This window comes from Mustela nivalis (assembly GCF_964662115.1).
Source record: "Mustela nivalis genome assembly, chromosome: 13".
In the NCBI taxonomy this organism is placed as follows: domain Eukaryota; kingdom Metazoa; phylum Chordata; class Mammalia; order Carnivora; family Mustelidae; genus Mustela; species Mustela nivalis.
Window position 1 is genome coordinate 35,300,361 of NC_139032.1, and position 72,089 is coordinate 35,372,449.

The window sequence follows — 72,089 nt, forward strand, 5'->3', positions numbered from 1 at the left end:
ACAAATGCAGACACATAGATCAATAGAGCAGAATGCAAAAGTCCAGACATCAACCCACACTCATACAGTTATTTAATCCACAAGGAAAAAAAGCAGGAATATACAATGGTGAAAATACAGTGTCTTCAATAGAATGCCAGACAGGAATACCAGACAGCTACATGCAAAAAAACAAATGCGGACCAATTTCTTTCACTAGACACTAAAATAAACTCAAAATGGATTGAAGAGCTACATGTGAGAGCTGAAACCATAAAAATTCCAGAAGAATAGGCAGTAATTTCTTTGACATTGGCCATAGAAACATTTTTCTAGATATGTCTCTCCAGGCAAGGAAAACAAAAACAAAGTTAAACTATTGGAACTACACCAAAATAAAAAGCTTTTGGATATTGAAGGAAACCATCAATACAACAAAAAAGACACCTAATGAGTGAGAGAATATATTTACAAATGATATACCCAATAAAGGGTAATATCTATAATGCATAAAGAACTTATATAACTCAATATCTAAAAGAACCCCAAACAAAGAATCCAATTAAAAATGGGCAGAGCACCTGAATAGATATTTTTCTTTTTTTTAATAAATATTTTCTTTATTTATTTGAGAGAGAAAGAGGGGGAGAGAGGGAAAGAGAGCATGAGATGGTGGGGGGTGGGAGGGTGAGAGGGAGAAGCAGACTCCCTGCAGAGCAGGGAGCCTAAGGCAGGACTATGTGATCCTGGGACTCCAGGATCACGACCTGAGCCAAAGGCAGTCGCTTAACCACTGAGTCACCCAGGCGCCCTGAATAGATATTTTTCCAAGGAAAACAAACAAGTGTCTGGTAGATACATTGAAAGGTCCTCAACATCACTAATAGCGATGTCAAAAACCACAATGATATATCATCGCACACCTATCAAAAAGGCTAGAATCAAAAATACAAGAAATAACAATTGTTGGTGAAGATGTGGAGAAAACGGAACCCTTGTACTCTGTTGGTGGGAATGCAAGTTGGAGAAAACCACTATGAAAAACAGTTTGGAAGTTCCTCAAAAAATTAAAAATAGAATTACCATATGACCCACTAATTCCACTATTGAATATTCACCCAAAGAAAACTAAAACACTAATTTGAAAAGTTATATGCACCTATTTGTTTATAATTTATAATAACCAAGATATGGAAGCAGCCCAAGTGTACATCAGTTGATGAATAAATAGAGAAGATTTGTTATATGTAGACAATGGAATGTTACACAGCCATAAAAATGAATGAGATCTTACCCTTTGCAATGACATGCTTGGGCCTAGAGAGTATAATGCTAAATGAAATTAGTTATACACAGAAAGACAAATACCATATGATTTCACTCATATGAGGAAGTTAAACAAACAAACAAAAAATGAATAAGAAAAAAGAGACAAACCAAAAAAACAGACTCTAAAATACAGAGAATGCACCAGTTGCCAGGGGAAAGATGGGAGTGGTGAAATAGGTAGAGGAGACTAAGAATTGACTTATTGGGATGGGCAGTGAGTAATGCACAGAAATCTTGAATTATTATATTGTACATCTGGAACTAATAAAACACTGCATGTTAATTATCCTACATTTTTAAGGGTTTTATTTATCTATTTGACAGAGAGAGACACAGCTAGAGAGACAACAGTAGGAGAGGGAGAAGCAGGCTTCCTGTTGAGCAGGGAGCCCGATGTGGGACTGGATCCCAGGACTCTGGGATTATGACCTGAGCCTAAGCAGACACCTAGTGACTGAGCCACCCAAGCACCCCATATACTTCAATAATAAAAAGCAAAAATTAAATAACCAAAAAAATTATAATAATGAAAATTGTTAGATACAACTAGAGCCATCCATAGAAAAAACTTATATCCTTAAATGAATTTGTTAGAAAAGAATGAATGTTTGGAAATTAATAATGCTAAAGAGGTAGGAAAAAATCAGTTTTACAAAAGTTTTACAAAAGAATATGATATAATTTTGTACATACAAATAAATACCAACTAATGAATAAATTTAGCAAGATTATTGGATTTAAGGTAAGCATACAAAAATCAGTTCCATCTCTAATAAATAAAAATTAAATTGTAAACAAACTATAGGAAGCAATTTTAAATGCTAATAATAAATCCCATAAAAACGTAAAGGAGATTTATATATAAAGTATAAGATATTTTTAAGTGAAACTATATACTTAAATAAGTGGAATAGTTACACCGTGCTTATGAATTGGGAGATTCAATGTTGTAAAGATGTCAATTTTCCCTAAGTTGCTTTGTAAATTTGTTTGTTTGTTTGTTTGTTTATTTTTAAAGATTATTTATTTGTTTCAGAGAGAAAGCAAGCGGGGAAGGGGCACAGGAAGAGAAATTTAAAGACTCCACTCTGAGTGCAGAGCCCAACCTGGGGCTGGATCCCATCACACTGAGATCATGACCTAAGCTGAAATGAAGAGTTAGATGTTGGGGCACCTGGGTGGCTCAGTGGGTTAAGCCTCTGCCTTTGGCTCAGGTCATGATCCTGGAGTCCTGGGGTCGAGTCCCACATCGGGCTTTCTGCTCAGCAGGGGGCCTGCTTCTCTCTCTCTCTCTCTCTCTCTCTCTGCCTACTTGTGATCTCTGTCAAATAAATAAATAAAATCTTAAAAAAAAAAAAAGAGTTGGATGTTCAACATGCTGAGCCACTCCGATTATATTTAATTTACAAAATACAATCTTGACAAGATATCAGTATTTGCTTGTTTGTATTGTTGGAACTTTACAAGTTGACTATGGAAATGCGATGGTTTAAAATAGTTAAAATATTTTTAAAGAAGAATAATGAAGTCGGCAGGGGGGCTTTATCACAGAGCAAAGGTTTTTTTTGTTTTTGTTTATGTTTTTTTAATACTGTGTTAACTTAAACTGACACTGGTCCATGGATAGAAAATTGACCAATGGAACAGAATAGAGGTCAATTAGGGACCCATGCATATATGGATATTTGATCTATGACAAAGGTATGCAGCAGATCAATGGAAAAAGAAAAGTCTTACATAAAACAATCATTTCCAGAAGAATTTTAAATCATGTTAAAGACAAAAATGAATCTAGAAAATAACATATGAAGTAATTTCATTACTTTGGAGTTGAAGAGAAATTTCATAGAGACAAAATTTCATATAAAATTACATAAGTACATAAAAGATACATAGAAACACTCAAATATATCATATTTTAAAATAAATTAGATAATATGAATTGCTGTTCACTGAAAGAAGGAAGTTGAAACTATAGGCTCAGAGAAGATATTTTTAGCACATAAAAAAGGACATACAGATCTCCTTAGGAATCATTAAGAAAAAGCTAATCTAATAGAAAAAATCCAAGATACTTGAACAAGAAATAAAAGAGGATAGCCAAGTGACCAATAAACACATGAAGAGGCACTAAATTTCATTACTAATCAGAGAAATCACAAAGAGAAACCTGACTCACTCATTATACTGGCACAAGTTAGTACCATTGACATATCATATGTTGCATGTTTTGCTATGGAACAATTTAAAAGTTCATCAGCAATACAATGGAAAAAAAACACAGTTTAGTCCTAGAAGGGAATCCTATTTAGCAATACAAAGGAACAAAGTCAGCTGCTTACACCATGTGGAATTTCACAAACATAATGTTGAAAAAGAAGCCAACTACAAAATAATGCAGACATTTATTAAAGTTTATATATAAAGTTCAAAATGTAGCATAACTAAAGTTTCCTGTTAGAAGTTAGGAAACTATACTTTCAGGGAGGAAGACAAGAGTTATAATTGAAAGAAGACAAAAGAAAGGTTTTCAGGGCAGGGCTATGTTCTATATCTTAATCAGGATGGTGATTACATGAGGTATTCACTTTGTAAAAATTCCTTTAGCTGTGAACTGTGTTTTGCACTTTTCTAGATGCTTGTCATACTTCAACAACAATAAAAAGTTTAAAAAACAACAACAACACTTGAATGGAATTTTTTTTTTTTTTTTTTTTTTAAAGATTTTATTTATTTATTTGACAGAGAGAGAGATCACAAGTAGGCAGAGAGGCAGGCAGAGAGAGAGGAGGAAGCAGGCTCCCTGCTGAGCAGAGAGCCTGATGTGGGGCTCGATCCCAAGACTCTGGGATCATGACCTGAGCCGAAAGCAGAGGCTTTAATCCACTGAGCCACCCAGGCGCCCCTTGAATGGAATTTTTGACAGTATATTTCTTCTAAATACAAAACAATAAATTCTAATGCAATTTCCTATTTCAATTCATAACATTTTTGGACATGTAGCCTTTAGATTCTAGAATCCTATTTAACAGTAATAATGACAAGGAGTGTTTAGAAAACTATAGCATGTGTTACAATTCTCTGATTGCAGAGCAGTTACTCTAGGTGCCTTCCTCCTTTACCCTTTTGCCCATGGATAACTTGGGTCCGCTAATAGTTGTAAGATGCCCCGAAAGCTCTTCATCAATGACTCAAAATATCAGTTTGACTACCCCTAAAATGTAGGTAAGAACCATAGCAAGAACACGATGAAGGCCAGCTCCATTAAAATATTAATAAAAGTAGAGCACCAGTTTATTAAATGAAAATCCTCTGATATGTTCACTGTAGCAAACAGCTGTTATTCTGTATCCTACTGAGGGCCTTGGGATCCAGTGACACCAGCAGGTCTGCCTCTGCGCATGTTCCTCTCAGCTGGTCAAATAAACAGCCCCTCTACCCTCCTGTAGAGAGGCAGGGCTGCTCCCAGTTGTCAAACTCAAATAATCCCCTTCAAACAGAATCCCTGGCAAGTTCAAAGAAAACATGCCAGATTCCAGTGTTTTTGGCGGATAATAGACATCAAGAATCGGCTGCAGGAGCAGAAACAAAGATGCCTTCTCATATAAACCTTTAACAAACCAAAATTATCACAAATATCTCTCCCCATCCAATGACCTTTCCCAAAAAATCATCTCTAATCCTTAATGCTCTTTCTTCTTTTCTACCCCATTTCATATTCCAATAATTGAAGTTCAATATTACTTAGTAGCATAAAAATTTGCTTATACTATTTTCTAACCATACAAATATATATACATATAATTATAAGAATAAACATATATATATATATATATTTTGAACACTGTATAATCAATTCATAAAAAGTAGGTGGGACTGCATGTCAAAACAAAACTTGACTCTCATTCTCTAAATAAGGGAAGCTATAAAAATGGTAAACAGCAGATAATGCGTAAATACTACATAGACACTGTCAAATTAGTAAGCAACCTATTATCCATAAACAACCAATACAGCTACTAATTCATCTGCATCCTTTGTGACTGATAGGAGCTTTTTTTTTTTTTTTCAAGATTTGTAAATGTTTTTTAATCCTCTGTTAGTCATTACAATCTTCCCTTTTATCCCCATGGACTACTCCTACAGGAAAACTGTCATCTATCTGTCTGTCCATTTAATGATGTTTAAGAAAATAAAGTCCAACATTTAGCTGACTTAGCAGGTAGGACTGGATATATGTTTCAGTGAATGAATATTTCCAATAGTGAGCTCAGCACAAGTGAATTAAGATGTCATGTAGATATCACCATAACTGCTTATGTTCATCATTTGATTTCTGCCTTTATCCACAATGAATATATTGACTTGATTTTAATAGGTACCATGGGACTTGTTTCCCAATCCCAGGCAGGTTTTGTGGGTTTTTTTTTTGTTGTTGTTGTTTGTTTGTTTTTTAATTATGTTATGTTAGTTACCATATAGTACATCATTCGTTTCTGATGTAGTGTTCCAAGAATCATTGTTTAGCTCTAACACCCAGTGCTCCATGCAATAAGTTCCCCCCTTAATACCCATCACTGGCCCAACCCATCCTCCCCATCCCCTCCCCTTCTAAAGCCCTCAGTTTGTTTCTCAGAGTCCACAGTCTGTCATGCTTCATCTCCTCCTCCAATGCCTTCACTTGCAGCTCTTAAAGTTCAGGAATAAGAGACCTTTGCATGTGTAACAAGAATGCTTTAAGTATAAATGTGATAACTTTTCAGGAAGTATTTGAGTTCACTGGAGAAAAGGTACTGTGTAAAAGAAATGTGGTATTACAATGGTTATGAGTATCATATGGTGATCCTGAGCCCACCATTTATCTGAACAAGCTGTCTCAGGCTTTCCTTTCAATGGAATGCCACCCTGGACACCTAGATCCTTTGAGAGGGCTATGCTAGAATACACATTCAACCAAGAGTCAGGAGATCCCGATGTTTGTTACGGCTCTATTTCCAAATAGCATACTGTAATTTTTCATAAAACTCTTTACCTCTCTGTTACTCCATCAGGTATTCCATCTTTAGAATGAGATAGAACTAGACATTACATGGACTTGAAGGTGACTTCCAGCCTTAGCATTCTGGAATTTTATGCTTCAGTGTGACTATTCATACTTAAGAAAGCAAATAACTGTGTGTGTGTGTGTGTGTGTGTGTGTGTGTGTGTTTAACATATATTTAACACATAATATATTATTTGCCCCAGGGATACAGGTCTGTGAATCATCAGGCTTACACACTTCACAGAACTCACCATAGCACATACCCTCCCCAATGTCCATAAGTCAGCCACCCTCTCCCTACTCCCTTCCCCCAGCAACCCTCTGTTTGTTTTGTGAAAGAGTCTCTTATGGTTTGTCTCCCTCCTGATCTCATCTTGTTTCATTTTTTCCTTCCCTACCCACCCACAACTCCCCACCCTACATCTCAAATTCCTCATATCAGAGAGATCATATGATATTTGTCTTCTTCTGATTGACTTATTTTGCTCAGCATAACACCCTCTAGTTCCATCTGTGTCATTGTAAATGGCAAGATTTCATTTCTTTTGATGTATATATACAATGAGATATGCACGTAATTGTTTTTGAAAGTAGACAGCAGAATGGTGGATTAGGCGTTAAGTTTCTATCTTCACTGAAATGCCTACTTCCATCAGGTAATTTGAATTTAGCTTTCAGGAGTGATTCAGGATATGAGAAAAAACTTTCCTTATCCTATCCACGTTGGTTCCCAATAATTTTGCATATAATATGTACTTTGTTTAACTCAGTAAAATCTGTAAGTATATACTTTCTTTTTTAAAGATTTGTCTTCTCAGAAAGAATGTAGGCTATCTTGTTTACCATTGAATCTTTAGTGCCAGAGCAAAACCTAGCCAATATTAGAACTCAAAGACATATGTTGCATGAGAAACTGAATGCACAGTATAACCATTTAACCAAATGTAGCATAAGGCTAGATCCGTTTAAGGAAAAGATGTCTAATGAACGCTAATATAGGAAGATTTTGTTTTCTGTAGATATGCCAAAAGGAGAGATGATGTGCAGGAATTAAATCAATAGAAAATATCTGGAAGATTCCCCAGTCTAAATCTCTTTTGTCAGGTCTCTAGAGATATGGCTTAAGTATGATGAGGTTTTGCAATAATACAAGGAAAATAGTCTTCTATTTTATATAACATGGTTTTGATAGGTTTTATTATTCCTGGAGTAATTAGTTTATTGACTGTGGCATAGTTTTAAAAAATACACAAGTGAGATGTAAATTTTCACAAAATATTCATCTGAGTGCTTGAATCCGTTTCATTTTGTGCTAATAATATATTATAATGTACACATTGTTATATACTATGTTTTAGAAAAGTAATTTCTAAAACTGGGCTTAAAAGAAAATGTAAAGCCTAAGAAATGGCTTTTGCAAGTTTCCTTCGCATCTGTAGTTTCAACAACATACGAATCCTATTTGTTATTGCTATTTATTTGTGCATCTATTTTTAAGGATCCCAAGTTTAGCAGAATTAAAAATATGGATATCATCTGCATTGCTCCAGACCACTTTATCATAGAATAGTAATTTGTATATAGGTCATCAAGATTTTTTAAAAAGAGAATCTGTAGTTATATTTTATGTAGTCAGAGAATTCACTGTTCCGTGATGCCTTTTCTTGGGTCATCTTGAAAACTGATTGTCACACAATGATCCAATCAGCTATTTGATTGATCTGATGCAGTTCATCCATGGCACCTGGACCAAACATTTCAAGGTCAGGTTATTTCTGTCTGACATTGATGGACATGGCATGTAACATCAAGGGACAAAAAGAGCCCATTATATTTAAAAAAAAAGTCCTACGCCAAATACATTTCTATTGCTTTGCTTAAAGATAACTGAGATTATCTAAATTGAATAATGTTAGCTCAATGATTTCACTTGACTGCAGTGTTTGATATATATTTGCACAATTAGTATGGACCCTCAGTCAAATTATTGAAAATCATGATGATAATAATACTTCATTAAGGAACTGTAGTTTTGCATTCAGAAAAGTGGCCTGAATATAGGATTTGCAAGAACTTGTCTAACACCAAATGAGCAAATAGCTTATGGATCCAGACAACAAGCATAGTGATATAATACAGTGTCATGCAATTCCACATGTTTTACAATCAATTACATAAATGTTCAGGCACTTTTGAATTTCCTGTCCTATGAACAAGCAGTTCCAAACTCAGATTTATTTCTTTATATCAGAACTTTTGGCTGATACATTCATCCCCCTAATATTCACTGACTATGAAATTATTATGAAATAAGAACTCTTCTAGGAGCGGGGGATATAGCAGTATATAAATTAGACAAAACTCTATTTTCTATTAGAGCTGAAATTCCATTGGGTAGAGATAGATGATAAAGATATTAAATGAATTATTCAAACACTGTGTCAGAAAGTGATAGTGCTATGGAAACAAAGCAGGAGAGGGTGGTTGGGAAATAACCCAGTCTTGGAGGACACAATTTTATATAGATCAGTGTAGACCTTTTAGAAAAATGACAGTGGAAGAAATGAAAAAGTGAGAGGGAGATCTATATCCGGGGAAAACCTGTTTCAAGCAGACTGTGTAGCCAGTACACAGAAGAGGCTGACCTGACATGTTAGAGGAACAATAAGGAGATCAGCATAGCTGGAGTGCCATGGAAGAAGAAGTAGGAGTTAGATAGAAAGTCAATTCTGTAGGAAATTGTAAATCATGATAAAGACATTGTTTTTACTCCAGTGAGAAATTAATAATGGGGGATCTGGAACAGAAGGGTGCTAATATCTGAATTACAGAGTAACAGACTTACTTTTCTCACCAAAGTGAAAACAAATTATGAGGTTTTGGGTTAGAATGTAAGAAATGAGATGATGGTGGCATGGATCAATTTTAAATCACAAACTGCTCCAACCACAGATGTACATTCTGTCCTTGAAATCATCGCTTAAGATCTCTGGAAGGCTTTTGGAATTTTTGCAGTTTTTCCACTAGTAGAATCTATTTATGACAATAATTCATGTAATTTATAAACATGATCCATTATCTCATTTATTTGTTATTTGTTTAGTGGGGTTTAAAATAGCACTTAACCCATAAGGTAATGATGAGAAGAATTATATCAGAATATGCATATAAACCACAGCACAGTCATCATAGAGTACAACGTAAGTTTCCAATACATGTTAGCTGTTATTGTTAATATGATTAATGATACAAAATCTATTTCAGTAAAAAAATAATATTTGCCTTCATTTATTTAGGTCTTCCTTAAGTATTTTCAGTAATGTTTATTACTTTCAATATAATGGTCCTGCACTTCAATCACACATTAGATTCACATCTAATTCCTGTAAATTGTGTCATTAAAATGATTGCATTAAAATGATTGTTCATTGTTAATAAAATAGAAATATGATTGATTTTTGAATGTGAATGGTGACCTCAATAAACTTTGATAAGTTTATTCATGCATTTTAATTATTTATCTGAGGATTCCTTGGACTTTCTATATATAAAGTCATATCTTCTGCAAAAATGCCAGTTTTATTTCAACATTCACATTAGTTACAGATTTTCTTTTCTTTTTTTTCTTTTCCTTTCTTCTCTTTTTCTTCCTTTTTTTTCTTTTCTTTTTCTTGCCTTATTGCAATGGCCAGAGGCTCCAGTGCAGTGTTGAATGGAAGTGAGGTAATGGTAATCCTTATTTCATTTCTCATCTCAATCTAAAAGCTTAAACTATTTTACTATTAAGTTACCATGTTTGATGTATAATTTTTTGTGGATAACTTTAATCAAATATGCAACCTTGAGGTAATCCATATATATGATTGGAGAGATTCAGTTTGCAAATGCTTTGCTTAACATTATTACACATCTGCATTCATGAGAGATATTGAGGTTATTATTATTTCCATATATTTGTATCTAGATTTTGTGTCAATATTATTCTGTCTTCATAAAATCAATTGAGAAGTCTGTCTTCTTTATTTATTTCCTGAAAAAGTTTGTGTAAGTCTGGTTTTATATCTTGTATTTGGAAGAAATCACTGGTAAAGCCATTTTGTTCAGAAATTTTCTTTGTGGGAAGTTTCTAAAAATAGATTTAATCTTTAATAAATACAAGAAGAGTCCTATTTTCTATCTTTTGTATTAGCTTTGGTAGATTGTAATTTTCAATGAATTCATTCATTTCTTGTTAGATTTTCAAATTAATTAAAATATAATTGTTTATAGTTATTGTAGTTGACTGCATATGGTACCCCAAAAGATAAACATGCATGAATCCCTGTAATCTCTAAATGTGACTTTATATGAAAAAATATGAGTCTATACAGATGTGATTAAGTAAGAGTCTTGAGATGGGGAGATTATCCTGGATGAGCAGGTCGGGTCCTAAACACAATCACATGCGTCCTTACCAGAGAGAGACATAGAAAAAGTTCAGAGACAGAAGAGGAGAACAAGGGGGCAGATATTCGACTGAGGCAGACACAAGTCTCGGAGTGTTGGCAGTCACCAGAAAATGGAAGAGGAAAGGAGAGGATTCTCCAGAATCTCCAGAGCTGCTGGTGAAAGTGTGGTCTTGTTGACTTTTATAGTGATACTAATTTCAGTGATACTAATGTTGGACTTTTGGCTAGAACTTCCAGAATTGTGAAAGAATAAATTTCTGTTGCTTTAAACTACCAACCAGGTTTGTGGTAATTTGTTACAGTAGCTTCAATAAATTAACTCAACATCTCATTTTTGTCAAAATTTTTTTTACCATCTATAGTAATACCTGCTTTTTATATTTCTAATATTGATAATTTGTGTTTCCTCTCTTTGTGTGTCTCTCTCTCTTCCTATCCCCACCACAAACATTAAAAATCTGTCACTGTTTTTTAACTCCTTATAACAAGAAACTGCTATACTGGACAACTAGTCCTTCTCCTTTCCATCCACAGGGTTTATCACTTTTATTAGACTCTTCAAACAACTAGTGTTTGACTTGTTCTTTTACTCTATTTTGAATTTGTTTTCCATTTTATTAATTCATGCTTTTATCTTCATTATTTCCTTTCTTCTACTTTCTTTGTGTTTAATGTACCATTCTTTCCTCACTAGTTGGGATGAACATTAGGTTGTTCATTGTTCAGTGTCTCTATTGCATTTATTTATTTTTCTCTCTATTGCATTCAAAGCTGAAAAATTCCATTTAAACTTTAGATGTAGCCTACAAGTTTTATGTCATATTTTCATTATTAGTCAATAAAATATATTTTCTGATATCAATTTCTTTGACCTGCAGGTTTTTATATATACTATGTTTAATTTCTTGGCACTCAAGGCTGTTCTCTTCATCTTTATTTTTTTTTCTCTTTTTTTACATATTGGTTTCTAGATTAATTCTACAGTGATTCTTTTTTTAAGGTTTATTTATTTTGGATAGAGAATACAAGCAGGAGGTAAAGGGAGAAGGAGAGAAAGAATTTCAAACAGACTCCCCACTGAGTGCAGAGCCAGATGCAGGGTTAGATACCAGGACCCCCAGATCATGACCTGAGCTAAAATCAAGAGTTGGACCTTTGACCAACGGAACCACCCAGAGGTCCCTACAATAATTCTAAAACATACTTTGTTATGATTTGAATCCTGTGAAATGCATTGAGATATACATCATGGTCATCCAAGATATGATTCATTTTTATAAACACCCCATGCATAATTGAGAAGAATGTCTCATGTTTGGTATGACATTTTATGTATTTCAACTAGGACACATTTCATAACTGCTATTCAAGTTTTCTGTATCTTTTTTTTTTCTACTTGTTTTATCAGTCCCTATGAGACATATTAAAGTCTCCCATGATGATTGTGGGTTTTTCTATTATTTCTTATATTTCTGTCAATGATTTATGTATTTCTTTCTGTATTATTAGAACCAGAGAATGTAAAAAAAATCAGTTTTCTTGAAAAACTGACATTTTCATATTAAGAAATGTTTCTCTTTAATTCTAACAATTATTCTTGTCTTAAAGTCTGTTTTGTCTTTTATTACTATAGCTATTCCTGGTGGCTTTTGGATAATTCTTGTATAATATATCTTTTTATCCCTCTGTTTTCATTCAACCTGCATCTATATTTCCTTTTACTTAGCTAGAATCTCTTGTATACAGCCCAGAATTGTACATTAAGCCTTTGATTAAGTCTAATAATCTCTGTCTTATTTTGTGTATGTAATTTAAAAAATACATAAGATCTATTCTCTTCCATTTTTAAATGTACAGTACAGTATTAACTATATGCACAATATTGTATAGCAGCTCTTTAGCACTTTTTCCACTTTGTATAAATGGAATTTTATACCCATTGAAGAGCAACTCCTCATTTATCCCTTCCTCCAAAGCATGACAACCATCATTTACTTTCTTTTTCTATGAATTTGATTACTACAGTTACCTCATATACATGAACTCACACAGTATTTGTCCTTCTGTGACTAGCTTATTTCACTAACTTAATATCTTTACGGTTCATCAGTATTGTATATGACAAGATTACCTTCTTTTTAAAAGGCTGAATGATAGCCATTTGCATGTATATATCACGTTTTCTTTATCCATTAATTTTCTATGGGCTTAGGTTGAGTCCATCTTTGATATATTGAATAATGCTGTAATGAATGTGGAAGTGCAAATATCTCTTTGGGATCCTGATTTTAATTTCTTTAGAAACATACCCAGAAGTAGGACTTCTGAACCATATGGTAGTTTTATTTTTAATTTTTTAACGAATGTCCATTGTTTTCCATAGCATCTGTATCATTTCACTTTCTCACCAGCAGGGTTAAGGTTCCAAATTCTCCACATTCTCAAAAACACTTGTTATTTGTTTTCATAAGGGCCATCTTAATGGATTTAAATTAATATCTTATTGTGGTTTTCATTTGTATTTCTTTGATGATTAATGATCCTGTGAATCTTTTCATATAGTTTGTATGTTTCAGTCATTTGTATGTTTTCTTTGGAGAAATATTTATTTAACTGCTTTGCCCATTTTTAAATCAGGTTGCATTTTCTTTTTTGTTATTAATTGTAGAAATTACATATTTGAAATATTAACCCATTATCAGACATGTGGTTTGCAAATATTTTTTCCCATTCTGTAAGTTATCTTCTCACTCTATTGATTGTTCTTGTTCTTGTTATTGGTTTTTGGTTTTGTTTTGTTTTGTATTTTTGCTGTGCAGAGGCTTTTTAGTTTAATGTAATGCAAGTCCCATTGTTTATTTTTGTTTTGGTTGCATGTGCAACAAAATACTAGTGAGCCGATTCCAACCATACATTAAAAGGATCATACACTATGACTATGTGGGATTTAGTTCTGAGATACAAGGATAATTCAACATACAAAAGTCAATCATTGTGATATACAGTAACAGAATGAAGAATAAAAATCATATGAGTATCTCAATAGAAATAATTCTACAAAATAATAACCTTTCATGATAAAAATATTGAACAAACAATGAAGAGAAAAAAAAAAACACCTTAATGTAATAAAGTTCACATATGAAAAGCCCATATCTCATATTGTAGTCAACTGTGGAAGACAGAACATCGGGTATTTGGTCCAGTCTCTTCTTCCCATCCCAGGGAGAAGATGAGAGTTGGAGATTTCCTCATAAAGGATAGTGCTGTAGTTAGAGGATCAATAATGGTGGTAGAGTACCACAAATTTCTCAACCAGTTTCAATATAGTTGACTTTGTGCTCGCTGGTGTGCATGAACCTCTCAGCTGGTTCCTGTATTTCTCAAAAAGACAGGTGGCCTCATGTATTACTGACTCTATGAGTCCCTGAGGGGAAAGTTTCTGGAGCTTCCTATTCCATCATTTTGTTGATGTAACATCTTTTGTCTTTTAATTAAAATATTTGGTCCACTTGCATTTTACTCATTTATTTAAATTTAACTTTACTATTTTATAGTTTTTCCTATTGGTCTCAACTATTCTACATTCCATTCTCTCTTCTTTCTTGTCCCATTTTTGTTTATTCAAGTTTTCTTCAACATTCCTGATAATTCACAAAGTTTTGATGTTACAACAATCTTGTAAAGAAAACAGAATCATTTGTTCTGTTTACTTCCTTTCTACAAGTTTAAGTTTCACTGAAAAATAAGTGTTTCTATGGCAATTATTATTAAAACCTACCTTAAAACTGCAAGATCTCTGACTACATTTTTGCATGTATTTGTATAACTTAATAAGTGAGTTTCTAAAATATTACTATTTATATTTGACACTTGTGCTTTTCTGTTTCTGCCCCTCTAACTCATTGTCTTGCTTTTGTTCATTTTATTATTCATGTAGTATGCATTAAATAGTAAACAATGGTATAAATAGTCTGTCAGTTTTATTCAAGTGTACCTCTTTCCTCAATACTTCTTGCTTCTTTCCTCCTTAGTAGGTACTTATTTTCCATATTTTTGTACTCTGAAGTTTTTCAAGAATATTTTCAATTAATCCCTTGGTTATTGAAAAAAATATTTTTAAACTAATTGATTTTATTTTATAAAAATGTAGAGTAGCATACAATTGCAAAAAAATAATACAGACAGATTCTTTGTAACCTTTCCCCAATTTCCCTCAATGGTAACATCTTGCAGACTTGTAGTACCATAGCACAACCAGAATATGATCTACTGTTCTTATTTAGATTTTTTCAGTTTTACTTTCAATTCTTTGTGTATGTGTGTGTGTACATAAGTTTATGCAATTCTATCATGTGTTGGTTTCTGTATCCATTACTAAAGTCAAGATACAGAACAGGTCTACCACCTCAAGGATCCTTTATTGCCCTGTTAAAACCATACTCACCTCCTTTCTTTCCAACCACCTGTCTCTGGCAACCACTACTCTGCTCTTCATTTATAATTTTATCATTCCAAGTATCTTATATAAATGATTCAAACAGTATATGGTCCTCTGGGATTGTTGTTCTTCACTTAGCATAATTCATGTGAGAGTCATCCAAGGTTTTGAGGCTATCAACAATGTGTTCTTTTTTATTGCTGAATAAAGCCCATGGTATGGCCATACCACTGTTTATTTACCATTCACTTGTTGAAGGATAGATATCTAGATTGCCTCTAGTTTGGAAATACTATGAATAAATATGCAATGAACATTCATTTACAGGTTTCTACTTGAGTCATAAGTTTTCATTTCCCTGGGATAAATGCCCAGGAATGCAATTGTTGGACTATGCTGTAATTCTGGGTTTTTTTTCTTCTTCTTATTATTATTACATTATGTTAGTCACCATTCAGTACATCATTAGTTTTTGATGCAGGGTTCCAAATAATTGAATTTTTTTTAAAAGAAATTGTTGTTTTCTTGAGAGTCTGTGCCATTTTTCATTCCTACCAGCAATATATGAGTGATGAGTTTGACTTTGTTTTAATACTTCTAACATTCACTATCATCCAGTATTTTAATAACTAATTTGGTGTTACTTTTTACATTTTATTACCAGGATACCTAATGAAGCTCTTTTTCATTTTTATCTTCAAATTTGTATTTTCATCAAATTTTTTTATAAGAAACTGTTTAGGTATTTTTAAATAGTTTTAAGTGATAAGAAAATAGATTTACCATGTCTAGTTTTGTAATTAGATTTCAAATACACAAAGGAAAATAATAACCATTTACTTAAGAAAAAATAATTAAGAATACGTCTTTATTCTATAATAAATAAGACTCTAGTGCATTTGAAAACCTAAAGGAAAAAAAAATATGTTACTGTACTTACGTAAATCTTTCCCAAGGTGGAGTTCTAAATTTCTAAGATGATGACTAATTTGAGTAAAATAAAAATATATTTAAACACTATTGCTAAATAAAAATGACCTCAAACTTACCATTTTTTTTAAAAAAATGGAAGCAGCATTACTTTTATTTATAAATAAATGCTTACTAAAAGAGCAAAAGATACAGAAAGGTATAAAAAAAAAGAAAATTATCCATAATACCATTTATAGAAAATTCATTTTCATATATTCACCTCTTAAAAATTTTTGTGACTAGAATGAGTTATTTTAGAATAAGAGAAAAGTGGTTAATTTTAGAATATGGTATTTAAGGGGAAGAAATATGTTTCTTTTCAAAATTTTTATTGATAGAATATAAAGGTCTCAAATCCAAAGCATGAAAAGTTATCATGGTGCTACCCTAGCAATTAAATTATAACCCCAGTTTCCTGGTTATAACCTCTTTTTTCAGAACTTCAAACCAGCAAAGTTATTAACTCTTTTATTAAATGCCAATTATTCAGTTTCTTGAAGTGATCAATGTCGTGCCTGACTCAGCTCCTCCTAAACTTGACTATCCTGAATTGAGTTTACAAGAATAGGGCTGGAATGTGAAGCTGAAAGAAATGTGTATACCTCTTAATTTAATACAGAAAGTGCAGGTATTCTCCACAACTAATCATGGAAACATTGAAAAAGGAGCAATATAAGAATGCGTTCACTCCAGCAAGTGCCAGATTCAATCTCCCAGCTATTGTGTAACGTCAGTTTGAGGATCATCTATTGCTTATTATTTCACATAGGAGCAAAAGAATATATATAAAAAAAAGCTTTTTGCCCAATTGTCTGTCAGAGATTACAGTTTAAAGTAAATCAACACTTTATTGTAAAATATTTCCCCACTTGTTCCTTCATTGGACAAAGTCCTTGAGGAATCAGTCATGTATTTCAAGTGTAAGCAAAACTTAGGGGACCAGCTGAGCTACATAACTCTTAGCATTTTATTTATTCACAAGGAAATCTTGACTTAAATTAGTTACATTCTGCCTCAGCTTCACTTGATTATCTAGATTTACACGGAGGTTGGAGAAGCAATTTATGCAATTCAAAGATGCCAACTTGTCAAAAAGTAAATCAAGGTGATTTTCATAAAGCCATTTTACATAAGGGGTCTTGTACTTTTACAAGAAATATTATGCTGTTTCTTCTTATTCCTTTGTAGAGGTATAGAAATATTGTGATAAATTATTACACATTCCTATTGTTATTTCTCTTTGACTATAGGTATCTATATTGATTCAAATGATTCAAAAATTTCCAGTTAATACTTGTCAACTTTATGAAAGTTCCAGAGGCACTAATATACAAGTAGTTGAAAGTAGAGGGTAAATTTCCTTTTATTTTGCATACTTAAGAAAGAAAATGAAACCTATCTTGCTCTGTTTAATTTTTTCCTCGATTAGTTTTATTCTTAAAAGAAAATGTAATTTTTACCTAATCCTTGGGAATTTCAGCCATAGACACACATTGTCTACTCTCACTACCTCATTCAGGTGATGATCTTACAATCACTGCATTTTTTTTTTTTAAAGATTTTATTTATTTATTTGACAGAGAGAAATTACAAGTACACTGAGAGGCAGGCAGAGAGAGAGAGAGAGAAGGAAGCAGGCTCCCTGCTGAGCAGAGAGCCCGATGCGGGACTCGATCCCAGGACCCTGAGATCATGACCTGAGCCGAAGGCAGCGGCTTAACCCACTGAGCCACCCAGGCGCCCCTACAATCACTGCATTTTGATGTTGTATGGGAACTCCGAAAATTCTTTAGTTCAAGGTTTGTATTTATCGTTATTTCATAAGTGAGATACTTAATGTGCTAAGCAACCAGTCCAGTTTAAGCAGCTAATAAGTGGCAGAGATAAGGCTAAAAATCAGACACCCTTAGTACTTGTAGTACTTAGTGCTTAGCTCTTACTACCCTGCACCAGTAGTGCTGCCTGAAAAGGGTTTGGGAAAACACATTTCATCCTTCCTATAGTAGACAGAACCTAGGGTGACCCTGATGGCCATTTCCCTTCTCTCTGCATCCTTTATGTTCATGCTTTGTATGATCAGTCCTCTACCCTTTGAGTGAAGACGTGTGACTTGTTTTTGAACAATACAATACAGCAAAGGTGAAGGGTATTGTAGATATGTAATGTCAGTTCTAAATCTATTGGTTTTGAGTTAATCAAAAGTCCTCCTGAGAGGCCTGACTTAATCTGACAAAAACCCTCAAAAGAGGAACTAGAACTCCAAACAGGGGAGATTTTCTTGGCTGGCTTGATGAAGTAAGCAGCCAACATAAGGACGTGCAATTGGCAAGACACTGTAGGTGCCCCAGGAAACCATGGATGGTCTCTAGCACCTGTGCTTGGTCTCCAGCCTACAACCAGCAACAAATAGCAGAGGCCTTTAGTCACATACACATGCAAAGAAAGCTGACAACAGCCACAATGAAATTGGAAGTAAATTCTCCCCGAGGCCACCTACAATTGAACACAGAGCCCAAACAATGCTTTAATTACAACCTTGTAATATCTTGAAGAGAAAACCCAACTAAGACAAACCTCAACTTGTGACTCATGGAAACTGTGAGATAATACTGTGTGTTGTTTGAAGCTCCTAAATGTGTGGCAATGTGTTATTCTGCCACTTACAGACAGACAGACAGACAAACAAAACACTATTGTGCTTGGAGTCTTATTTCTATTGAAAGAAGAATGTTTTTAACTTGTTTGTGTATAACACATAGAAATGGTCCACTTCTTTGTAGTCTTGTTCCCTGTATCACATTTATTTCTCAACACTGCTGCACCTTCATCTCAGAGATGTCCAGGCTAAATTCATGATTATGTCCTCAGGCATTGGTTTCCGGACATCTGATTTCACAAACCGAAATAATTTAAAAACATATATAGTGAGCGCTGTGAATTGTGTAAGACTGATGAATCACAGACATGTGCCCCTGAAACAAATAATACATTATATGTTAATAAAAATGTTTTGGGGACAGACATAGTGGTATCAACCTTTGATTTTATAACATAATGACATTTCAAAACCATCAACTAGTGTCTAATGATTTTAACATTAAAAAAACAAAATTTAACACCAAAAGGTATTGTGTGGGCATGATCTCAGAATAAAGAAGACTCTTTCCCAAGAAAGAGGAGTTTGAAACTTCCATGTGCACACGCACACACATGCACACACACACACACACACACACACACACAGAGCTCTTTAATTTTCCCATTTGCTTTCAACTAGAACAGACAAAACATTGTGCCAGACTCATACCAAGCTATACACTGTCCTTTGAAAGCAACTCTTGTAGGGAGAAGTTTTAAAAACCATTGTATAGAACATTAGCATTCTTTGCTGTCTCTTTCAAGCTCCTTATTACCTTTCTGGATTAATATGGTTTTTTTCAAGGAGTGAACTGGAAATATATGTTGTCTTTTTATTCCCTATTAATCAAAATCTTAAAAAAAAAAAGCCCCAAACCCTTCATTTACAAGGTAACACCAATTCACTAGACACAGTTCTACATACTCAGTATGTATTATATCACTGAACCTTCATTATGGTACTATGATTTGTGTTAATATGATTATCTCCATTTTACAAATGAACAATCTTAGGCAATGAGGGCTTGCATAACTTTCCAAAGTGATCTTAAGTTACTGAGCCCACACTTTTAAACACTATGTTATTAACTCAAAATGGATCATAGATCTGAATGTAGAATGCAAAACTATAAAACTCTTAGAAGATAACATAGGGGAATATCTAGATGACCCTTTTCAATATAACACCAAAGGTATGAACCAAGAAAAAACATAATCAATGAACTGGACTTCATCAAACTTATAAGCTTATCCCCTGCTAAAGATAAGATCAAGAGAATTAGAAGGTAAACCACAAACTGGGAGAAAACATTTGCAAAAGACACACATGTAACAAAGGAATCTATCCCAAAATATAAAAATAAATCTTAAAATTAATAATAAAAAAAGCTTATTTAAAAATGGGTCAAGGGGGCACCTGGGTGGCTCAGTGGGTTAAGCCTCTGCCTTCAGCTCGGGTCATCATCTCAGGGTTCTGGGATTGAGTCCCACATCGGGCTCTCTGCTCGGGAGGGAGCCTGCTTCCTCCTGTCTCTCTCTTTCTATCTGTTTGCCTCTCTGCCTAGTTGTGATCCCTCTCTGTCAAATAAGTAAAATCTTAAAAAAAAAAAAAAGGGTCAGAACCCTTAACAAATACCTTATCAAAGAAGATACACAGATGACAAATAAGCACATGAAGAAATGTTCTACATGACATGTCAACAAGGAAATGTGAATTGAAACAACAATGATATAGCATTATACACCTATTAGAATGGTCCAAATCTGGAGCACTGACAATACCAAATGCTGGTGAGCATGTGGAACAATAGGAACTTTCCTTCATTGTTGGTGGGAATGCAAAATGATACAGCTACTTTTGAAAGGTTTGTTAGTTTCCTACAAAACTACACACACTCTTAGCATATGATCCAGCAATTGTGTTCCTTGGTATTTCTCCAAAGGAGTTTAAAATATATGTCCACACAAATATTGTGTGGATGTTTGTAGCACCTTTTTTTGTAATTGCAACAACTTAGAAGCAATCAAGATATCTTTCAGTAGATGAGTGAATACATAAACTCTGGTACATCTAGATAATAAGATATTATTTAACACTGAAAATAAATGATCATGAAGCTGTGACAAGACTCAGACAAACTTCAGATACATGTTACTAGGCAAAAAAAGTCAATCTGAGATAGTTGTTTAATTCATGATTCCAACTGTATGACTCCTGGAAAAGACAAAAGCATAGAGATAACACAAAAATCAGTGATTGCCAGAGTGGACACGCAGGAAATGAACAGGAGATCATGGAGGATTTTAGGGCAGTGAAATACTCTATATGATACTGTCATGATGGATATGTCATTTACATTTGTCCAAACCTGTAGAGTGTATAACACCGAAAGTAAACTCAAAGGTAAACTATGGACTTAGAGACTTTGGGTCATTATGATGTGTCAGTGTGAATCTATCTATACAAATACACACACACACACACACACACACACAAATATGATTATGATATGTCAGTGTGGCTCTATTTATATGAATACACACACACACACACACACACACACACATATATATTTCATTCAGATTCAAGAAAGATTTATTTACTTCCCATTTAGTGCCAAAGACTGTGCAAGACAACAGTCACAAACACAGATCCTTCAGTCAGATGTTTTGAATAATATCTTTGAGACTATATGTATATGACAATATGATTTTTTAAAATGAAATACACTGTGATTTTTAATTTTATGTGCCATCTTGGCTTGACTACAATGTCTAGTTGTTTGGTCAAACACCAGTCTTGATGTTATTGGAAAAATATTTCTTTTTAAAGATTTTATTTATTTAATATAGAGAGATACAGCAAGAGAAGGAACATAAGCAGGGGGAGTGGGAGAGGGAGAAGCAGGCTTCCTGCTCAGCAGGAAGCCAGAGGCCAGGTTTGATCCCAGGACCCTGGGATCATGACCTGAGCTGAAGGCAGACGCTTAATGACTGAGCCACCCAGGTGTCCCTGGAAAAGTACTTTTTAAAGGAGATTAACATTTACCACTAGTTTAATTAAGTAAAGCAGTTTGTCCTCCATAATGTGGATGGGCCTCATCCAATTAGTTGAAGCCCTTAAAAGCAAAAACAGGAATCTCCCAAAGAGGGAATTCTGCTTCCAGATTGTAACATAGAAATTCTGCCTGACTTTACAATTTTCAGGCTCAGGATTCACAACAGCAACTTTTACCTGAATCTCCAGGCTGCTGACTTGTCCTATGAGTTTTGGATGTGCCAGCTCGCACAAATGTGTGTCAATTCCTTAAAATAAAGCTTTCCCTCTCATGTTCTACTTCTTCAAAATCCATTAAGAAAAGCTCATTGGTCATTTTGGGCATGATAGCCCATATTTAACATATACTTTACTGAATATAATAGTAGGTACCCTGGCTGTGTAATCTTAGTATCATCAATTCCCCACTTGTAAAATGAGGACTGATTATGGTACTGCCTTCCAGAGAAGTTGTGAGAATTAAGTAAGATAACCTATGATGTCTAACACAGTGCCTGATACACCCAAGACCTCCCTACATATGAGCTATTTTATGCTTTTAAGATCATCCTGGAAATATACACTATTTACAGATAAGGAAACTGAAGCTGAGAGAGGTTAGGTAACTCTTAGCATATTAACATAATTCCTTTGATTGTGAAATGATGACTACATTTCCTAACACAGCTTCTTTTTCCTAGGTTTTGTTGTTCTTTCAGTATTATGAACATGCTGATGGCTGAAATACTAAATTTACATAAAGAATAACTGAAAAGAGAGGAAGATTAGGACAAAATATAAGAAGAGTAAAGAATAATTTGTAAACATGGTCATTAACACTGAAAACACTTCAGGATTGATTCACATAAAAGGAAATTTTGGTGGAATGCTCACTTTCAACATGTAATAATTCCTTGGATTGATAAAGGAGTTCTTGTAGAAGTCCACAAAGTGATCATAAATTGAGGTTTATTTGGTTCCTTCCATTTGTCCCTGTGTTTTATGGACATCTGGTAGAATTAGTGTTGACTGAAATGTAGATGGATATGAGTTGATGACATGGAGACATGAATGATTATAATTATTAAATCTGGCTAACATCTTATTTAATATTTATATTAAATTAAATATCATAGCTAAAATAATCACTTTCAGGTCAAATTTAGAGTGAATTTTGAGGAATTAATAGTGAAATTTAGTTTAGGGCAATTTTGGGTTAAAATATTATATTGTCCAATTATATACCCTCTCAGAGATATTGATAACATAGAATAAAGTTTGTCTTGTTAAGGAAAAAATACTATGGGTGCATAGTTCTCCATGATTTCCAAAAATAGAGTAGGACTGAATCCAAATGACTGACATGTTATTATCTCGAATAAACTTGATGGTCTTAATTTGCTGATACAGTAATTCTTTGCCATTTCTGATTTTAGTGATTACATGATTGAGCAAACTGAGTATAAAAAGTGGTTGGATGCTCTTGATGAAAGCATATACACGTGCATGTACACAAGTCTATTATCCTTTATGTGTAATATAGGGGTTTAAAAACTGGTTTAAAGAGCCAGTTTTCTGGGACTAGTAGAGGACAGTGTCACACAAAGATTTGTGAATATATGTGCATATCGATGCTCAACTTTTCAGAAGCAGTGGTTGAAGAGCTATGTGAAACATCACTTTATTGGATTAACCACATGTGCATGGTCACAGTTACAGATATAGATATGACTACACATATACAATAAAGCTGAAGAAAATGTAAAAATCCTTGGAAAAGAGAGAGGAAATGACCCATGCTTAACCTGAGTTAATTTTGTGTTCTCATTGTATACCCACCACCCTCGTCCCCTCAGCTTTGTCTCCTTTACTCCTCTCTCTCAAGCTTGAGTGAACTCTGGGGCAAACTGTGGAGGATGTGTCCATCTGGCTTTAATCTAGAGAGAATTTACTAAGAACAGAGAAAAATTTATGTTTTTTTTTTCTATGAAAAATATACTGGATTTCTTCTCAGATATATTCACGGATTTGAAGTTTTCAGTGACCTATGAGATTTTCAAGATCTCCATGTAAAATCTGAGTCTTTAAAATGAAATTCATTGGCTCTAGAACACAAAAAAAGAAACCACAATACCAAAATGAATAAATGTTTAATTAAATGTCCGCATAACATCATGTCACTTCATTAATTATTAAATTTAGTATTAATAAAAGATTTATTATATTTGAAAACAGTTTAGTGGATAAATTTCTCCACTTTTCAAGAATTTCTAAGTCCACAAAATGTCAAGAAATATTCCCAATCATAAATTATATCAATAACACATAGCCAAATAATTTCAAAGGCAAATTCATGACATTTCTTTCCCCAACTTTTCTAGTAAATAATTAGTGTTAAATGTGGGTGTGCTTTCATATGTTTTTGATTATGCATGCTGTGCCTTCCAAAAGGGCTGACCAAGTTCTTGAGGCAACTCCACTTTTAATTCATCCATTGTTGTTCCATGATACAAAAGAAACACATATTTTGTTCATGCTTCCCTGCTTTAGAACCTTTAAAACTAGTGAGGATCTTAGACTGTGTTCTCTAGGAGCAGTCTCTGGGCAGAGTCCTGTGCAAAAGGATTATTGTGCAGTATTCTCAGGAGATACACCTAGGAGGAAGGGTGGAAGGCAAACTGGGCAGAGGGAGAAGCTGTCTGCTCTGTGGTTTTAAGACAGGGATCAGCTGATCCTATAGTGAACTCTGGAGCGAAGATGGCTCTTCAGAGCTGCCCCAAATTGGGTCGGGAGCAAGGCTTTCAAATCCCTCCAATCAGCTAGTTATTGGTCAAATCTTCCTTGGGAGGAGACATAACCTTTGGCAAGCAGCTCTAGCCAGCTGAGGGAAATACATTAGTGACAAAATCTGGAGATGGAACATCACAATATGTATACCCTCTAGGGAATATCAGATTACCTCACACCAAAATTCAGTCCGTACGTTGCAGTTATAGACAAAGGTACACTGGGGAAAGGTGGGATTTCATCCACTTCAATAGTTTATCAGATTAAAACAATGGTAATAATGTATTCCTGGAGTAATTGTGTCCTTAGTCTTGACTGAAGTTTAATATTAAAGTATAATCAGTATGCTAGATCAATCTAGCAATTCAATATTAAATGATCAAAGACTTCCTGAACACTCTAAATTCTGAACTAGGTGTATTTTGTGTAAAATAAGCATGCACAATTCTGGATTTATTTAACTTGGTCAAGTCATAATCCACAGTTATTAATTTTTGATACCTATTACTAGGTTAGACCCCTGAATGGATTGTATTATTTATTTTTAAATATATGAATCCTGCTTTAAAGAATAGAAAATTGAATGTCTAGAGAGTTGATAAACTTGTCTGAATTCACACAAAGTGTAAGACATTCATTCCAAATCTCTCTGACTTTGAAGTCCAGATTTTCCTCTCCAATTTACCACGTTGCTACTCTAGTCCAGAATAAGTTGTTAAAAATCTTTTAAAATATATGCAAAGATAATGTAAAATTATGCCTAGTAAAGTGAAGAAAAGTTATACGTGAATACTAATTTCACTGTAAATATAGCTTGCTACTATGTACCACATGCTGTTTGAATTACTTCCCTTGAATAGACTCTTCATAGCTCTAAAAGGGCTATACTATCATTTTATTATCCCCTTTTTAGAGATTAGTAAAATAAGGTATGTACAGGGCTAGGGACTTCCCAGGGTTATATAGCTTTAAGTAGCAGACTTGGCATTAGACTTTTGTGGTGTGACTCCAGATACAGGATCCTAGCAGCGGTATCTCAAAACTCTGTGCCTCTTTGGGTTAAGTGTTGATGTCTTCTGATTTAAGTGCTGCTATACCACATTTCTTTCTTTACAAAAGAAAAGTGTTTCTATTGACACATATTTCTGGGAGCCAAAGTCAATGTGTATAATATCTAGAAATTTTCAAGGACTAAAAATGATCAGACTCAGAGTGTTATTTTTAAGCAGAGGTAGTGCTTTGGCTTTTGTCCCTCACAATGCTAGTAATAAAAGTATACTCCACATGACACATGTATAGCAAAATATGGGAAAGATGTTGCAGCAGGCTACTCTACAAAAGAGGAAGGGTAATCAGCAACATCGCTCAAGGACTGTTGTTTTGATCTCTCATCAAAAGAGCCATCCAGAAAGATCTCTACATCAAAATATCAACATTATACTTTCTCTAAAGCATATTTTTTTCTTAGACACTATCTTACATGTGTGTGTGTTTTAAGAATAAAGGATAGAAGACACATTTAATGAGCCATCTCAAGCACATATGGGTCAAGATGATTTTTTTCTCCAAAAATGTTGTTTTTTAAAGTTCCTCTGCTTTCTAATGCATAATTAAACATTAAAAAGAAGGTATTGATTGAAGTGTATGACTCAGTAGTAATGTTAAAGTTATTTAATTAGAAAACAAAATTAGTGTGGCCATTTACAAGTCTGAGAAGTGCTTGTGAGTTTTTGATCAACACTTCGATAAAGGGACTTTCTCCTATTACAATGGCACTGTGCTGATGGTCAAAACTGAGAAGAAAGATGAAACATAAATATATTATCTTTTAAATTATTTTATAGCAACATAGGTAGGATTACAAGAATAAATGCTCTACTCTTGCTGTTAAGAATAAATGTTTTATACTAATTATTTCTTATGTCTCAGAGAATATTTTAGTATAAGTTAAGGTTAAAAAAAGATAATGACCTAATTCTTGTTTTAAGATATGCATTATGCAAGTGTAGACTTTGATGGGTACTAATGGACACCTCTTCCTAGCTTTGACCCTTAGGTTGGAAATAACAGCCTGTTGTTATTTTCAGAGAGAATAAGATCCATTTCTAAACATTTTAGAAATCTCAGGGCTTTTTTTCTCCTTATAAATAGACAAATAAATGACCACATTAGCAACTGCGCTTCAATGTGAGCCAAGGACATTTTTAAAATGTCACAACTCAGGGTTAACACTCTCATTTTTGACATTTGGCCTTCAGATTTTTCTTCTTAATTGTGTGTTTGTTACTTCACTGCTATATACAGGGATTTAAGGTCAAACACATCTCTTTCTTGCATTGCCACAAGATAGAGTGTCCAAAAGTTTTAAATATTTCATATATAGTGGGCTACCAGACTTACCCAAATTCTATATTAGTTTCAATCTTTTAAATATAGGAAGGTCATCTGTTTAGACCAAAATTGCCCACAGAAAGGATTGTCAGTTACTTGATTCCAACTACAGGTTGTTTACTTTTTAGCAGATACTTGGGGTTTGCTTTTCTAGACCAGCAGAAACAATTTGGGCTAGTTTTGTGAAAGCAAATATGAATGCAGCTTACACATAGTAGTGTATTGTTATATTAGAAAAGGATTACATTGTTAAGGTGATGTTGTTAAAGATTAACTGATATAACTGGGACTTCAATATTCTTTTTAAATCAGGATCACTTCCAGAGTGGCACCAAGTGAACTGAAATGTGTCTCCACTTAAGAAGTCTTAAATACAAAGATATTCTAAATCTATTGGCAAAGAATATTGAACTTATTGCTGGCTCCTACCATCCACTGAGAACAAAAGAGAATGAAAACTTCATGTGATGGTGGTTTTAACATTGAAATGCTCAGCTCAATCAAGAACCCATGCCATTCATTACCCATTCAGCAATTTTAAATCAATATTTTATGTTCCACATATTAGGCAGGTTACTAGAGAAACAAAGAAAAATGTTGTTTTTCTCAAGAAGTTCTAGGAGCCCAAAGACTGATTTCTGTGCCACATGGCTCTCTGTATTTGATTTGCTTTTGTTTCTTCCATTAAATTATTATGACCTTCATAAATCATTATAAGCACCAGAAAGCGTACTAAGTTCTTAACTGCCTTTGCAAGGGTATGTTATGTTTAAGCCCACAGTCCCTCTCTCCTCACTTCCTACCCCAATTATGGAATGTGGTCTTCAATGGTTTAAAATACACACACACACACACACACACACACAGCCAAATTCTGTATTCCAATAGAAACCCATTCCCTTGGCCACAGATGAAATGACAATGAAATGACTAAGGATGGGCAAACTATTCCATAATTAACAATGTATGAGTTAAACAATGGCACCCTGTATGGCTTTGGGAAAAGGCTTTATCCAACTATGGACAAAGATGATTGGTTTCTCTTGGTAATTTGACCCAGTGAAACAAACAAACATAAAGTTTACTGTAGCAAGCTGAAGCAAGAAAAGATACAGAGGAAAAATAGTCTGTAGGAACTAAGTGGCAAAGCTATGAATAAACACCTTGACACAGAGAAGAGAAGAGAAATAATGAAATAACAGTCATTGTGGTTGAAGAGATACACAGAGAGAATGGCAGGCTTACTTTTTCTAATTATATCAGAGCTGCAAATACCTGGAAAAGCAAAAACCCTGACTTTCATGATCTCTGAATTGGCCATGCATTTACCCCTTGGATTTCTCTTTGTTACTTCTCCATTATAGTCTTCTAATATCTGTTATTTAACATGAACTTAGTGAGTTTCTGTTTCTGAAATAGTCTAAAATATTTCATTATCACAAATGTGAAAAATATCTACAAAATGCCCTAGTAAGTTACCAAAACAGAATTTAGGTGTTTGGTCCTGAAGGGTTTGCAGTATATTGTCAGAAATAGAATGTGCAAAAGGAGAAGATAAATCACAAATAATGAGCTTATATATATATACACACATACGATCCATGATCAATAATTTCTCAATGATTTTTAGATATATCCAAGAATGAGGATTGTTGTGACGTATTCCTGAATGCAGCTGCTGTAACTCTGTGTGTTCAGGGAGAGTGTCTTCTCAAGAAGAAATGTGCATGGCATTTCAAAGAGGAAGAATTCAGAATGAGGACTGAAATATGAGAAATTATAGATAAATTTTTTTTAATATTTTATTTATTCATTTGACAGAGAGAGATCACAAGCAGGCAGAGAGGCAGGCAGAGGAAGAGGAGGAAGCAGGCTCCCCGCTGAGCAGAGAGCCCGATGTGGGACTCGATCCTAGGACTCTGAGATCATGACCTGAGCAGAAGGCAGTGGCTTAACCCACTGAGCCACCCAGGCGCCCCTAGATAAATGTTTTTAAGAAAGATATGAGAAACTTAAAAAAGGTTGAATGCCAACTAAGTGGTTGGCATTACTCTAGAATTCATCACATATATGATCTCACTTAATCCTTGTGAAAAACTCTGGGCATTAAATATTCTAAACTACAAAATTTAATTTAAAAAAAAAAAAAAAAGAAAGAAAGAACGTGGGACTCAGGGAGTTTGCAGTAACTTCTCCAAAGTCAAGTTACCTGGTGAAATTCATTCCTTTCTGGCTATAATCTTCTCATTTCTTTCATTTAACCAGAATGCCTGCTCTTTATTTACAATAATTGTCTACTGTCAGAAAGAGCATAAAAAACTCATGCTCAACAGAACCCTTGACTCTTGATTCTTGTTTCCTTTACTTTTATCCAGAACTTTCTAGAAAGAAAATCCCTGCCAAATTTTAAGTGCTTTCAAAGAAGGAATTATCTTCACCTAATAACATGGGTTCTGGGAATGCAGTAGGTGGTCAAGATGTGTATGTTGAACAAAGGCTTTAACAGACTTTTATACTTTACAAACATTATCACAGATTATCCTAAGTCAACATTAGCTATCCACATGCAGATTTGCTTGGGTTACTGCAGTTGCAAAAAAAGTAGATTTTCTTACTATTTCTGGAGATGCTAAGCCAATTAAAATTTAAGCCTGTGGGCTCTAGAGACAGTATTCTGTATTTAAAACTTGACTGCCACTTCATAGTTGTGTTGCTTTAAACATGTTATTCAACCTTTCTATTCTCAGTTTCCTCAACTATAATGAGTTAATAGCAGATAATGGTATATGTTTTATGTGAATATTACATGAGTTGATACTGTGAAATATTTAAAACAGTGCCAGGAAAATGATCAGCAATCAATACATTTGAGCTATTTCAAAAGAATTCCAATGGTTAACATTCAATATTACTCCTATTTTTACCCTTTAGTGAAGGGCAGGCCTTTCCCAGATCAGATATGACTTACCAGAGGATTTAACAGACCCCTCTAATGTGACTGTATTCATATGTCTGTTGGTGGGGGTTGGGGTGGGGGAGGAGTGTTATCTTTGTCTTGAAGGACCTGACACAAGGTAATAGATATCCGACTTTTGAAAAGGAGCCTTCCATAAATGATCAAATAATAAATATTTTATACTTTGTGAGCCTTCATCTCTGTCACAACTTTTTAACTCTGTTATTATACCATAAAAAAATAGTCACAGAAAATAGGTAAACAAAATAATGTGACTATGTTCCAGTAAACTTTATTGACATAAACATAAAATAAACTTATTGAAATAAACATAAAAAGGCAGTGGGCCAAATCTGGCCCCAAGAGTAGTTAGAGTTTCCCGACTTCTGCTAGAGATATTGACAGGCTGCACAGTGTTCACATAAGTACACAGTTGGGACAACTGCTTCCCAAATATACCTTAAATATACCTATATCACCAGGGGCAGATCACTTAAACTACATGATCAAAGATACTCATTTGTGAGTTGGAATAAATGTTTCATGGACATCTTTTCAGTAAGTCTCTACTAAGTTTTAGTATCCAAAGGCCTGGAAATCCCATGTAAGAAAACCAAAATTACTCTTTTATTAAGATTGCTAAATTTCCCCTTCCTTTCCTTCTAAAGGAAATCCTGCTTTGCTTACTGATGTTCTCCAGCCCAACCTTGCTTGACTGAGGATTATGAGATTGTTATAATGTGAAGTAGGTAGAAAAAGGTGGAGATAGGAGGATAAGATGGGCATGTTTGTTAGGGCTGGATAGAATAATTTTGTGAAAGTTTCCAAAGTAAGAAATGAGGAAATATCTATAACAGAATAGAATAGAATAGCAGAGCAGAAGGGGAACGGTGATGATGTAACATATTTATTTTTTTCACTGTGTCTGAAAATTGCAAAGAGAAAAGGTTATTTTGATTTATTTTGTTTTTTGTTTGTTTTTGTGATTTAAATAGTTTATGTTCCAAAAATGTAATGCAGCGTTTATAGGAGTGTATAGAGGTGACACATCTTTTCCTTAACCATGTTTTTTACCTTCTGTACAAAGGTAAAAATGTTCGTTAACCTCATAGTTAATAATGTGAGACAGAGGTTGGCAAACTTTCTCTCCAAAGGGCCAGATGGTAAATATTTTAGGCTTTACAGGTCACAAAAGATCTCTGTCACATTTCTGTTCTCTTACAATCCTTTAAAAATGCAAAATCCATTGTTGACTTGCACCACACAAAAAGAGACTGGGCTAAATACGCTTGCCTGCAGTCGTTTCCCAACCTCAGAGATAAAATACCTATTTTCTGACCTGTCTGGAAGACTTCTCCCTTCCGGCCCTTTGACAGTCTGCTGCCTGAAATAGAGAAAGACCTTATTTACAATTGAATGTGGCCTGGGACAAAAGTAGAACTGGAGAGTTCCTGTTCATTTTTCTTGCTCATTTTCTATTCACTCATTAAATAAGTTTGTTGAGCACCCACAATATGCATTCCTAAATATCTTTGTTTTCCAGTGTTTTTTTCTTAAACACATGGTTCCTGCAGTTTCTCTCAAGCTGTACTTATCAGTTCTTTATACTCATGCTTTTGGGCAGATCAGGAATAAAATCTCTACTAGCACTCAAAAGAACTCATGATTATAAAAAATGAATCTAGCTAACAATGATGTCCTTTCACCTGATGTACATCCTTCTTCAAAATCATAACCTAGATGAGGAAAAATATGTCACTACCTCTACTTAAAAAGTTACTTCTTGGGCGCCCAGGTGGCTCAGTGGGTTAAGCAGCTGCCTTCAAGTCATGATCTCAGGGTCCTGGGATCGAGTCCTGCATCGGGCTCTCTGCTCAGTGGGGAGCCTGCTTCCTCCTCTCTCTCTCTGCCTGCCTCTCTGCCTAGTTGTGATCTCTCTCTGTCAAATAAATAAATAAAAATCTTTAAAAAAAAAGTTACTTCTTCCTCCCATAGGCTGAAGCTTAACAACAAAAAAATTTCTCAAATCTAGAACATCTACCACATAGTTTCTTCCATTTTCATAGTTCCTTGTCATGTTAACAGAATATCTGGATCCAGATAGGGTGTTTCATAAACTTTCAATTTCACCCATAAAACAATACATTAAGGGGTGAATACTACTTTCAAAGTACCTTATATTCCCACATTTCATGAGAGGTCATGATTTTGCTTCTTCAGAATGAAAACTGTAACTGAATATTTCTGAATATTTCTGCTATTTATCGTAAGTGAGAAAAATCTTTCAAAGTCGCCAAAAGGAGCCACGATTTCAGTATTAAAATACACAAGTTGCCCCCATTCCAGATTTTTGGTATAGACATCAGCTACAATAATCTACTCACACCACAGAGACATGGCACTTTTTGTAATTAGAAGTGTTTGTGATTTTCCTTTGGACCATGTAAATAGAGGGAAATGCCTTGGAAAACAACTTTATTCATTCTCTCATTTCTCTTAAATACACATGTGCACAATCAGTTCTCCATGAAGAGAAAAAAGAGTGGACCAAAGTTACTGCTTCCACTCCCCTCATTGTGCCCTTTTCTCTTTCCTTTCCTTGCGTTCCTGCTTAACCTAGTTTGTCCCTCTCCATCTGCAGCGTGTCCTATTCTTTCTTCCTTCAGGACTCATCCCAAAGTGAGACTCACTCCAGTTTTCCAGCATTGAGGACATCTTCCACATTGGCGTTTCAGAATAAAGACATATCAGAACCAAGATTTATCGTGGCGGTGTCTGAATCATCCTTCTCATCCTTCTCGTCTTCTGCATCTGTCACAGCAGTATACTGACTGGGCTACAAGTGCAGCTTTATCTGCTCCTCCCTTTCTGACACCATCCGGGGCTTCACCACAGTCTGCCTGCTTCTAAATTTAGGTGGCAAGGGCCTGTATCTTATCTTCTCTGCTCACCTTGGTGAGAACATTCCAACTTTCCAACGACCATTGTTCCACAATTTCCTTGAAGAGGGTAAGAAGAGAATCTTCTTCCAAGAAGACAGAGAGGATACCCTGCAGAGCATCAGACTTCTCTTTTCTCTTCCTCCTGCACCAAAGCCACTGCCCCTGCCATCATCAGAAAATCTTTCTGGGAATGGAACACGTGAATAATGGCTGCTGCTTCTTCTACTACTTCTACTAGTACTAGTACTACTACTTCTTCTTCCTCCTCCTCCTCCTCTTGTTGTTGTTGTTGTTGTTGTTCTTCTTCTTCTATCTTCTTCTTCTGGAAAATGACTTGTTAAATATCACACATTTCTAATCATGCTAGTACATCCCCAGGTTGATTAGTGAAGAGGCCAATATTACATAGGTCTGGAGTGGATGTAACTGTGATGTTTTTTAAGCCTGAATTTTGGTTGACAGACAACAGTTTCAGAGAAAACAATAATATTGGACAGCCTGGCACATTTATACAAACTTGAAGAACATTTCAGTATTCCAAAGTTGGGTAATACTAATGATGGCTCTTGAACAAAGGTTATCCTCTTTCTCAAAACAACATTTTTTTCAAGTTGCATCCTTACAGTTGAGTTACTGCATATTTGAAATAACTCTTTATGAGTTTTTGATGCTATCTTATTCCACTGACTATACTGAGAAGTTAGAGATTTTTTTCTTACTAATATTGGCATATTTTTCAGGTGTTTTGCTGCATTTCTGGTAGACCTCTAATATGATTCTGGTTCTGATTAAAGTTTTATTAATAAAATAGACATTTTTTTAGTATTGCAAATTATTTCCTAGACTTCAATAGGCTTGGAAGCATTCTTGGTAACTTTAATAAGAGTATTTGTCCCAGTATAATTAAAGATGGTTCTCATCTCCAGAATCAACTTTTAAAAACTTCGTTTGCACAGCAATAGTCCTATTCAGCACCTAAGACATTCCACAATTCCAATTGTGGAATGAATAAGTAAATGAGTAGTTGTGGAGAATGCCTTACATAGAAAGTGAACAGTAACAGCACTAAATTTGCACAAATTCTCACTAAACAAATCTTAATAGGACAAGCCGATGGTGAAGTGTATGATACCCTGGGACACTGAGTTTCCTAAGGTTTGGGGCAAATCAGATATTGCTTGCTTTCAGGATTAGTCTATATATTATTTATCATCATGCTTACCAATCAACTGGTTGTTGTGTGGAGTGTGGGACTAAGACACACCAAGAACTCTAAATTAAAATATCTCCCCCCACTTATCTCTCTAATATCACATTCTATCTGCCAGGATTACAGACTGGTTACTGAGTATCTCTGCAACCTTGTTTTCTCTCTGCTCACCTTTGGGATTCTCCTCCGGTGAGAAAGTAATGTCTCTTTAGAACAATCACTCCTAAATTAAACTTTTATTTTCCAGGGGAAAAGGTTAATAGTGTTTTGAATGAAAACAAAACACTAGGCTCACTATTGTTATAAACATGCTAATGTTAAACCACTATCATGTTCTTCTACTTCTCAGAAATAAATGCTTTTTCAAATGCTGGCAGTATTCTCTGTTGTAGAGCAAAGGTCTTCTCTACAGATAATACTACTGGGAACTAAAGCAGACACAGATATTGAAATGGTGATACTTTATTCATGACCATATGCTGCTACTGCTTTCTGCAGCAAGGCATGTATAAATTTATTACTTTTTTCTTCCTCCGTTTCAATGGATTCATAGTTATCAAAAGTACAACATGTAATAAGTAGATGAATGATAAGTAATCTAATATTCACTGATTGATATTTAACATTTTCTATATTACTCTCATCCTGCATGGGTATATGAAATGTACTCATGAGAAAATGTGATTTAGAAACTAAGTATAATAAGTACTTTTTCACTTATAACTTACATGATAAAAGTTATGATTTCAAAATATTAGAGATACTATATTTAGAACAAATCCATAGAACATGGAAAAAGACAATGGATCTGAAAGAAATATAAACTTAATCAACATTACTGAGTTCATATTATGTGTAATGTACTTTAAATATAAAGATGGTTAATACTTAAGAATTTAGAGATAAATTAAAAATTATGATCTCCAACCATAGCAATTATTTCAAAAAATATAAATGCTCTAAACACACCAATTAAAATATAAAAACTTTCAGCTTGGTTTAAAATGCTACTGAAAAAAACCTTACTTTAAATAAAAAGACATAGCTTGGTTAAAGGTAAAAGTGCAAGAAAATGTATAAACTGTAAGTACCAACCAAAAGAAAGCTGAAGTGGATATTTTAGAATCAGACAAAGTAGGCTTTAGAAGAGGGATGAAGAAAGACATTCCACAGTGAAATGTGGCTCAAATCACCAGGAAGGCATAACAATCTTAGACGTGTAAGCACCTAACACTAGAACTTGAAAATACATGCACCAAAACCTAATAGAACTGAAAGGAGATCAAATAAGTAAATCTGCAATCCTAATTGCAAACTTCGATGTTCACAATTGATAGGAAAATCAGGTAGAAAATCAGTAAGTAAGTAAGGAGTTCTGAGTAACAATATTAACTAATTGGCATAAATAACACACTCCACCCAACAAGAGCAGAATACCTATTATTTTCAATTGCTTTAAGGAATAGTCACCATAATAGACTATATGCTCAGTCATAAAATAAGCCTGCAAATGTAAAATAAAAAAAATTACATAAATAATGTTTTCTTTCCATAACTTATTAAAGTAGAAATAAAAAATTTATTTATTTATTTATTTTTAAGATTTTATTTATTTATTTGACAAACAGAGATCACAACTAGGCAGAGAGAGAGAGAGGAGGAAGCAGGCTCCCTGCTGAGCAGAGAGGCTGATGTGGGGCTCCATCCTAGGACCCTGAGACCATGACCTGAGCTGAAAGCAGAGGCTTAACCCACTGAGCCACCCAGGCGCCCCTAGTAGAAATCAAAAATTTAAAAAAAAATCTAAAAATTCTCCAGTATTTATAATTAAATAATACATTTATAAATAATGCATTGGTAAAATAAGAAGTGAAAAGGAAAATTAGCAACACTTTGAATTGGATAAAATTGAAAACCCAACATATCAAAATTTGTGGGATGTAGTTAAAAAAGTATATAGGGGGAAATTTATAGTGTCTAATGATTGTTTTAAAAAAAGAAGAAAGTCTCAAATAAATTATCTAAACTTAGCTTACATCTTTAGAAACTAGAAAGAGAAGAACAAGCAAAAGGAAGGAAATAAAGATAAGAGCAAAAATAAATAATTTGGAGAGTACAATAAAATAGAGAATTTAATGAAACCAAAAGACACTTACAAAACAGATCAAAAAAGTTGATAAACCTATATCGAGACTGGTCAAAGGAGTGGGTGGAAAGAAGGCACAACAATCGAGAATTAAAAGGGGGACATGATCTCAGATCCTATGTAAATTAGAAAGATAATAAGGGGAATATTAAATTCAAATTAATGACCGTAAATTCAACAACTTAGATAAAATGGACTAATTCTTTTTAAGACACAAAGTATCAAGGTTCACTCAGGAGAAACAAAGGGCCTGAATAATCCTTTGTCAATTAAAGAAGTTAAGTGAGAATTTAAAGCCTTCAAACAAAGAAAATTGCAAGTCTAGATGTCTTCCTTAGTACCTTCAATCACTTAACAACAAGAAAATAATTCCACACAAATGCTTTCAAAATACAGAAGAAAAAGAAATACTTGCCAGATCACTTTATGAAGTTAGCCTTATGCTAATACCAAAATCATAATATCTCTCATGATCATAGATGCAAAAATCCTCAACAAAATAATAGCAAATCAAATCAAACAATGTATTGATGTGATAACATATCATAATCAAATGGGGATTTTCTGAAGAAAGCAAGAATGGTTCAAGATTTGAAAATCAGCTAGAAATTGATATCAACATTCACTCATAGTAAAAAAAAAAAAAAAAAAAAAGCAAGGTTGGGGGTGCTTGGGTGGCTCAGAAGGTTAAGCCTCTGCCTTTGGCGTAGGTTATGGTCTCAGGGTCCTGGGATCTAGCCCTGCATCAGGCTCTCTGCTCAGCAGTGAGCCTGCTTCCTCCTCTCTCTCTGCCAACCTCTTTGCCTACTTGTGATCTCTCTCTCTCTGTGTCAAATAAAGAAATAAAATCTTCAAAAAAAAAAAAAAAGCCTGCAATTAACTAGTAATAGAAAGCAATATCTTTACTAATAGATGGAATTTACAAAAAGCCTATAGCTAACTTTACACTTAATGTTCAAAGACTGAAGGCCCTCTTCCTCTAATTAGAAACAAGGCAAGGATGTCTGTTCTTATTACTTTTATTTAAGTCTTATTTTGTGTAATAAAATAAAATTTGAAAAAGAGACCCCCAGATAGAAAGGAAGAAATAAACTGCCCTTTACTCATAGACAACATAACTGTCTACATATAAAATCTGAAGAAATCTATATTTTTCTAATAAAGCTAGTTAAATAAGAGTTGAAAGAGTTTATGGCTGTAAAATACAGGGTTGGCATGCAAAACTGAGAGGTATTTCTATTTTTAAGATGTTGATTCTCACCAAATTTATCTATAAAATCAAGGCATTTTGTAGTATAATAAAAATATATAACTGGTCATAGGCAAGGCCCAAGGAGGTCTCCTGAGTTTCTTTGTGCTAAGAACACTGCTAGCACAGACAACCAGATTCTGAAATCCTCTTCCATGTGACCTCCTGCAGAAGAAACTCATTAGGATTCCCAAGAGACAACTATGGACCTTTCTGAACTATGGAATGTGACATCATTATTAAAATAATAGGGTTTTTTTTTGTCATTGTTTTGTTTTGTTTTTCCCATTCATTTGTCAGAGAAAGAGTGCATAAGCAGAGGGAGCAGAAGGCAGAGATAGAGGGAGAAGCAGGCTCCAGCTGAGCAGGGACCCCAACAAGGGACTTGATCCCAGGACTCTGGGATCATGACCCTAGCCAAAGGCAGACACAACAGACTGAGCCACCCAGGTGACCTAAAATAATAGTTTTGAAAATTATTCCCAAACACTAGTTTCTGCACTGATGAGAAATTCTTGTGTACCATGAGTATTCTGCAAGTTTGTCACATTGGGTGTCAACTTTTTTTTTTTTAATGTGGGTATTAGTTTATTTATATTAATATGATTATTAATATAAAGAATTGTGCCACCACCATCACAATTTTACTTTAAATCATTTCCATCACCCCATAAAGATACCTTATGCCCATTTGTATTCGCTCCCTAGTACCATCATACCTGCCTTCTGCCCTAGGCAAGCCCCATGTTACTTCCATTATCTATTCTGGATACTGGATAAAATGTAACTATACACTGTAGAGTCCTTGGTATTTGCCTTTTTTCACTTACCCTGATATTTTTGAGGAAGTTAAAAACTACATAACATATAAATTATACTTGTCAGATAAGGATATAATCTCTACATTTTAATTTTTTTTAATATTGTATTTATTTATTTGAGAGAAAGAGAAAGAGGTTGAGAGAGAGAGAACACAAGGAGAGAGGTGGGGCAGAGGGAGAGAGAGCAAACCCCTGCCCTTCAAAAGGGGCCTGACATGGGGCTGAATCCCAGGACCCTAGGACCATGACCTGAACCAAAGGCAGATGTTTAACAAACTGAGCCTGGTGGCTCAGTTTGTTTTATACACAAGATTACTCCGAAGGTTTCAGTTCAATTTTCTCCAAGACAGTAAATAAATTTTATCTAAATTGGAAAAAAAAATCATGAATCAATGTGATATGCTATCTAATAGAGGAGGAATATAAAATACCATGAAAGCTTTGTGACTGGGGCCATAATTGGGGGTAGAAAGGCATGTCATGAATGAGCTCCTAAATATCAAATATATAGTTATCTCCTACAGTTTCTCTGTTCCATCACAAATGGCTTAAAATACTATTAATCAATTTCAACTACTTCACCAACACTTGAAAATTGGGTGTTTTTACATCAAAATACAGATTCATCTCTTCTCTTAAAATATCAGAATGTTAGGCAACACTTGGTTTCTCTATATATAGAGCAAAAATTAGCTGGATATGAGCAGTAGTTGATCCTTATACATAAAATATATGTTCTTTGATATTTGCGGAAAACAGGTGTTATATTTTCTTGATTCCTCCCTGGTGGTTAAGCGCTTGGGGGAAAATGATTTGTTCTAAAACAAAATGCATTATCAGCACTGTAATTAAGAAATGAACTATTGGGATTTCATCAAGATCAAAAGCTTTTGCACAGCAAAGGAAACAGTTAACAAAATCAAAAGACAGCTGTCAGAATGGGAGAAGATATTTGCAAACGACATATCAGATAAAGGACTAGTGTCCAGAATCTATAAAGAACTTAGCAAACTCAACACCCAAAGAACAAATAATCCAATCAAGAAATGGGCAGAGGACATGAACAGACATTTCTGCAAAGAAGACATCCAGATGGCCAACAGACACATGAAAAAGTGTTCCATATCACTCGGCATCAGGGAAATACAAATCAAAACCACAATGAGATATCACCTCACACCAGTCAGAATGGCTAAAATCAACAAGTCAGGAAATGACAGATGCTGGCGAGGATGCGGAGAAAGGGGAACCCTCCTACACTGTTGGTGGGAATGCAAGCTGGTGCAGCCACTCTGGAAAACAGAATGGAGGTTCCTCAAAATGTTGAAAATAGAACTGCCCTATGACCCAGCAATTGCACTATTGGGTATTTACCCTAAAGATACAAATGTAGTGATCCAAAGGGGCACATGCACCCGAATGTTTATAGCAGCAATGTCCACAATAGCCAAACTATGGAAAGAACCTAGATGTCCATCAACAGATGAATGGGTAAAGAAGATGTGGTATATATACACAATGGAATACTATGCAGCCATCAAAAGAAATGAAATCTTGCCATTTGTGACAACATGGATGGAACTAGAGCATATCATGCTTAGCGAAATAAGTCAAGCAGAGAAAGACAACTATCATATGATCTCCCTGATATGAGGAAGTGGTGATGCAACATGGAGGCTTAAGTGGGTAGGGGAAGAATAAATGAAACAAGATGGGATTGGGAGGGAGACAAACCATAAGTGACTCTTAATCTCACAAAACAAACTGAGGGTTGCTGGGGGGAGGGGGTTTGGGGGAAGGGGGTGGGATTATGGACATTGGGGAGGGTATGTGCTTTGGTGAGTGCTGTGAAGTGTGTAAACCGGGTGATTCACAGACCTGTACCCCTGGGGATAAAAATATATGTTTATAAAAAATAAAAAATTAAAAAAATATATAAAATAAAATAAAATAAACATGTTCTAAGTAAAAAATAAATAAATAAATAAATAAAAATAAAACAAAATGCATTATCAGCACTGTAATTAAGAGATTCAGATTGGATCCTGCATCGAAAGTTAAGGGGGACTGAACTTGATATTTCTGAATTAACCTGGAAAGGATTTAAAGTACCCACAAGTTAGTAACCACCATGGTTCCTAAAGGAAGCAAGTGGAAATCCTCTCTGATGGGAATTGTTGGAAAGTAATTCTTTGTGGGTCTCCTATTTCTGTGTAACTTATGAGTAGCAGCCCTGTGTTATAAACTGTCTTTTCAAGGGAGTTTATACACTGAAAAGCTTTAGATCTGTCTTTGAAAGATAGATATGGCACCTCCTTAATGAGTGAAGATGATGTTTGTATAGCATTCGACCCAATAAAGGCAAGCTTTTCCTCTGGATCACAGGGCAGGCATGCTTACTGACCATCATAAAGTGCCAGGTCCCCTAAGGTCAAGGTTTCTCTCACATAACACACTACATGTGCAGATATCACCTGACACTCTTCACATGTCCTTGTAGGAATGTGGACTTGGGAAATCTGCATAAGAAAATGGCTACTGCTACTACTGTGAGTAATAAGGTCTTGTCTCTGACCCAAGAATGTTTTATCTTCTGCCAGCATCTATGAAATCGTGGCAGGCTCAATTAATAGCTTGAATGTAGAGTAAAATGTCAGACCCTTCACAGTTCTAGCTTTTTAAAGAAACATTTGGCTGTAACTATTAACATTCAAAATGTGTATGCAATTGGGTCAAGACATTTTATTTCTAGTCTATCTAATTTAGAACCATATTCTCTCAAAGGCATAAAGGCGCGCTAGGATATTTATTGTAACACTGTTTAAACCTAAATACATACACAGGATAACTATTTTGGCTGAATTATGGGACATCTATCAGTTATATGTCATTTCAAATACTGTCCTACAATTTAATCATATAACTATAATGGCTAAATTATAAGACATCCATTGTCTATATGAAATAAGATCAAGCTATATATACTTAGGTGGAAAGATTTTCTGGACAAATGAGAAAGGAAAGCAAACACAAGAAATGCAAACTTCTGGTATAAAACCATGTTTATAAAAATATTCACAATATTCCCTCTGTGTGTATATATTTATAATTGTATGCAATATACATACAATTTAATTGTGTGTATGTATACATACATGTATAATATCAGAGAAGTTGCCTACTAAACTCTTAATATTATAACTAGAGAGAGAACTGCAATTGGGAAGTGACTCTCCACTGGTCAAGGGGCTTAATTTATCAGAAATGATTAAATTTTTAACAGATATCATTATATTCACATAAATTAAAGTAAACGTGTTTATGTAGATGTTATGCAATTATTAAAAAAATAACAAATATTCATTACCCATTTATCCCCCAAGAACACTCATTGGGGTGATATTTTGTCTGCACATTGCATTTCTTTCTCTTCTTCTAAATAATGATGTACTCTCTTTCATACTGTTCCTGATTAGTATTATTTTGTTCCATAAATATATTTATTATTATCTATGTCATAATTTATTTTAGTTATTATTATTTACATTTATTATTATAATTCTGTATATTTGCTATTTGCAATAACATCAGAAAAATTACTAATGATAAAAACCATTATCATAACAACTATGTCTAGGATAGCCCAATGATTTAAAACCTCTTTGCAAGTATGTGGATCTTACATATTATGAGAGAAAATACAAGTTGACACATTTTTGGTAATAAATTTAGACAAATTCAGACATTTTGTAGAGTTGATCATTTGAACATCTTAACCTATTCCACTCCTACTGAGACTTTTAAACATGTTCACCAGCAGAAATATACAAATATATTTATGGTGGTATTGTCCATGTTATTAAAAAGTTGGAAACAGCGGAGATTTGCATAGACAAAATAATGGGTACAAATCTTTATAGTATAGAGGATTTATGTAATAGTGAAAAAGAACAATCTGTGGTTTCATAAAAAGGTGTGGATAATTCTTACAACCATAATACTGAGAGGAAAAAGCAAGTAAGAGATAATACTGGGTAGGATGATATTTTAATGAAAAATGTTGTGTATGTGTTTATGTGCATAAATATGTGATGAGACTTCATAAAAGCCAAAACAATGATAAACACAAAGCAGGTCACACACATATCTATTGGGGACAGGTGATGGGAGAGGTAAGAGCAACATCCAAATAAATGCAATCATATTGGTGATATTTTAGCTCTTCACTTTGGTGCTAGTTCATAGTTCAAATAATTTTCTTATTTGCTTCACAATTTACAAATATATCCAGCAGGAATATTTATAGTCTGTCATATGTCTCAAAATGTTACACACCCACGTAAAAATACCTTGCATATCACCAATCATCTTTATGTTGAACAATTATCTGTGGATAGTACTTGTTTTTGTTTTTGTAAGAAGACACCTTAACTTCTGCCCTGTTGGGCCTTGTGTTTTGGGAGGCAAATAACATAATCTTCTGTGTTAAAGCCCATGTGACCACATGCAAAGCAACATGACAATGTCTTCTTGAGTAACTCTTAACTGGGCAATAGGTATTTGCTTAAAAGATGCATTTCCACAATTGAGAATTATGGTTTAAGAATAAAAATATTTCATACCAGGAAACAGCATAGGTGCTACTGAAAGCTTCATGCTGTGTAACAGAAGTGAGGATTATTTTTTTATGGCCCATGGTTTCTATGAATAGAATTAACCAGACAGCAATTATCACCTCATTGAAAGGATAAGTCACTGTGACTTCTACAGCTGAGATCAAACTCATTTCTTTTGCAATGCGAATTAATTAGAGTTAGAGAGAGCTATATTGAAGGGTTAGGACGCACTGCAAATTAAAAAAAAAAAGTCTATATTTTAAGGAACTAAAGCGAAAATGTGTTCTAATTAGCGTACAATGTTAATAAGCAATGATCTTATTTATACACAAGTACGTAAAAGAAATACTTTAAAAAAAAAACATTAAACAAGCCATAAAAAGTATTCTTTTTGTGATGACTGTCACTGAAGAAACACAAAAATTCAGCAGGTGTATTATTTATTTTTAACTGGCAAGCAGACTCTACAGAAAGGGTTATCTTTACTTGAAAAGTGTATTCCTCAGTGGTGAATAAAGAGAGATGGTTGGCTTCTTATCATAGCTCAAAAACATATCAGATAAATATGCCCACCAGCCTATTTGGACACAGCAGTAGATATTACCATCTGCTCCCAAATATGCCTGCAACCCTGTAGCTCTTCCATTTTGGCACCCGAATTTATGGGAAAGAGAATGACGTCCTAAGATATACTTATTTCTGAAAAGAGCCTTGAAAATGTATCCCTAGTGACACAGAGTTGTGTAAATAGCTGGGTTTACTTCAGTCACCACTATTTTTGTGCTGCCAATACCACTCCCACAACTACTTTTTCATGTTGGGATGGAATGACAGGAGCCAGAAAATTTAATATCTTATTAGAATAAGCAAGTAAACAGAACATTGCTCAGGAAGATGATCCCCACATTTTTTTGTTTGTACCAAATAAATGAAAAGAGCAAAACAAAGGAAAAATCTGACTGCAAAAATGGACACTGTTAGTGTCTGTACAGATAAGGTAGAGTCCAGTGAAAGCAGCAGCTACATTCTGAAGGGAATGTTTCTGTCCTGGATTCAGAGACCTGCATCCAGGTTCATTCCCTCTTTCATATTATGTTTTGTCAGTCTTAGATATAAGAATCCATAGCAAACTCACAGTGACATAATGTATAGTTCCTAATCTCATAGCATATTTCCAACTTGGGTTTCCAAATTCTTATTTGCACTGTGTGTATAAATAGCACAGTAATTTCATTATGAATTTATAATGCATTAATTTGATTTTGCATACACATAAGTTCCTTGATGTGAATACAGGTTTATTTTGTTAATTTTTATTATACTTCATTATCTAAAATAATAAAGAAGGCAATGTTTATCTTTTTAATTTTTTTAATAGGATAGCATGTGGGAATTTAATAGCATACATGTGGAAATCTACACAGACATGGAAAATCCAAAGACACTCAGGCAAAATGAAGTATATAAGTTTTTTTTTTTTTTTTCTTAAATACACAGAAATAGGTGCTGGTCCAATATTCAATGTGAAGAAATGTAATTGACAAGGAGGGACCCAGCCAGGACTGTTTGGTCAAAGAAGGTAATGTTGAAAAATCATAACACATACAAGAAGTTAATATGAAATTTGAAACAATTGGCCAATATAAAGGAGAAAGAAAGAAAGAGGGAGGGAAAGAGAGAGAGAGCAAGACAATAAGACCTTCAAAAAAAAAAAAAAAACCCCTACCAATTATGTTCAGCAAAAACAAACAAACAAATAAAAAAAAAACTAGTATTGTTATTATAAAGAAGTATCTTTCAGAGCTTAAATTGATGCTTGTGAATTCAACTGCTGGGTGAAATTTGGGATAGGTAGGTTCTTATTTCTTTATTTCAAGAAGACAGACAGAACATTAATTACAGACAGATGATGTTCTTGAATGAGCAGAAGGATTTTCGGGAAGCTCTATAAAAATACACCTGTGCAGATATGATTAGTATCCCCCACTCCCATAACATCAAGAATAGAGATGGAAGAGGATTCTTAAGATATTTTTAAAAAGGTTTTGTTTATTTATTTGACAGAGAAAGAGAGACAGTGAGAGAGGGAATACAAGGAGAGGAGTAGGAGAGGGAGAGGGAGAAGTAGGCTTCCTGCAGAGCAGGAAGCCAGATGTGCGGCTCCATCTCAGGGTCCTGGGATCAAGACCTGAGCTGAAAGCAGATGCTTAACAAGTGAGCCACACAGGTGTCCCAAAATATTCTTGATGCATTAAAGAGGCAGCAGAGCAGGGTGTGATGATATAACCAAAGTGTCTGTACAAGATTGTCATGACTGACTCTTATAAATTAAGGAAACTAATATGAGAATTATTATAATTTGTAGCACCTGATTAAAAAGAATTCTGAAGTATTAAAACCATGCTCTTATCCACAAACAACTTGAGAAGCTAAAGACATGATATGCATCTGTCACTTAGGCATGTTACTCTACTTAGTTATTCCTAAATCACCGTATTATTAATGCACATGTGCAGTCAGTGAGAATATTTTTACTCTACATCTCTAATGTGGGAGGAAATTATTCCTTGACTGTACATATAGAAACTCCAGTATCAATTATTCCAGAATTCTGGGCTTACAAATTTTTAAAATATTTTATTCCCAAGACTCCTATCCTAAGTGATTGATAGGAGCTAAATACTGATACTTCCTGACATGACATGTATGGTCTTTGAAAGATAAACAAACAGGCAAACAAAAACAACAACAACAAAGCCCACAACACTTTGGAGGTTGATTTGATTTAATACTTACGAAAAATGGTAAAAAAATGAAGCATCTGCCAAGTCAATATTATTGATGTCTCAAAGGCAAGCATATAGAACTTCCTTTTAAATTTAAATATCTTCCTAGTCTTATACAAGATTATTGAAGATCACAGCTGGGATTTTATTGCATATGTTTTACAAATATCTAGGGTAGAGTCGCCACTCTATTTTTAATAGTTTTTTTTATTTTTAAGAGAGTCTTAGAGAGAGTATTTCCTTTTACCCAGATAAAAAAAAGTAAGAAAGAGGAAGTCATGATGTGCCTCTATTTCTTTTTTTTTTTTTGAAGAAAAATTGATATATAACATTATATATTATGACCACCAATAGGTAGTTCCTGGTAGGGACAATGATCTAAGCAGAAAAAAATGGCCAGTTTGAGCCACTGAACAAAAATCATGCTGCTGGAACTGTGGCTTCTTCCAACTCATTGGAAGATAACTGCCAACAAAGGAGTATACTGAGCGGTGGCCTTCAGCCATTTGGCATTCACCAGCACGAAGGCCAGATTTGTTCCAAGAGCCTAATCACCATCAATCAGCCAGATAACAACTCACCCTCTCATTGATTTGGAACTGAAGGATTTACTTTGCCACCATGGTTGCTTATTACATAAATAATTTAGCCTATGTGGAAAAACATTTTCTTAAATATACAAACTACAGTAGTTTTACAACGTGATCATATGTAGAAGTTACTTAGATATTCTTTTTTTTTTTAAGATTTTATTTATTTATTTGACAGAGAGAGAGAGAGAGATCACAAGTAGGCAGAGAGGCAGGCAGAGAGAGAAGGGGAGAAGCAGACTCCCTGCTGAGCAGAGAGTCCGATGCAGGGCTCTATCCCAGGACCCTGAGATCATTACCGGAGCTGAAGGCAGAGGCTTAACCCACTGAGCCACCCAGGCACCCCTAGTAGTTACTTCGAAATGATTTGCTCCCATGGAACAAATTAGCATATTTAGTAAATTAACCTGGTGGAGACTTTTTCTCAATTTGAGGAACAGCATTTTGAGAAAAAGTAAAAATGTCACAAATGCAATAGCTACAAAACCAAAATGTGTGATTTTCTAGACTTTTTATTTCGTGGGTTAATGTTCTAAATAGAGCTAGTAATTATTTTCTAATAGTTAACCCTCAGAATTTGAGAGAAAGGGCTTAAGGGAATTTTTTTTTTTTTTATCATTTAATTTCATTGAAGAAGATTTTGTTTTGTTTTGTTTTGTTTTTGTTTTTGATTTTTGGTGTGTTTCACCATATTAACTTTATGGACAGCTCAGTGATACTTTATAAATTATTTTAAGCAAATGTCTTTTAAAAAGGATCTATCAGGCTCCTGCTTGAATCCAAATGAAATATATTGATAAGTCATTCTGGATTAAGAGGAAATGTGGAATAAATTAATAAATATGTGATGAATTTATTGAAGTTAAATGAAAATGTATTATTTTAAAGACTTTAATTGCTCACCATAGTTCTTGCCTTAAATTTTGTAAAAATAATGTGAAAAAAATGATTAGAGTAAATCTTTTCTTTAAGATATCCTATCTCCATAAAAAAGAAACAAAGAAATTATAATATAAACCTTCTCAAGTTTTGCAGGTACTGAAATTTTCCATTTGAAGATGAAGCAGCTCTCCTACACACAAAGCCATCACTGTAAATTGGTTTTGATAGGAGATAAGGAACTTTGAACATCAGTTAGAACAAATCTTAACAAATTTTTTATAAAGGTCTAAACAGTAAATATATCAGGCTTGCAGGCCATACAGTGTCTGTCATAAGTTCTCAACTCTGCTGTTGTGACATTAAACCAGCCAGACAATAACAAATGAATGAGCATGGATGTGTTCCAATAAAGCTTAATTTATGGGCAATGAAGTTTGAAATTCCTATAGTTTTCATGTGCCATGAATATTTTTCTTTAAAAAATTTCCCCCAAACATTAAAAAAATGTAAAAACCATTCTTAACTCACAGGGTCTACAAAAAAGGTGATGAGGTATATTTGGCCAATGGGCCAGAGTGTACCAGTCCCCAAGGTTGATGATGAAGTCGTGGTTTATATATATACTCCATTCCTACTCAAGTAGGTGTTTTGTGATGACTGTTTGATGGTGATTAGGTTTGTAAAAATAGTTATTTCTTTTTTTATTAATTATTTTTATTAACATATAATGTATTATTTGCCCCATAGGTATAGGTCTGTGAGTCCTCAGGCTTACACACTTCACAGCACTCACTATAGCACATACCCTCCCCAATATCCATAACCTAACTATCCTCTCCATACCCTCCCTCCCCCCAGCAACTCTGTTTTGTGAGATTAAGAATCTCTTATGGCTTTTCTCCCTCCTGATCCCATCTTGTTTCATTTTTTCCTTCCCTACCCCTCAATCCTCCCACTCGGGCTCTCAAATTCCTCATATCAGGGAGATCATATGATAATTGTCTTTCTCTGATTGATTTATTTTGCTCAGCATAATACCCTCTAGTTCATCCACGTTGTTACAAATGGCAAAATTTCATTTCTTTTGATGACTGCATAGTATTCTAGTGTGTGTGTGTGTGTGTGTGTGTGTGTGTACCACATCTCTATCCATTCATAAAAAGTTATTTCTAAAGTTATTTCTTGAGAATATTTCTATAGTCAAGTTCACTGTCATTTTCACTGAATGTGACTGCTGTCAGCCAAAACAAATTCTGTAAGAACCATTTTGGGTAGTATCTTGTGAGGACCTCATGAAATAGGAGCTTGAAGATACATTTTAACACTGAATTGCATTGAATGATTTGGTACTCAGTGTCTACTTACTTTCTGCCTCATTGATATCAAACCATTCATTCAGTCATTTATTCATTTAGTCATTCCCTTGTTTATTGTCATTCCACATTAAATGCCAGTCACTTTCCTATGCACTGGGGAAACAGTGACTCCTGAGCTGCAAGAACTTATAATAGCAGTGGGACAAGACAAAAAACAAAAACAAAACAAAAAAAAAAAATAAAAAACAAAAACTAATAGCGATTCCCTGTGATACCTGAAATACCAGAACACCATGGAAGAGGAAAGATGCCTTGGCAAGACAGAAAGTACAATGAAAACTTCAGACAAACAATTCCATTTAAGACATTTAAAGAAAAGAACACTCACTGCCAACAGCCTCAGATAATACATGTAATGTTTATTCATAATAAAGTGCAGTAATAGCTTACATTTTTTATACTCATAGAATTTGACAAATGATCGACATCTTGGTGGTAACCTATTTGGATTCTCAAATTTAATCAATGAGGAAAAAGTGGTTCTGAGAGGAGAAGTGAAAAGTTCAAGGTCACCCAGCTCTTTAGAGGTGACCCTATTCAATTTCAAAGTTCTCCAGTGGCAATTGAATATTGTTCCCAACAGCCTAAACCTTCTTTGCTTCTTCCATAGCTTCTTACAGATCGCACATTGTTTATTCCCTCTTTCCTATGCAGATTCTCTAAGTCAACTTGCAGAGCTCTTATCTTTTCTTCAGCAATTCCTTAATGATTGTAGTTAATAAAATTGAGGGGAAAAAATTGGAAATAGTGCTCAAAGGTTGTTGCATTTTTTAAAAATTTCTGCTGATCTGAAGTAAAAATACAATTATCTCAGCTCAACCTCAGCATATTGTGCTTTTTGTTCTAGTTACCTCATAAATTGCAATTATCGTCATTTGTGGCTCTCACAAGATTATAGGTGACTGAGTACTTCATCAGCTAAGATCAGAATTTCCCATGGCACAAAACAGAACATTTGTGTAATGATCTAGGAGAGTGTTTTAAACATACTAAATGAGAGAGCTACACACTGAAAATGTTGACCGGATTATCAGTTTAGCTTTTCAAATCCGTTCAACTAAAGTGAAATTGATGTGCCTTTGCTTAAGTGTCAGTACCATTTTAGAGTTTAACTTTTCCCTTTCTGGCTTTCAGTTTTTAAGGTTGTCCCCATTTTCAATGCTGAGGAGCAGGATCTGCACTCTTGCCTCACCCGCCGGTGTTGGATGCATATTCCCTCCCTCCACCCAGGGTTTTTTCTGGTACAAGAAAGGTGGGGGGAACAGGAGGAGGCGTACAGGTTCCTAAGGCAGAGTTTCTGTAGATCTTCAGAGTCTAGAGTTTTTGTGCTTTCCTCCAGGACATTGCCCTTTAGAAAAGTATATTTCATGGCTGGGATGCCCATAAAAATTTCCAGGGATTCAACATATCAACTTACAAAAACACAGTTCTGTGTGAAATGTCGCTCAACATCATGACTATTATTGCTTAGTTGGTCACTGCTGTATTCCAGGGCTTCAAGCACATTATGTCACTTAGTCTACACAAAATCTTATGAAACCATTATTATTGTCTTGATATTTCTCAAATCACATCCCTAGTGCAGCAAATTATACAGAATTAGAGTGTTGAAGTTATAATAAAATATCAGTTATGATAAAAATAATAACAGGTATGCACTACTTACTATGTTTTAGAGATTCTTCTAAGAACTTTAAGCATCTTATTTATCTTTAATCTTATCTAATCTTTCCAGCATCCATGAGTTATCATCCCCATTTTAAGACTATAAATTATAGTTAAATAGTATGCTTAGTATCACAATTAATAGACGGCAGAACAAAGGTTTGAACCGGACAGCCTGACTCTGTAGGTCACATACCTAACCACTATACCACAGAAAACTCTCATATAAGATAGCTGATGGAGGATATTTTTCTTCACTCTCTCAACCTATCTTCCATTGACAATGAAAAGGGAAAAAAATCTTATTTTCAGGGTCCTACCTAACTTTAATAGGGTTATCATTTACCCAAATAATTCAAGTAATTGAGCAAACTCTGTAGTTGGTGGATTAATGCTTATATATACACATATATGCATATATGCATATATATATCAGTATGATATATTATATATACACATAATTATGTGATAATTGTTCTCTCTCTTCCTGAAATCTATGGCTTCTCCATCCCCATAGACTGAAATTCTTATTTAGTGCTTCCTATGATCCTTGACAATATTTTTTCATAGGCCATGTGATATACATGTGTATCTTGTGTTAATTTAACTCACACTCCATGGGATGTCAGTTGGCCTAATTCAGAGAACACACTCCAGGGATAGGAACATTTTCAGTCTTCTAATCAGAAGCCCACCTTCCAAAGATATGCACTTCAGCTATCCTTATTGCTAAGGTTATGTCTGATTAGTATCCGATTAGCATAATGTGTGTTATAAATTATTTTTGTTACTGATAAGAAATATTGTACAGACTTTCTGGTCCTTGCAGGAATGTGATGTAAGAGTCCAGAGACCAGTTAAATATATACCTTTTGGAAGTGGCCAGAATCTGAAATGGTCTGGTGTATACCCGCTGATTCTGAGAATACTTGTCACCATGGTTAATCCTACCGATAACATATTTTTGCATCTGCCTCAAGCAAATCTTTCACACAGGTAGGACCAAACTACTAAAAGGAGATTACTGAATAAGCTACATGCTTGTTTGCCAGTAAATGTTTGTACATGTGACCAAATTCCTCCTGTTAAAGCCCCATCTTCATGTAATCTGGTTATAGGAGGAGACCTAAAACTCTTACCCGCCTCTACACTCAGAATTTTTATTTACCATAAAACACCTACTATTTATAAACGACGGGTTGCTTTTGACCAGAAGGCAGCAGGAGTGTGTGTGAGTACATACATGAGTGGATGTTTGCATGCACACGCCTACAGATACACCTACAGAAGAATGGTAAAATAGGAGGACTGGACTAGGAGACAGAATGGGGCTGCCACCTATTTATATATGAGCTTATTTGTCCTTGTCCCTTAGGTTGGAAAGTTTTCATCCACAAATTCTCTTAAATTTCTTACGGATGAACAAGCTATTTGTCTTTGGCTGAGGAGATGGTAACACGTTATTTATGATCCACACTTAACTACAGTTGTTCAGATCTCTGTCACCCCCAAGATTGATGGTTAAAATGCACTCTACTTTAGTCTACCCTCTTCCACTTACATGCCTTTATTTGTTCTTTGAAAGCCTGTGCTGTGTATATTTCAGGGAAAAATTTAGTTTAAATGCTCTTCCTTTTACATTTTCTGTGTGACAAATGTTTAAGCCACTTTTCTCCCTCAAAATTTCCATCATTATTGCCTTTTTCCTTTCTTCTAATGTCGCCATGCTTCTTACTCATGTCTGTAAAATACGAAAACCATTTAGTAAGCAATGTAATAAATACTTCTCTGAGCCCTTAGGACTTATATCATCCAATGTTGTTTTTAAGCAGTTAAATCATGGTTTTCTTGAATTATAGGTTTTCACTTAAAATCTACGTTCTTTGCATTTGTCTATATGAATTAAGTATTCTGTACTCTGAATGATATTTCTTGATTTTTTTTCCTTCTTACCTATTGTTTTTATTTTAGGCTCTGACTTAGCTATGGTCTTTTTCAACTAAGAGTGAAGATAAATTATGGAATCAGCAGAAACCTTCATTTGATCCAGTCCAGAGTAAATAAATTAGTACAAATAAAATCACTGGCAATCGTTTAGATAATAAGATAATAATGCTGTGGTACAGTAACAAATAATCCACCGTAAAACAAAAACAATGCTATTTCTCACTCACATGGAGTCCACCCAAGGCTGAGGGACAGTCCAGGAAAGCTCTCTTCCATGTGGTGGACTCAAGAATCCAGGCTGCTTTGTCTTGTGGTTATGCCATTTGCAATACTAGGCATATGTGGTTTCCAAATCAATGTCAGAGGCAATTAGAAAGCTGTCTCCTGGATCTTATGTGGTTTGCTCATAAGTGACACACATTATTTCTCCTCCCAGCACATGTCTAGACCTAATCATTGCCTGCTTAACTCTAACGGGACTGTGAATATTGGTGAGCTGTGACTGCTTCTGCCTAGTGTTCTTATAGAAGAAGAGCTATATGATTACAGAGGCCCTATGCTTTGAATATTGCTCAGACCACTGGAATGCTAATAAATATTCAGGGTGAGCATGAATCTAAGTTATCCTTGTAACTGGCATCTCCACTTAGAGATATATATGACTGGAATCTCTTCAAACCAAAGTCAGTCTCCCCTTCATCACCTGCTAGTCCTTGCAAAGTGCTAAAAAAAAGGGACTCTTCTTTTGTGTAGTAGCCAGCCTGTTCCTCTCTTGCAGGCAAGAACAATAATGAGGAGGGAATAGGATGGGGAAGGTTTGGTGACTCCTTCCTTGACAATAAATGATGAGGGAAGTCTTTCAACTGGATGTTTGTATCTTTAAGATTGTATCCTATTGTGGATCAGTATCTTGAAAATGTTAAAATGGCTTTGACTTTGAAACCTTGCTAAGCTTGTTATACTTATCTACATCCATGTACAGATTAGCAGTGAAGCCCTTAAAGATGTAGCATCTGTGCGTTTTTCTTCGTAATGCAGGATGGAGAAAGGAAATCGGGGAAGCTGAAGATTGGTAAAGAGAATAGGCTCCTGTATCATTCAGGTACTGGCTTAAATTTTCTCACTGTTGCTCATTAACCATTTCATTATAAGTGAGTTAACTAGCTTCTCCGAATCTCTCTGAATGGAGATATAAAGACCTATCTCAGTGGTTGTTGTGAAAATAAGAGAATGTACATTAACAGTACATGCACTTAGAAGTAAGCATTCAATAGGTACTGGCTGTCCTTTTAATTGTTAATTTAATAACCAAATGGTTATAATGCAGAGAAAGAAGAGCAACTAAAAAAGAAAATAGAGAAGACAGTCTACACCTCAGAGATCTCTCTAATTTTAGTAGTTGAAAGGTTTACAAGAGGTTTCTCAACAATATTGTCTTATTAATATTAATTAATATTAACACAAATATTAACCATAGAGATTAAAGTTCCAGAGATTTGAGGCCTCCTCTGATATTCCTCCTGCTTGACATTTTCCAATATTTTCTTCATCTTTTTGCTAATGAGTGGGCACATGATTGTTTAATAGCAATGCCTCTTTTCTTTTTGATTCTGGCTAGAGATGGTGGCCTTCCCAATTTAGTAGGAAAGTCTAGGAGTGTTCCAGAAACATTAGGCCAGATGGAAAGAAGGCACAGATGTTGAAAATTGATATGTACATTGAAGATGAGAGGACCATTTGTTTGAAGGCCATAGAAACAGAAGAAAAGCAATGTGACCTGGGTCTGATAAGACTGGACCAAATGAGCTTTGTACCATATCAGAAGATCCAAGGAGACACTACAGGATTGAAGGTTGGGATGAGGGAAGGGATGACATTATGACTCTTTCTCACAGAAAGATGTCTGGTAAGGGAAGATGAAAAAAATTTTTCTCTAGTCTCAAAGAGCTCTAAATCTTTGCTTGGAAGATAATAGGTATGCACGTTTTTATGTCTATGGCATCCTCAAATCCTGTCCTTCCTTGATCCTTGTCTGTTTCCTTCACTCTCAGTAGTGATGACATGTAAAACATAACCTGGCACTTCGATTTAGGACAGCATCTACAACATCATTTGGAAACATGATAGAAATGCAGATTATTCCACCGCCCCCCGCAATAAGAAACTCTGGAGATAAATGCAGGAACCTGTTTTCTACAAGCATTCTGGCTGATTCTGATGGACACTAAAGTCTAACAGCCACTGTTATAAACTGTATTATAGTATTTTTCCTATTTAGTATCACCAAATATAACTTATCCCTCCCTCCCCACTTCTGTTAATATGCCCAATTCCACTATTTATACCTTAAATTTCTTCTCTTTAAGGCCAAATCTATAAGCCAGAAACTTAAATTTATCCTCTTTTCCTTGCCCAGCTTTCATATCAAATCACCACTTGTTCAACCACCAAGTAGCTCCAATCCATCTTCTCTCCATCCTCACAGTCAACCATCAGCTCAGTCTGCACTATTGAAAGACCTTCTTGCTGAGCCACTATTTTGTGCCAGATTTTGTATTAGGCCAGTCAGCAAACCATAGAATGAAGAGTATACCCAGGTTGTGGCTTGTTTTTGTAAGGAAGGTTTTATTAAAATAAAACTACACTCATTTTAAAAAAATATTGTCTGTGACTTCTTTTGTGCTAAGACCAAGTTGAGTAGTTGTAACAGAGACTGTATGGTTCACAAAGTCTAAAATACTTACTAAGTGATCTTATATTGAAAATCTCTGCCCAACCTCATGCTGGGCACTGGGCACACATGGAGAGAAAGAGGGATGTTATATCCTCTTGGAACTTGACAGTCCAGCAGGGAAAATCAAAAGACAGAGTGAGCTACTCAGTTACCCATGTCAGGAATTTCAAAGGAAATATGGAAATTCATTAAAGAGAAAAAGAGAAAAGTATTACACTCAGAGGAAATAACATTTCTTTTATTTAATATAATTTCTCTTAGTACTTGGTAGGGTCCTCAGTATGTTCTGATTTTCAGTGTAGCTGGCTGTCTAATAATCTCTTCATAAAATCCTTTGAGACAGTGTTTAAAGCAGGGACCTTCAGGTCACTCCCTTCCAGGTGGGAGTCCAGGTTATGTAGTAAGTCCTAATTCTACAAGTGAATATAGACGTGACCCAGGGCAGTGGTGGGAACATGTCATTTAAGCATGTGAGGTGCTCCATATTGATATGCTAAACAAATTTCTTCCTGAAATCTCAACATATGCTTTGGGTTTTGCCAAAAGTAGTGACTATCAGATCACACTTTACATCTGTTAACTAGTGGCCTTGTAGAATAGTATTGGTCTAACAATTTTGCCCCAGGATGTGTGAAAAAATGTGTATGTACCATAGATTTTTCAAGGAGAATCACATGTAAAAGGTGAAATGATTTTGGTTATGTGTTCCTCTTCCCAACTGAAAATTCTTTTCTTCTTTGTAGAAACACTTGAGGAAAACATTTGAAAAGTCTCTCAAGAAAATAGAACTGAAATAATTTTAGAGGCATTTATTTCCTCTACTTTTTTCCCTTCTTCATTTACATGTTACTAAAAACAAAAAAACAGACCAAAGACCCAACTCCTTCCCCTCACTGAAGACAAGTGCTTCAGATGCACTTTCCTCTCTCTTCTAGTACAAAAAAAAAAAAAAAAAAAGAAAGAAAGAAAAAAAAAGAAAAAGAAAAAGAAAGAAAAAAACAAAAGAAAACCACAAAAAAACAAAACAAAACAACAAAAACAAAACTATAAAGACGGGGGCCAGGCCATGAGCGCTGAAACTCCAGCAATTTGTGGCCAGAGACACTTCTCTTCTCATATCGCTGTAACCTTAACTCCTTTGACTGCTATCCTACCATCTCAGTAAAACACATGTGCCATTCTCCTTTCTGCCTTCAAATCAATGCTAGAATAATTCCACCTGTTTTGTATCTGGCACTAATCCTCTTTGGCATGAAAAATAGAAACATTGGGACAGTTAAAGCTCTGTCTACATTTCCAACATCTCGCTGGGCGCCCTCCTCCAGCTAATAACTCGTTCCCGGCCAAATGGTACATTTTCACTTCAGGTGGGGATGTCTTCAGATAGCTGTTTCAGAGGTAGAAGGAGTTAGGGGATCTGAGAGACTTCTTAATTTCCCCCTTCTCTCCAACTTATACCATTCCTCATGAATCAGATCATTGACTGCTTGCTGCTTTTTCTCCTGCACAGGCTGCTCCCGTTATCACCAGCATTACTTTCAATCTTGTTGCAGATCTGGCTGATTAAAAACACTAGTCTTGAGAAAATTCTCTTTCTTGAAAGTCAATGCTTGCGGGAGATTAGGACTATTTATATTGTAAGGCACTCCCTTCAAAGCCTCTGGTGGCTTTACTTTCTTGACTGATGCAAACCTCAACTAATTCTCTTTATCCAGATAATCCACTCACTTCCAATATTCATCCAATGGCAACATGAAAAGCTTTTAAGAAAGAGAATAAATGTGCAGGCTTAAAATCACATAGAATTTTAATCTTAATAAAATTGTGAAAGACATTACGAAGAAATCAGGGTTTTGTATCTTCTTCCCAATGAGATAACTTAAAAGCCGATAAAAATCCATGAGACCGTAGCAAATATGTTTTGTACCTCTTGAATTGCTTCAGCCGTTAGGATCACAAACCTTCTATGAGACAAAAAGGAATGGTTTTTTTCTCTCTGATAAGTACCGTAAAACAAACTCCCCCTCTCTGTTCTCCTGTTTCTTCCCTTTATGTGTGTGGAATTCTCTATCGCACTGTCTCTTCATTTCATGCCTAAATCTTTTCATTGGATATTTAATGTGCAGTGACCACACACAAAGTACTAACAAATATACAATAGCTACAGTAAAAGAGGGAAACCTTGTCCCGAGAAAGCTTCCTCAGGCTTGATGGAGCTGTTCTGAGTTAAGGCCAGAAAACCAGGGGAAGCTGAGACGTTTCCTATAGCACTAAAAGAAAGAAAATGTAGTGAGGATAGGGATGTTTTTGATACAATGACATCTAGAACTCCAGACCCAAATTTAAGGAATTAATAGTTGAGCAGGTTTCTGAGGTTACCTATAAGATATGTGATTTTAAGTTGTGACTCATGATCGTTAACAGTGTTAGGGATGACATGTAGGATGATACTACAAAATTCTTACTATCGCTGCCAGGATTCCACCAGGAAATATTCAGTATTTTCTAAACATATTAAAAAGCAGTGTAGCAAATCTTTCACATTTTGAAGAATGCTATCCAAAAGAGGAAAATGTTTAAAAAGCCTCAGTTTTCTTTATAGATAGCAATATGCTACGGTTAGGTATCAACTGACTTAGTATTCACCAAAAGAGGGTCTGATATTTAGAGCAAGACAATGTGAGAAGAAAGGACCATTCAGGGTAGGAGCTAGCAGATTCTTTCCCAGGTTCACTCTGTATTTCATAAATGGGCTTTTTCAGGCAAGTAGAGTAAAATGGTGAGGACTGTTGTAAGAAAGCAAACAGGAGAGCTGTAAACCACACTCTATTGTCAAACACAAAAACTATCATTCAAAGCTTAGTGAATGCAAACCAGACAAGCAGACCTCAGCCCAATGATGCTGCTTGTAAGGTTTCATGCAGATCATTCAGTGTCCACAGAGTGGTTTGGGTGCCCACAGGGATGGGTACTGATGGTCCAGCAGTTGAGATGAGGGCATTTGTGTTTGCTTGTGGGCCCTGTTACTTGATAACTCCATAATGAAACAATAAATGCGCTGAGTTGTAAAATGATAAGGATTGACTATAACACTCAGCCTGGGAAAGGCTTTTACACAGGGAGAATCCTACTCAGAGCTTGTTGGAGATAGAAAACCTCAGTGGGAAAACATTTTTTTTTTCCTATAGGTGGGCACCATCCCAAAATATTTGACTAAAGGGAGAAGAATAAGTTAATAATAATAAGTTAATAAGTTAATTTCTTCTTGGCTAAATGTTTTTCTTAACCACATCATCAGTGGCAATACTGACATTTCTCCAACCCCAATCCACAATATAAGTGTAGGATGGTAGAGCAACTACTCATCATTCATTACTGAGAGTAAAAAAACACTTGGCCTGCCTTTCCTCCCCCTACAAAGATCATAAGGCCTCTCCTGATTCAGAATTTTACCTGGTCCAAACTATAAGGGAAAATCAATGTAAAGTTTTTGCTTCATTTTTCTATGGCCAGGCAGATGGTTCACATTGGTGTGTGGGGGGGTGGCTTTGACATGAGTTTGGTTTTTATGCCTTGGTTACAATCTAAAAGGTGAATGGCTACACAAAGCACTGCCTCTACTCAGAATGGAGACCCCTATGCAGATTACCAGTATTTTAGGGAAACATCTTTTCCCTGAATTTGAATTGAAACTCTACTGAGCTCAAGGATCAGCGTTCTTCTTAGAAGACTATGTATTTATGAAATGGAAAATTCTGTCTCATGCTGGTGGATAAATTTTATAGACAGCTAGATTTTTTAGAGTGACCAAACCAAGCTCGAATTGTTGCCTTAGGCCGGAGTATAGAAACGTCATCTCCCTTAGTTGTAGTCTGTGTACTGTTTTAGGCTAAATGACTTTTAGACTTTGGTAAACTAATTGCTGGTGGTTTATCAGTTTTGCTGACTCCCTGAAGGGAGAAGTTATGCTGGTAGCGAGGATCGAAGAAGAATATCCTCAGGGAGGGAAACAAGTATAGAAGTTGGGATATGTGTAGAGGGTTTCATTTGAGAGTTTTATCTTTATCTAGGAAACAACCCTATATTTTGAGAATAATTATTTACATATTTCAACACATTTTAGCAAAGTCTGATGCACCTAAAACCTTTTTCACTTATTTATTTCAGTGGGTGATTATATTCAAGTCACCATTCTGATTTCACTTTAAATGTTACTTGCACAGAAAAGACTCCCTTGCACCCAGAAGATGAGACTCCTCAATCATCTTAATACCTTCTACTTGCTACAGTTTTTAATCTGTGTTGATGATTATATAATTAACCCATAAGCATAGTTTGCTAACTACTTGTTCTCCAGCACTTGATGAAATGCCTGATCCATAGCAAGAATTCATTACATGTATGCAAGATAAAGTAGGGCCCCCAAGAGGGTATCAGAGTGGTGGAAAGGAGCCTGACATGGGAGGAAGAGGAGGAGATGGGCCTAATCTTCTTCCTAGACATGTTAAAGGAAGGCGACTCTTGGAGAAGGACAATGCCTGGACACCTAACACACTTTTTGTTCTTCATAAAGTTTTAGTATGTTGTAAGTAAGTGTAATCTGACCTAAATTTTGTATCTTTTTCCAAACGAGAGCTCAGGAAATTAATTTTTTTTCAGGGTGCATACAACTTATAGTCAAGTAATTGATTCCTAAGTCTAAAAAGGACTGTTAGATTTGTAAAACATAGCTCTATTGTGCCTTACTCCTTTCATTGACATCTTGTTTTACTTAATAATTTACCACTTTAATAACTTAAAATATGTATTGTACTTAACCATAATAAAGTGATCCAAATGAGATATGAAAATAAAATGGCAATTCCCACAAAATACTATCCACATAAGCTATTTTTAAATTACTTTATACTTGAGAATTTCACTAAGTACCTTCCTTGCTCATCCCCTGTGCAGAGCTAGTGAACAAATTGAGGGACAAAATCTCTTCTTATTAATTACACTTTATCTCTGTACCTGCCCAAAATTGTGTTGCAACACAGTTACTGAATAAAAGTGTCCTGGATAAATAAATAAATTGAAGCTTGAAAGTAACTGTAATGTCATGGGTCATAGTATTTTCAGAATTAATAAGGCTGTCATTTGTCCCATTGCCTGAACAACTAGATTGATGGGTTACCTTGAATATATACAATGGTAGAGATAAAGAAATGAAAAGAACGACAAAGGTTGATCCCAGTTTTGTACCATCTCATCTTTATACAATATAGGGAATCCCTTTTGCCAGAAAAAATAATTTTTAAAATCACAAGTTGAAGTGCAAGCCCTTACCGGGCCCCACAAGACAGGGGTTGAAGCATAAAGCTCACGAACCTCAGGCCAAATCTGCTTCCAGTGCTCATACTATGGAAATATCCACGCTTGGGTCTTCTGATCATTGCAGAACCCAAACAATGGTTGTTACTAATAGCCTTCAACAGTGACTCTGCAGGATTTGAAAGCTGAATGGCATCATGAAAGTATTTAAATATGTTTTTAGCAGAAATTATATGATAATAAAAATACTTCCTTAATTATTAGCATGACCAGTTGACTTCTTGAGAATATATGACAACTTTGATCCCCAAACTACAAGGATTCACAGGTTAACAGCTACAATCCATTTAGCCCCACTTCACTGACCATTTTCTGCAGAAGTTAAAGAGGGAATAGAAAAATCCTGCCCAATTTCACACTGTATGCACAGTGATTTTGTACCTGGCAACTTTTTAGTCACACCCTGGCTTCCTATCTACCTTCTAGGAATGTCTGTTTTTATTCTCTATGTCAAGAACATAGACATACTATCTCTACTAGCTTGTGCGATGGAAAGAGTCTAGAATTTTCCAGCTTTGCTCATACTGTCCCACCTTTTGGGAAAAAAAATTGAGAATAAAAGTTGATAAATGCATATGGATGCAGCCTCCCTCTGTTGAAATGACAGGGTCGTGATCCTGGCCTAGAAGTTATCTGCAAGCATGAGCAGCTGATAATTAAACAAGAAAGGTGATTACAAAGTGTGAGCTCTATAAACTATGCCCTTTTTACTTTTTCATTTTCATTATTCCATATGATCAAAATGATGGGTTCATTCTACCTTGAAGTAAATTATAAAATCACACTTCTTCAATAAAATATAAACCCAACACTCCCATTACTTCTGACAAAAGTTATATACATGAAATAACACTTTTTTTTTAATCCCATGGTTACAAAAGAAAGTTAGTGAGCCTAAAACTGTAGTCGTGAATATGGACATTATTCATATAAAAAGATATTAAGGTTCACATATTTCTATGTCACATGAAAAGACCACGACACTCAAGTTAATGGATATATCTGTAATCTTTTATTCATTAATACACAAAAAAATATCTTGCCAAACTAGTATGCTCTTTAGTATAGTATCCTGGATTCTCTGTAGAAGTGAAATGGATTGGTTTCATATTTTTTATTTTATCTTATTATGGCTGTTTATTAATTCATGTGTTTACCGAGCTTGTTACTGGACTATAAATTACTGTGTAAACCAATTAATTATCTTCCTAAAACTAACTGGTATAGTCTTCATGTGCTGCCTTTTGATAATAACAAAAGACTAGTTTCTCTACCAATGTCTTGGAAATTTGAGTGAAAATGGTGAACTGATAACTCTTTGGGTTTTAATTTATTTAAGAAGCTTTATTTTCAGAACAAAATTGAAGATCTTCATACTAAAATCCAATATAGGTTCAGATTCTCAAAAATATCACCTATAATTTATTTCCTTTGCAAGATTAAATGACTACCGAATCAGTCTCTGTAATGCTTTATATCTCAAACTATTTAACATTTTAAATTTGTGTTTGGGACATAATGCTTGAAGCCATAACATTTTCCAAATTGTTTTATAAAACCTTTTTTAAAGAATACCAGTAGGTAGGCACCCCATAAAGAACCCATGATCTAAATAGCTTTTGATGTGCCTGATTATACACCTTTCCTAGAGATTCACAAACAACAATGACATATTGAAGGCTTTAAGAAGTCAAGGGATAGTGAAACACCAGACAGAAAAAAACTGTTCTCAAAATTTACTTGAAGAAAAATATCATTTGTGTAGCTTCTTTTTTTTTTTTATGATTTATTTATTTATTTATTTGACAGACAGAGATCACAAGTAGGCAGAGAGGCAGGCAGAGAGAGAGAGAGAGGAGGAAGCAGGCTCTCTGCAGAACAGAGAGCTTGACACGTGGCTCGATCCCAGGACCCTGGGATCACGACCTGAGCTGAAGGCAGAGGCTTTAAACCACTGAGCCACCCAGATGCCCCCATTTATGTAGCTTCTTAATAACATTTTGCAGAACAGTGATCCAGGACCATCAGCTTAGGAAGTTTTGAATCAGTAATTGCAAGGAGACCGGAATGTTATATGCCATCAGGTACTTTTAGAAAGCTCTAAAAACCATCCTTCGATGAACTCAGCAGCACTCAAGTAATGTATCTCATTAGCATAAATTCTTATTCATTTATATATACATGTCTGAGATTTGGGGCAGTGTAAAAGGCTGTCAAATATGAAGGCTGTGCAGGTTCCATTTATTATAAAAGCTACCTCTTTAGATTTAGACATTGATTTGCAGAATATCTAAGTATTTTAGAAGTTTTCTAGACAAGTAGTTCTCCATTACAAAAGCAAACCATCTGGAGAGGGTGGTAAAAATCCAGATTCTCAGGCCTCCAAGATTCTCAGTCCTGGAGAGTCTGATAGAGTAAGCTTAGTATAGCACTCTTATTTGTAGCTTAAAATTTCCTTCAGAAATTCTCTTCTGAATCAAATTTGGGAAGTACTGCTCTAGGCCAAACTTTCCAAGGATCCCGTCTACAATGTTTCGATAAGTAGTGACTTCTAAACCTAAACACTTCCAAGACAGTTTGTGTCATTGTTAAAAATGTACTCTTACTAGAATCTAAAATATAATTAAAAGCTAGTACCTACTGTTTGTTTAAGTGCCATAGACTATATTAAGCACCTCTAAGAATTATCCTATTTAGTTGTCATAATAATGCTGTGAGGTATATGCTATTATTATTTGCTTCTGTTGATGAGGAAAACAAACTTTATAGAAGTTAGATAATACCTTTAGGAATAAAATTTTCAGTTCAAACATTTATTAAGAAATCACGATTATTTTTCTTGTAGTAAATCAAACACAAACAAAATGGCACAGGCCCTGTACACCAACCTTGTATGAAAATGTGATTGATATTTTTACCTATTTGAAAATTTGTATACATGTGAAGAACTTGGCCAGATATTTTTTGATTCACATACAGAACAATATTTTTCAACCCATGAATTATGTTAAAGATTCTTGAAGTTTTTAAACTCTAGAAATGTTTGACAAATATCAAAATAGTCACTATTGCCACGTATTTAATGTTCCCAGAAGTTTTTTAAGAGAGACCCCTATTTCTAGTCTACCACAGAAGTTATACTAATCATGTATTTTAGAAAAAAAATAGATGCTTGAAAAGTGCTTTCATTGATAACACTTGCAGACTTCATACGTCACTCAGTGACATTTGGTTTTCTGAGAACTTACAAAGAGATTATGTGTTACAGAGGAGTATCATTACCTGTCAGATCTTATTTCTAGCTTTGTTGATAAAGAGAGGCAACACTATACAGTCCACTTTTTAGAAAGATAAGTTTACGTAAGGCTAATTTAGCCTTTTAATAAGATTTTTTTATCTTTTCACTTCTATATACATAATTACAATAAATCAAAGTTAAGTTTTTCAAAAATATACTAAATTTATGAATTGAGTTAGCTGAACGCTTAAAACCATCAAGAGGTACTACACCGTTTTTTCCCTTTTAGTCAAATCTCCTTGCTGGGTTTTATTTGGGACTCTTCTGCTTGACAAACCTAGTTTTAACTAAAAGTTTAAAAGGATTTTAAGCTTGATGGTTTCTAAGCTCTCTCCCATCTTGAAATACTATACTTGCTACAGTGCACATCAAGAACATATGGTTAGTTGGCTCAGCTGTCCAGAGAACTGGGGATTGAAATTCTCTGTTTCCCGTTTAGCTACTTTTTGTTTCACAGACAGAGGCTGCTTCCATACTCCCAACTTATATTTCTGCCAATGCATGGGATAATGTGCAAGATTATAAACAACTCTGGAAAAACTCATCTCCCCTACCTGGATAAGCAACACAAACTCAGCCTCATTCCTAATGATGATAAAAATAATCTATGTTTAAAAAGTTAGCATAACACCATTAATATAGTTACTGCCATTTATTTTAAAAGAAACAGACCTCAGAGGAGGCAACATGTGGACAGGGTAATTCTAGTGTCTGCTCTCTAAGACACATCAGTTCACTGTTTTTTGCTTGTTTGTTTTGTTGTTGTTGTTGATTGTTTAGCAAGGCTGAGATCCATGAAGAGAAAGAGAAATGAGAGTCAAAGCAGGACTGCTCTGTTCATGCAGGAGAATCCTTCATTTTTAGTGGAAAAGATTCTGACATGTAACAGATACTGAGACACTAATATTTTCATTTGTAGTAAGATTTAGGGGCAATTATGCAGACATGGTTTCATGCTATCTGTACTGGGTAGCATGGCATAAACAGTATCATTCATTTAACTACTCAGTGGAGTCAGTCATATGTTGATTACCAACTTGAAGGAGACTCCCAGCTACATGTTGTATAAAGTCATGAGCCTTAATGTAGTCCACTTTAGAAATTCAACATGGAACTCTTCTGCCTGAGCTACACAGAATCAAAGAAGTCCTGAATGACAAAAGTATTTCCAATGACACCAGGAAAGACACATGTTGTTAGCTAAGTGACCACTCCATAGACCATAAAAATGGAACCCAGTTCCATTGGTTAAGTGTCTGCCTTTGGCTCAGGTCATGCTCCCAGGGTCCTCGGATGGAGCCCAGTATGAGGCTCCTTGTTCGGTGGGAAGTCTGCTTCTCCCTCTTTCTCTGCCCCTCTCCCCACTTCTGTTCGCTTTCACTCTCTATCTCTCTCAAATAAAAAAAAAATAAAATCTTAAAAAAGATTGTATGTATATACACATGTGTACACACACATAGGTACATATATGTGCATTTGTGTTTTCTTATGCTAAAGTAAGAATCTCTGGCTTTCTCTAAATGATACTCCTGAGATAGAAGCAGGAAATACCACATATAATCAATATATTTATTGATGCATTTCTAATATGGTTGGTCAAATGCATACTGAAATTTAGCCCAGAGCAGAATGACAAAATGGTCACAACTATTTTCAAGACAATTATAAGACTGAAAAAAAAAAAAAAAAAGCAATTATAGAATCTCTGCTCTAAAACTGTTTTGTTTTTTGGTTTTTTGTTTTTAGTAAAAAGAACTAACAAAACCAAACAATTCAGCTCATACCAAATCTGATTCATTTGATTCCTGGTGAGTTCAGACCTGCTGGCTGCTATTTCAAGCCTCATTTCTTTTTGACCTCAAATAATAAACTTGAAGCCAGCCAGTTTCTATTCAGCCTTGTTGCATTGTCTGCCAGTTTATAAGGCTTTATGTTTGCATCAAAAATGTTATAGGAGAAAAACCAAAGGAAGTCACAAATCCGGGCAATTTTCCCTGTTTTACACAGATTTTAAAAATGTTGCAGAAGTTGCCAGGCACTGGACATACTTGATAGCAGAAAATAACCCAAACACTGAAAAATCTCTGTCACTATTTTGTTAACTCCTTACAACAAGAAACTGTTGTGCTGGTTTTTCTTCTTTCCTTATTTCCCAGCTTCCTGGCTTCATCCCTCTTCTCCTCCGGTTCTTCTCCCTCCATTCAGCACTTCCCTCTACTTCCTTCTTTGTGCCAAGCTCTCTGAACCTTCTCACAGTCTGACAGGAAAAGAGACCTCTAAATCAATACTGGCCAATAACATACCCAAATCTGGGTCGTTCCACCGTGTAGCAGCTATCATTGGCACCACTGGCTCCTTACTCTGACAAAGTGGGTGGCTTCTAGCAGCATGATCATGGGGTCAGAGGGCATCCCAAAGCCCTGCTTGACTTTAGATTCCCCAATCCAACTGCTTTTGTGAGAGCACCTTGCTGTCTGCAGAAGAATGATACCATTAGAGCCATTCCTATTTGGCCATCAAGGCTCACAGCAGGAATTATCTCCTGCATTCCTTTCTACAACCTGCTATCCTACTCTAGTATTCAAATGTAGCTGAACTTTCTCCCCACACATGCTCTTACGTCTAACTAGCATTTCTATCCCAGTGCTCTCATTGTCTGGTGAGCAAGCTATCTCCCCTTTAGTCTGTGAGAAACTTCAGGCAGAGACTTTGCTTCCATTTCAGTTTCCCAACACCTAACAAAATACTGTGTACACAGTGAGTGCTCAGGAAATACTTGGCAAATGAATTCTTTAGAAAACATACTCCCTCCCACCCTCCCCAAAAACACAAAAAAACAAAAACAAAACAAAAAAACAAACAAAACCCAAAACAAACAAACAAACAAACAAACAAAAAGAAAACATACTCCCCTGTTAACAATCCCTGATAAAATAGTCAACAAATATTTACTGAGCCTGTAGTATATTCTAAGAAGTAGGCACAGGTATACTGCAGAAACAAAGTTGCCTGTTCTAAAGGACAGGTTATCAAGAGAGGATACAAATAGTTAAAAGCAAATAAATTACTATAATGGCAATCAAAATAAAAAAAAAATAATGACATAAAGGTTGACTGGTGAGGGCTGTTGTAGAACATGAAAGCTTCTCTGAGGTGGTGATATTTAAGCTGAGACCTGAAGGGTGAGAGGGAGCTAGTCAAGTGAGCAGAAAGGAGAGAATGATCATGACAGAAGGGAGAGTTGGTGTAAGGTAAGTAAGACTTTGAAGTGTTCCAGGCATAGAAAGAAGACTATTGTGCCTGAAGCACTGCAAATTATGGAATAGTAAGAGATGAGATTTACAATATAGGCAGTACCAAATTACACAGGGTTCTTAAATCAAAGCTTGGAGCTGGGTTTTATTCTACAAGCAAGGGGAAGCCTTTGTAGGGTTTTAAGCAGAAGAGTGTTGCAAACCATTATTTGATTCAAACAGATGATGCCTTCATCAGTGATGCAGAAAAATAGTTTGCGGTAGTGAGAGGAATCAGGGAAAACAATTAGACAAGAATGAAATTAAACACATATTTTTATCTTCTATAGCCTCTTACACCTGTCAATCAGAAAGTCACCAACCAATCGGGATGGACAGTAGTCACGGGGCCATAATATCTGAATAGATGTTGAGTAGTTGGTTAACCTTGTAGCATGCAGTGAGAGATAATGGTGGCATAAACTAGGTGGGTAGTAAAAGGATGAAGAGAAGTGAATTGTTGAAAAATATATTTGGACAGTATAACTGAAAAGGTTTGCAGATAGACTGAATATAATGGGTCTTTGGATAAGAGAGGTTATCTTTAGTAAACCTCACTGAAAGTTTTGGTATGGGTGTCTATTCCATTTTAATGAAGAACAATTAATATTTGTGTTTCAGGCCTGATAAAGGTAGATCTCTTTATGACATTTGATTGAGTAACTTGGATAAATGACTGAGTTTCCACATTTGATCTGAGGGGAGTGGTTAAGGCTGGAGTTGTACATTTAACAATTACAGTATGTGCTCAATCTTTTGGCTAGGATCAACTCAGGAGAGAGTAAAGAAAATAAGCTTGGAGGAAATAAACCAATGAAGACAACGAGAGGAAATGCCTTGGGGATTGTAAGTTAGCAAGAGACCATGTTGGTTAAATTTCATCTGTCTCCTAAATTTGCCAGAATTTGGTCCTGCCAGAACATCTGGTCTACAATGTAACTCAAGCTCTACATTCACCTTGGCGCCTTCTAAATTGGCTGTTAATTTTATTACAAATATAAAATAAATATGGTACTCATTGAAATATGTGGTCATGAAAAATATTTTTATGTGTTTATTTAACCCTAGATGCTTTTACTCCATAACATAATAGATGTTGCATCATCAGCTTAAAACATGTACTTGACCAGGATGCTTTGACTATTTCAATGTTATATGAAACTCACAAATGAAGAGCATCACTAATAGGTTTTTCTGAATATGAAATATATCTATAATCCAACATATTTCAGCTCATTAGCCTCGTGTTGACCTTCCCTATCCATACATACACAAACATGCACATACCATCTAATTATTAGTAAATGGATGATTTGGGGGTTCTAATTCAGAACTGCTTGTTAAGTAACCATATACATGCATTTGGTTACATATCCATGTGCAATGGGCTCCTTGTTCATTATCATACTTATTTTGATGTCAAATGGTGCAATTATTTGGAAACTCAAACATATTCTGGCAACTAGTTAGCTAAAACAGATCTCAGATTTCTGAATATAACCTCTACAGGCACTTGCTTTTTAAAAGATACATAAAATTTCTGAATACTGCATGATTTTTGGGGCTGTTAATATATATAATGCATGAGATGAGATTATGCTTATCAAAGGATTTGAAGAACTTGGTACAAGTAGATGAAAAGGAGCTTAAGTTTCACTTAAAGAAAAGACTAATTAAATTATAACAGCAGTTATGTTGCTGTGGGTTACTCATTGCATGTATCAGAACAGAGAAGTTAGCAAGATTCACATCTTAAGGAGAACAGTATTATTTCATTGTTGTCTGAGCATAATTTAAAAGTTATTAATCTTTGGTTTTAGAAAATGTCAAACACAATAGCATTTCCCTAATGCCAGAAGGTATTAAGAAAGTCACACTAAATGAATATTTAGCAAGTAGACAGTAAGAGTCTACTTGAGAAATTTCTACAACATCTTTATTTTATGCTTCAACACATGTCCACATCATCCATATTTAGTGAGGCTATTCCTCTTACAAATAGTTCTAACACAAAGCCTTATTTAACCTGACTTAAATATTCAATCTTGGAACTTAATTAATTGATTTCTCTTATTTACATATTTAATTAATTCCTTGGTTATCATTCCTCACCCTCATTCCTCCAATAGAACCATAGGAAGTTATATTGATTTCAGCTCCTGAGAGACGGTATGTTTCTCAATTGCTGATAGGATTTTAAAATTTTATATGTCACTACAGGTAATATTCCACTCCCCAAAAGGTGGTTGTAATACCTCAAAAAAGGTAAGAAGTATTATATACATAACAAACGCCCATCTCAAGATCAGTTTTTTGGATTGGTTATTAGCAGTATTCTTTTCCCTTCTACTATGTAACTGAGATCTACTGTGTGACTAATTTTGCATTTAATTGTGCAATCAGCAAATATTTATTTTGGATTTACTTATTTTCAAAGCACTATAACATAGTGTTTAGAGGACTCCCTAGTTCAGAATATCAGCTTTCGAGTTGTTTAACTCTGGGCAAGTTACATAATTTCTCTCTCTTTTAGTTTGTTCATTTCTGATACTGGTATAATAATAACATCTGAGAATATGATTTAAGGTACATAAAATACTTAAAAGAATGTGTGGCATGTAGTAGGCTCTTAATGCTATATACTGCCATCATTAAATATAATTTAATTATTATTATTATTTTTTAAAGATTTTATTTATTTGTTTGACAGAGATCACAAGTAGGCAGAGAGGCAGGCAGAGAGAGAGAGGAGGAAGCAGGCTCCCTGCTGAGCAGAGAGCCCCATGTGGGGCTCGATCCCAGGACCCTAGGATCATGACCTGAGCCGAAGGCAGAGGCTTAACCCACTGAGCCACCCAGGTGTCCCAATATCATTTAATTATTATTATGTGCTTGTGCATCTTATGTTAAGCACTACAGATACACTGCTAAAAAACAATAATCTGGCACTGAAGATATTTGCAGGCTGGCTGGGGAAATGCATGAATAATATAGATAATTTTATAATAATGTGTACTTTGGTAGGAGTAAGTCCAGATCTTGGAATATTTACTCTTACTATATATTTAAAAAAAAGGGCTTATGACAAATCCTCAAGGGAAAACAAAATCAAAACCCCTGCACACTTACTTCTTACTTTACAATGAAACATCAAATTTTTCAATAAAAATTTAAGACTTTCTCCAGATTATTTTCACTGGAATTTTAAGAAATCATGTGAACTGAGTCATTTCAATTCTTCAAAAGTTCCAGCTTTCTGTTTTAGTGTTTTGCTAACTTGGTGGGTTACAAGCAATACATTGGTCATTGGTATTCTTTGTGGGGAAAAAGTCTTCTAGTAAATTCCAGAAAAATCAGTATCTAGGAACCAAAGTAGGAATACTGCATATTAAACCCTCATGACTTGTTCATATATTTATTGTTCTCTTATTCAGACTTACCATAAAGTGAAGAAGACCATACACACACACACACGCACAAACACATACACACACGAGGAAAGTATTAGCTTCTACAAGTCTTTCTCACTGACATCACTGTATTGTGATTACCTGAGAGCTTTGTATTGAAAACAAGTAAGAACAAATAATTAGTTGAGTGTATTTTGGGGTTGCCAAGATATTTCTAGTTAGTTATTTTACTAAACTGGCCTCAGGAGGTGCCAGTTTGATGAAGATAGAGTTATACTCCACTTTATGCATCAAGAGTAGGCTCTGAAATTGCATATAAATCAAATCTCCGTTTAAAAGTAGTTTTTTTTTTAAGGTTTTATTCATTTATTTGATAGATCACAGGTAGGCAGAGAGGCAGGCAGAGAGAGAGGAGGAAACAGGCTCCCCCCTGAGCAGAGAGCCCAATGCGGGGCTCAATCCCAGGACCCCGGGATCATGACCTGAGCCGAAGGCAGAGGCTTAACCCACTGAGCCACCCAGGCACCCCAAAAGTAGTTTGTTTTTAATGGACCTCATGATGAATACTTCATTCTATCTTCATTTATCTTTGCAAATTTGGATTCTGTAACTTTTTTTAAAATACAAGATAAACATTTTATTTTAAATCACAGACCTGTACCCCTGGGGATAAAAATATATGTTTATAAAAAATAAAAAATTAAAAAAAAATGAGTTCATTGATTTTTCCTAGGATGTTAGAGAAATTTGGAGAAAAGTGGGAAGAGAGAAGGGAAATAGATAGCTTAAGGTAAGGAATAAAATAAACTGAGGGAATAAAAACATACTTGGGGACAAAGTATGTTTTTATATACCAGTCTTTTCAATGCTTCCTTCTTTTTCTTTGCATTTGCCTATGTTGTTTATATTTGGATACAATTTAGTTTTTGTTTCAATTAGTCTTTTTTTCTTTCAGATTATTATTTTTGTGAAAAAAACAAAAAAATATTTCTGAAATAAAGCATGACCAGCAGCCGCAGATGTCCTCTAATGGGAAAGAATTACCTTTTTACAGCTCAAGCAAATGTTTACTGATGAAAAAGTTACGTCTATAATTTTTTCTGTAAACACATGAGTTCAAACAGTACAATCACATGGAACACATTGTAGGGGTAGATCATTACTACTGTGAAAATGACCCATTATGCTATCTATCTATCTATCTATCTATCATACTTTATTTGTAATAGGCTCTGGGGGAGGGGCGGCGCATTGCCATTTTACAGAGAGACGCATTTGCTAATAGTTACTTAGATTTTTCTTAAATATGAATAAAAATGTAGTATATTTGACTCTAATTGAAGTACTTTTTATGCCCAGAAAGTTTCTTAGTAAAAATATTCTTTATAATGTAAGTATTACATATGGAGAGCCATTTCAAATATATACTGGGACAGATGAATTCTTTCGTGATGAGAATTAGGATTGGGAATATATGTAACTAGTCATTCAAAGTGAAATGTATTTCTTACTATGACTAATCAAAAAAATTTAAAAACAGTGAAGTTATCACTGAGGTAAGGCTTTGTGATTTTAGCTTTAATTAATTTGAGAAGCAGCTGCATAGTTTCTCTCATATATGCAGAACTTTCTTAGTTTATTGAGCTTAAGTATGGGATAATCATTTTGAAGTTTGTGAATTTTCCTAAATCCTTCATGATTTGGGTAAAGTCCATGTGTACCATCTGCAA